This window comes from Melanostigma gelatinosum, assembly GCF_949748355.1.
Source record: "Melanostigma gelatinosum genome assembly, chromosome: 23".
Classification (NCBI taxonomy): Eukaryota; Metazoa; Chordata; class Actinopteri; order Perciformes; family Zoarcidae; genus Melanostigma; species Melanostigma gelatinosum.
Genome location: NC_136656.1, coordinates 15,997,759 through 16,069,160, shown reverse-complemented (window position 1 = coordinate 16,069,160; position 71,402 = coordinate 15,997,759). Strand labels below are relative to the sequence as shown.

The following is a 71,402-nucleotide window of genomic DNA, read 5'->3' as shown; positions in this document are numbered from 1 at the left end:
GTGTTGTTCTGTATCTTCTGATTCTGTAAATATGCAACATTTTGTACATAAAAAGCAACTAAGTGGTGAAGAAATTGCAACATTTACCACTTATTCATTTTTCTCTCCTGAAACTCCTGAAAAATGGTTTATTAGAAAAAACATGACTCCAAACAGCTGGATGTGTAAATGGGCGTGTGCTGCCCTCAGGATATGTGCTTGGCTAACCTTGGCAGTTAGACAAACTCCTTCCTTACATCACGACTCTGAAGACAGTGCCCGTTGTCCACAGCTTTAATGACGTAAGAAAGAGTAAAACTAAAACACACAAAAGGCTAAATGAATATATAACATACTGACTTAACAATTGTAACACTCCCCGCCTGTAAATACACTCAATAAATCCTAGACAGTTCACTTCACTGGGCCTCTGGGGGGAGAAGAAGCACCATCTCAGAAACAGGCCTAAGAAAGTGTTTAGTCACTCCTGTTTGTGTGACCTTGATCTCGACCTTTTGCACCTTCCCGTCTTCGCTGGGGAAGGTCTGTGTTACCAGTCCAAGAGGCCATTCATTCCTTGGTACTTGGCTATCCTTGAGGAGAACAACACTTCCTGGGTTGATGTTCGGATAAGTGGACTGCCACTTGTCTGCCTGTAGTGTTGGGAGGAATTGTTTTCGCCATCTGTCCCAGAAGGTGTTAGACAGGTGCTGGACCTGACGCCACTGCTGCTTATAGAGGTCTGAAACTCCAAACTCTCCAGTAGGAGCAGAAAGGACATTCACTTTTTGAGTGAGAAGAGCAGCTGGAGTGAGTATAAATGAGTCTTCAGAGTCAGTGACAGCCATTTATAATTCTGCCATGAAAGTCACCAGCACCTCATGGGTAAGTTTGTCCTTCAGCTGAAGGAACATGGAGTCCAAGATTCTCCTTGCAAGAACAATCATTCTTTCCCATGTACCGCCAAAATAAGAGGCATGCGGAGGGTTAAAGGTCCAAGAGCAACCTTGGCCTGACAGGTAAGACTTCACAGTTGTGTTGTCAATGTTTGAGGGTATCTTCAACTGCTTGCAGGCACCAACAAAGTTGGTGCCACGGTCTGAGCAGATGTGTTTGACAGGACCGCGCACAGCAAGAAAGCGCCTTAGCGCGTTGATGAAGCTGGATGTGTCAAGGGACTCTATGACTTCAATGTGAACCGCTCGTATGCTCATACACGTGAAGATTACGGCCCATCGTTTACTGTGTGAATGGCCCCCTCTTGTTCTACGTGAAGAGATACTCCAAGGGCCGAACACATCAAGCCCGACATTCGTAAAAGGAGGTTCTGTCGAGAGACGATCCGCTGGAAGACTGGCCATCTTTTGAATTGTAAGTGGGGCTCTAAGCCTTCTGCAGGTTATACACTGGTGGATGATGTTGCTCACTTTTCTTTTGCCACCAACTATCTAAAAACCAGCTGTACGGACAGCCCCTTCTGTAAACAGATGGCCTTGGTGATAGATTTGTTCGTGGTGATGCTTGATGAGTAAGGTTGCAACCTGATGTTTGCCAGGAATAATCACTGGAGTCTTTTCACTCTGATCAAGGTTTGCATTGTGGAGGCGGCCTCCGACTCTCAGAAGGCAGTGTGCATCAATGAAAGGATCCAGATTTTTGAGAGGACTACTTTTAGGAATCTGCTCATGTTTTTGGATACATTTGATCTCTTGACTGTAGACTTCCTCCTGTACTGCTTGAATGATGATGTGCGACGCTTGATCAGACTCCTCAACAGTGTATCCTGTTTTGCAGTGATGCCAGCCCTTACAAGGGCTGTTCTTCAAGGTCATGTTGAAAAGACGGGCTATGTGTATGAGGCGAATAATGGCCCGAGTTAGAGACTTCCAGGATGAGAACTTTGAGAATCGTTGAGAACTAAGCTGCTTGGATGTTGTTGTAGTACTCAAAGTGGACAGCAGAGGGCGAATGTCTGGGTCTGAACCCGGGTCTACAAGCTCATAGGTGCTCTTTGAGGCACTTGTCTCTGGTGTGTACAGAGATTTGGGTCCAGTCAGCCAGTTTCTGTTGTTCAAACGGCCTGCAGCGACAGAACGTGTTGCGTGGACTTCAACCGATCATCTACATAGAAGTCACGCATCACAAAACGTTGGACATCAGGGTTGATGTGTAACTCACTGACTCAGGACTATTTCCAAAGACGTGGACCGTCATTCGATACTCCACAATGTCTTTGGAGGGGTCGTTATCTTGGAACCATAGAAAACGAAGGAAGTTCCTATTGTCTTCCCTTACTGAAAAACAATAGAACATCTGTTCTATGTCCGTTGTAAAGGCGATTGCTTCCTTTCTAAAGCGCATCAGTACACCGAGCAGCGTGTTGTTCAGATCAGGCCCAGTCAACAGCACATCGTTGAGCGACACACGAAGCTGGAAGTACTGGGCGCTGGAATCGAAGACCACTCGTATTTGTTTTGGTTTTCGTGGATGGTACACACCAAATATTGGCAAGTACCACTGTTCTTCATCCTCACTGGGAAGAGGGGCTAACTCAGCGTGACCATTCTTGAACATCTTGTCCATGAAAATGAGAAAGTGGTCTCTCATTTCAGGCTTCCTTTCAAAGTTGCGCCTGAGCGACTTGAGACGGTTCAATGCCTGTGGCCTGTTATTGGGGAGCCGTTGACATGGGCATTTAAAAGGTAATGGAGCTACCCAACTGTTGTTTGCATCTTTTGTTTGTCCTTCTTTCATTATTTTCATGAAGGAGATGTCTTGGATAGACGGAGCCATGTTGTCAAAGAGAGTAGGGCATCCCCGTTCCGTGGTGTTCGTGTAGAAGGCGCTGACTGTCGGTGGTTTGTGAACGTGACCTAAACATACGTTACCCACGATGACCCATCCCAGATCCAACTTCTGAGCATAAGGTAGGTTGTGTGGGCCATTGACCTGTTTGCGGACCTTATGGACTCTGATAATATCCCGACCTAAGAGAAGCATAATTGGGGCCTGTGGGTCAATATCTGGGATGAGGTGTGCAACTGACTTTAGGTGTGCGTGATGAAAGGCTTTAGGTGTGCATTGGGAGTTGGAATCTCATCTCTGTTATTTGGAATGTCATCACATTCTATGAGGCTGGGTAGTGGGATGCTGACGGTCCTATCCAAAGATTCCACAATGTAGCCACTGGCTCTTCTTCCTGTCGCTTTCTTTACTCCAGCACATGTTTTCAATGAGTAAGGAGCACTTGGACTTTGGTCGTTGAAGACTTCGAAGAACTGTGAACAAACTAGTGATCTGTTGCTCTGTTCATCATACAGAATCACATACATCTTCACTGCTTTGTCAGCGTGGCCGGCTGGATACACTTTCACAAGGGATACTTTAGAGCAGGATCGGTCCGTCACGTCTCCGCCACAGACATCTGTACATTTGGTGGTGACATGGGGTTGTGGAGAGCTATCCTCCTCCCCGCCATGCCCTGGAGCCGAGTCCGTGCCTTCAGCTTCATGGCGAACAAAGTTTACGAAGCAGGCAAAGGGGGGATATGAAACGTGATATTGCCGCTTGTAGGATGCCCCAACTGACGCCCACTTTTCCTGCAGACCGAAGGGGAGCTTCTGTACAATTGGGTTGACGCCTCTCGCTGTATCGAGGAAAGAGAGGCCGGGCAGGTCTCCTTCAGCTTTGGCTGACTCTAGTTCCATTAAAAGATCACTCAACTTTGTCAGTTTAGAATAATCTCGATATGTTATTTTTGGAAAGGCGTCGATACGTTTGAACAGAGCATCTTCTATTACTTCTGCGGAGCCATAAGTTTGTTCAAGTCTGTCCCATATCATAGCCAAGCCTGCTGATGGATGATTGATGTGTATTGCTCTTATGTGCTCGACATGTTCTGCTGACTCTTTGCCGAGCCACTTAAACAGGAGATCCATTTCTTCGCTTGGTGTCGGGTCCAAACCTCTGATTGCGTTTTGAAAAGAACGTTTCCAGGCTCTGTAGTTCTGAGGTTTGTCGTTGAATTGAAGTAGGCCTGTTGCCACAAGCTCACGACGCGCAAAGTATCTCACAAAGTCGCTAATGTTGGAGTTGTTATTATTGGTGTTTGAAGATGTGGGATAAGATTTAAGAGCAGGATGACCTTTGTCGTTTTGAGGTCCAAGACCTTGCTCAGGAGTGGCATTGTGATTGTCAAACCGAATATTGCGTGTCCTATCGACCTTTTCATCTTTATAGATGTAAGGCTGCTGTGAGGTAAGGCGAGTTGGTTGAGAAGCTGCATTATGGCCATGTGTATGATGGGAAGCTATATTGGCTTGGGCCGGATGGAATGAGTTGGCTTCAGATTTGATAGATAGAGCTGGAGTTTCGTAGTTAGGGCTTGGCCTTCTTTTTGTTGCAACACCATCATCAAGTAGCTGAGCGTCTGCGTTTTGTGGTTCGGCTTGGTCAATCACGTATTGTTCTGTGCGTTGTGCAGCTTCCAAAGGACTGGAGTCCAAATTTAACATGAAACTATGTCTTTCTCTATTTGCATCTACCGCAGCTTCAAGGGTTTCGGCCTCAGCTACGGCTGCAGCTGTCTCTTTCTTGTAATTGAGCATTTCTGTTGAGGCTTCTAGCTTAGCTTTTTCTAGCTTTAGGCTCATTTCCTCTTCGGCGTAGGACATGTGTGCCTTTGCTGCCTCTGCTCTCGCTCTTGCTTTTGCTGCAGCAGACCCCGTTGATGATACACTTGAGTATGTAGTAGAACATGGAGCGCGGGGCCGCGTCTTCAATGAAGTTGCTTTCTCGGACATGGCGTTGTCTGGTGACGTACCTCTGTTTAGACACCGCTGTGATGATCATCCACTGGCTGCGTGTGATGACGTTGTTAGTAGCATCTGTCAGCTGGCTTGCCCACTAGAAAGCCATTGTTTTACTGTGCTGCCCTCAGTATATGTGCTGTGATACACCTTGGCAGTTAGACAAACTCCTTCCTGACATCACGACTCTGAAGACAGTGCCCGTTGTCCACAGGTTTAATGACGTAAGAAAGAGTAAAACCAAAACACACAAAAGGCAAAATGAATATATAAGATACTGACTTGAATACAAATAAAATTATTTCTCTTTAACCTTACACATACACACAATGTACATATCCTGATTCTTCAATGAAATACATTGCTTTGTTTTTAATCGCTGCTTTTTATGTATTTACTGCTGATATGAACTTTAACAACAGTCATAGCGGAGTTATAAATGACTCGATGGAGTTTGTGCATAAAACTTCCCAAAACTAAACATTGTCACAAAAATAATCATCTGCGATCATAAGTAACAATAAAACAAATCAATACATACCAATGATGCTATCAAAAGGCATAAGATGCAGGCAGACTCAACTGGATTGGAAAACTACCGAAAACAGCAGCTCTGAGCCACGCTCTTCCTTCATTTCCTGATTATAAGTCACCTGACAAGTTACAGGGCATATCCTGTTTCCTGCATATGAGAGCAAGTTTTCTGTTGATTAAATACATTTTAAGCCACATGTATCCCATGATGCACTGAGTCAGCTCTGTGGTGCTCAGGAGGATTTAGGATTAGAACCACATGAGGCCTGCTGACATAACTCTGTTCAGTCGAAACAATGTCAGCAAGAGAGTTGAATCATGTTTAACCCGATACTATTGGATGGAGCATCACTTTGAACCCACTTGTGTGGTTTATTATCTCAGATACTACAATTATTTTCCTCTTTTTCTTTGTCACAGCATTTGATTGATTGATTGCTGTCAGTTGGACAACAGACATGATTTTGCTGAACAATAATGCTCTAGAGTGGCACTGGACATTAGGCTTTATGAAAGGATGAAATTAACTCCACTGGACCTATTAAATAAAATGAATTGAATATAATAGGCTAATGATCCCAGTTTAAGAATAGTAGAGAAACATATTCTCTGGCTCATGAGCTCAATGCTGAGCATGAGAAAAGTTTCATCTTTACATCTAGAGAGGGACAGACCACCTAGCTGACCCAATCATTATTTCATGGTCATGATGCGGTCTCATGGCATCATCGTTCATAATGACAACAGCTGTGCAGGGCTGTGTGTAAAGGGATGGCATGGGGTGGCACCTGCTACATAACCAGCAGTCATAAAATCCTTATTTAATAATCCTCATCATTTTGCCAAAGCTCTGTTTCATCGTACACACCCAAACACCAAGATGCATTCATCTTTGAGGCCATCTTGGATCAGCAGGTGCTGAAACAGAGAAAAAGATGCGTTTACAAAACAGAATAAAGTGCCTGGAATAAAATGACTTTCCATGATTCTATTTAGTTTCTCTGTTTGCTACTTTTGTTACTCACAGCTCTCAGGGGGAAACTGCTGTGGTATAAATTACAAGGTTAATGTCATATTCTCCAACCCTGGAGAGAGACGACCCGTCACAGCGAGTACACTCACTCTCCCCCATGTCGGCTCTTCCATTAGCGGACCCTGGGAGGGTAAGTGGTGGAAGTAATCTTCACACACTCGATGCTCTCGCTCCGTGTCTGTCTCCTGTTCACTGAGCGACGAAATCCAATCAGCATTCAGCTGAATAGAAATCGGCCAGGCTATAAATGTGTGGATGCAACTGATGTGTTGACACCTGAACGTGTCGCACACGACAAGGTATGTCTTTGTGGACAACGTGACTCCCTCGAAGGTAAAACAAGTGTAAAACATGTTTTCTCCTACATGTAAAACATCACTCCCCCCCCCCCCGTTTCATCACTGACTCCAGATCAGAGAGGCCGTTCACATCCAACGACATCCTTGAAGTCCAAGTTTCTTGTCAAACGAGTACCCATCACCAGTTACCACGGGGAGAAAACTGTGGACTGTTTGCAGCTAAATCCCACTGAAAGGTTTCCTCTCTCCTCGCAAACACAGTAAACACACTCATGCTCAGCTGCATGCCTTAATCTATGTAAAAGGTAGACTCCTCTGTCACACACACAGAGTGGCCGTACCTGCCGAAGTCTCGCCTCTGTCTCGTCGGTATCGCCAACGCTCTGGATCACAGAGGAGGGACTGGCTCAACTGGAGCTTGAAAACAACATCTCCGAATCGTCAGCGCCGCTAAACAATATGGTTGTTGAAAATAACAACGAAGCCAGTGAACGAACATCTCAAACCGGGCATCCTTTGCAAGAAGTGTTTGGACTTCTGCTGCTGCTGGACCAAGGAACCATAACTGATTTAATGAGCCATTCGCAGTTTTACTGTACCGGCCGTGTGTACTTAGACTTGCATGGCTTAATCTTTGAGACAAGCATATGCTACTGGCAGGATCAACCAGGTAGCCAATCCTAACTCACACACACATACGCACCCCTAAACGTATACCTGTCTTGAGCCCCTTACCTTCACCCTTACCTAGAGCTGAACAATATGCCCAAAAGTGTTATAACAATGTTATTTTTCCAATAATTATCACGATATATATTTAATGACAACAATAATAATGCTCATTGTACAGCTCTAATAGTATTCTCCTTAGGATAGAACTCAAGAAACCAGAAGGTTAATTATGGTTTATAATATACAGTTATTTATTATCAGAACAGGTCGGGACATTGATTGCTTATGTACAGTTCAAATACAGCTTATTACATTACAGTCATTCAGCAGACGCTTTTATCCAAAGAATAGAATTCAGATTCTATCACATTCATACGCTGCAGGCACAGCTGTGGGAGCAATTTTTGGGTTAAGTGTCTTGCTCAAGGACACATCGACATGCGACAACCAAAGACTTGCTCTGGAACTTCTGACATGAAGAAACGAATGGAATATCTGCAGAGTATTTGACTAGAAAGAAAGGATAATGAATAACAAACAGTAGAGGGCAGCAGTATGCTGTTGCCACATCCAAAGAAAAAGAAGACGATTTGAATGTGGATAAAATAGGTAATATTATGGCGCATATCTTTATCTTAAATAATTCTTGTGGAATATTTTATCGTGAATTTTTCGAGAGTGTATTATCACCCAACCCTTACCTTAAACCAAGTGTGACCCCTCACAGGTCTTTGACCTGAGGACCGGCCAACATGTCCTCACGTTCCTAACATGTCCCCGCTCTGAAGGTCCAAAACTCTTAGCAGGCCCCACAAAGATAGATGTACAAGTACACACACACGAGCATGTTCAGTTTTTAGTGAATGATTGGTTTTAACAAATTAGTGAAAACTACACATGGAACATGTTTCTAACCAAGAAAATCATAGTTTTTTAATGATTCCATTGAGTTATACAGAATATTTAACCTCCACTAAATGATGATATGACAGATTCCACTTCTGTGCAGTTCATGTTATTGATCCCCAGAGGAGAGAAAAACATGTTCACAACCACAAATGTGTGTTCGCCCAAAGAGAAAAAGAGAGCCACAGAGCCACAGATTGACTGATCAAAGCACACAGCTGTGCTGTCTGACCCTGAAAACCTCACAGCCACGTGGGGGGTCCGCCTGCTCTCAATAACACCTCTTGGAGACCTCTGTGCTTTGAGTGGGCTTCACTGGACTCAAACACACACACACACACACACACACACCACACATCATATACATGCGCACGAGTGAATAAACGCTTTGTGTTCTACTACGATTATTTGTATTGTAGCTGTATTCATCTCATTTATATTCAAAGCCCACTCTTTACATGTTGTTCACTTGATTACAGACCTGTACCTCACGTATAAAGCTATACACATATGGACCTGATGTTGGACTGAAGCCCTGCTAATGATCAGTGGCGCTCCCACAAATGTTTCAAAGGGGTGGCCAGATGGGGCCACTGAAGCGCCATCCATGATTATGACCAAAATAAGACTTCAAAAATGGTTCTTCTTCCCCTGAATTCAGCACATTTTCACGAGTCATTTAAAGTAAATGATTCTACTCTGCTCCTCCGCGAGTCGCCACCTTATCGTGGTGGAGGAGTTTGAGTGGCTCAGTGATCCTGGGAGCTATGTTGTCCGGGGCATTAGCCCCTGGTAGGGTCTCCCAAGGCAAACAGGCTACAGGGGAGAGCCCAGACTAAGAGCGGTTCAAAACGACCCCTATGATAGTTAGCCCACGGACTTTAGCCACCTCGCCCGGACCAGGGAAACTGTTAGCCTCCTCGGCTCGTGACCTCCAGCATTCACTGGGGCGGTTTGCAGCCGAGTGTGAAGCGGCGGGGATGAGAGTTAGCACCTCCAAATCTGAGGCCATGGTTCTCTGCCGGAAACCGGTGGATTGCTCGCTCCAGGTGGGGACGGAGTGCCTGCCTCAAACGAAGGAGTTCAAGTATCTCGGGGTCTTGTTCACGAGTGAGGGTAAGGTGGAGTGGGAGATCGACAGGCGGATCGGTGCGGCTGCAGCAGTAAAGCAGGCGCTTCACCGGACCGTCTTGGTGAAGAGGGAGCTGAGCTGGAAGGCAAAGCTCTCAATTTACCACTCGGTCTACGTTCCTACCCTCACCTATGGTCACCAACTCTGGGCGAACAAGCGGCCGAACAAGCGGCTGAAATGAGCTTCCTCCGAACAGATAAGGGTAAGGAGCTCGGTCATCAGGAGGGAGCTTGGAGTCGAGCCGCTACTCCTTTGCGTCGAAAGGAGTCAGCTGAGGTGGTTCAGATCTAATTAGGATGCCTCCTGGACGCCTCCCACTGGAGGTTTTCCAGGCACGTCCAACTGGGAAGAGACCCGGGGAAGACCCAGAACACGCTGGAGGGATTACATCTCCCAGCTGGCCTGGGAACGCCTCGGGATCCCCCAGAATGAGCTGGAACATGTTGCCGGTGAGAGGGAGGTCTGGGTCAGCCTGCTTGGCCTGCTGCCACCGTGACCCGACCCCGGATAAGCGGAGGAAAATGGATGGATGGATGGATTCTACTCTGGACACACACGTACACACACACTCACACGCACACGCACACACACAGCAGCCAAAAGTCTAGCAGAAACTTGCCGGCCGATGTGTTAGTTGAGGAATGAATAGATTTGATACGCAGCAGAGCTTCCTATGAGCGGCGCACACATTTTAAACATCAGTGTTGCCGTCCATCATGTTCATTTGACAGTGAGGAGAAAAGTTGTGTTGACGGTTAATATTCAATTAATTGTGCAGCCCTATAACTGAATTTCAGGAATTGTATCATGCTGTTGTAGTGAGGCTCATTGGAGGAATCGTAATATACTTTGGCGAATGTTATAGAATATATGATGTGCATGGACTAATACAGGCAATGCTGGTATGTAACCAAGTATATTTACTCAAATACAAATATATAAGGTACTTGTACTTTACTTGACTCTATCCGTTTTAGTTTGAGTTAAATCTTGTACTTTTTACTGCTTCAGTCCTCAGCTGTAGTTTCTTGTCAGGTGAGTTCTTCCTCAGCTTCCTGTCCAGTGAGACGTATCTCCAGATGTGTTGCTGTTGAATGTTGTGATAAACTGAAGGAAGTGTTCCTTTATGTGTTGACACAATTCTCTTCCTTCTTAAGCTAAATAGACAAATTAACATACCTCTTGGATCAGCTGGAAAATGCACCATCACAAAGCTGAGGTTCTAGTGAAATCTAGAGGCTGCAGTTACGTTCATCATTTAAGCTGTAAAAATATGAATGAAACACTAGTCCACCTCGTGGTTCATGGTGCAGGGAAGTCAGTTGTATATCTTTATATCTTAGCCTGATAGAGTGCTGCAGGAATGAGTCCCAAAACCAGGACATGAGTCAGCATCTTTGCACTTGTGGAAGTCAAAGTGTTATTTGAATGTGTTGTGGTAAGATGTCTGAAATAAGGGCGGCGGTTAACACAAGCTTAACGATTCTAACGTCTGGTTCTACATCAAGTGCGTCAGTAGATATGCCTCTCGTGGATTTGGAAGCTTTTATGTCTTAATAAAAGACGGCTGCTAACAAGTGACCAAATGAGAATATAGAATGTCATCAGGTCGACTTGTCCGCCTTCACAGCCTCGTTGTGTTTACAGCCCGTTAGCTGTCCTCGTCTGTCCTCTGCATTTACGCTTCAGAAACCACTAAGTGCAGATTATCTTGCCGAACTAAACCTGTAAGTATCATAAATGTTTGTTTGCCACAGAAAATTTTTTCTGCAATAATCCAAAAGCTTTGTGCAAGGAACAGTGTGATGCTAATGTCCTGTAAGTCATCCCTGCAGCCTCTACATCACCATACAGTCCGTACAGCAGAGGAGACGCTCTGTCCTTACACTCTGATCTGCAAAATCTTATCCTGGCTTTTACTCTTTCTGAAATATGAATTTGTCAGCATGCAGAATTAAACCATGATGTTGAGTGGCAAAGATAAAACATGTATCCACTAACTACAGACTTTGAGATCTGAGATGACTGACAGGAAACAACCAACAGAGACAAAACACAGCATCCAAGAGTTTTATTGCCACCAGAACATCCCATTGCATTCATATCAGTACTGCTGACTCACAGAGAGCACGCGTGTTCTTTCTACGCATCAGACATACGAGGCCTGTTTCACAGAAGAAGTTCTGAACTGATGCAACATGTGTGTGTGTCACTGTGACTTCTGTTTGTCCCACTGCTCTGGTGTGAGGGTCTTCTGTTCAAAAGCGTGGATCTCTTTCAGCTCCTCTGCCAGGCACGTATTCACCATCCTGTTCAAACACAACACATGTTAGGAGTGTGCGCTGCATGTCCAGTAGTCCAGTAGTCACAGGAGCGCTGTGCATTCATCACACACCTTTACTTTGGCTCATTCAATCCATCTAGATGTTTTAATACGAGTTGGAGAGTCTCCTCCTCTCCAATATAATGGGACCATGCCACCGGGCTTGTGGTGCTCAGAGCGTAAAAAAAACTCAACAGCAACGTCTCTTTCCAGAGGTCATGACCCGGTTACTCAAGATGATCCACACACTTTGTTGTGAGCAGTTTGATGCAGCAACTATTTTCTTTCTAACAGAGTTCCTGCATGAAACAGCACTAAAGGTAAGAGGACACATATATATTATATATATATGTATTTGACTTCGACTTCGGGGTGAACTGTCCCTTAAGTCTGTCGTGGTTGATAGAGTGCTGACAGGTTTGTATGATAGGTTTGATTATTTTTCAAACATAAATTAAAATTAGATTTGATTAATAAATTGGAAAACAGCACATCTCTCCGTACAGTACACCTTACAACAACTATACCTTCAGACACTATGTGTGAGATCTACTCTGGTAACAGCAACAGGAGGAGGAACCCTTACAGGTACTTTCTTTTATCAAGTTGATTTAATGGTGAAGTTCTAGGTTGTACATTTTAGTTTTTGACAAGAAACTTGAGGCGGCTCATCGTGGATTAATAGTACATGAAGCTAATGGTAAGTGTATGTTGAAGTACATGGGATCAGTGTTTTGTGCTATGCTATTGAATTGGGTGTTGAGAACGGTGGAATGTCACAGGTATGTCTGGTATTGTGACATGCCTGTTTATAAAGCACTCTAGCAACAGAGGCCTTAACGTTTACAGAGAGCACAGCAGGGCCACCTTGATGCACCTTCAGCTTTGGTTAATAAGCTTCTACTGTAACTTCTTTCAGCAGTTATTCCAACAGCTAAATAAATGACCTGGTATGAGATGACCTATAGGTGTGACTACCGTCACTGCTTGTAATGTCTTTCGAACTAAACTGATAGCAAAGATGTATTACATGCTAGTTACAGAGTGTACTACCTGTGTCTCTGTAACTACCTGTGTCTCTGTAACAGCGGCTTGCCCTCAAACTGGGACGACACCACCAGGACTTTGTAGCTGGCAGCACATCTGTTGGGTGACGTATCCTCCACATCCTGCAGTAGACAAGATCAAAGTACGTGTGATGATGAGCTCCATCTTGCTACCTGGCTCATTTTTTGTACGTATAGCTTTTATACATTACATTACAGTCATTGAGCAGACGCTTTTATCCAAAGCGACTTACAATAAGTGTATTCAACATCGGTATTCAGGAGAACTACTAGTCAGATATTTTATGACACTATTTCTAGTCAGAGTGAGTCACTTTGGATTTTGTTGTAATCAACATCCAGGGTGGCATCATTACATTACAGTCATTTAGCTGTATTAGTTATTCAGAAACAAAAAGGTGGAGCAGTGTTTGTGTTTACATGATTTTTCATTTGCTTGTTAAAAGCTAATGTTCGGTCTTGTATTAGCTGAGGGGCTGCTTAGCACCACATCGCACAGCTTAACCAAACTCCACTCAAAAAACATTCAATTTAGTGGCGCTTTACTTGTTGGCCATAATATTACACGCGCACACACACACACACACTGACGTTGAGCTAGGAGAACATGTAAGTTAATACTAATAATACACAGAAACCTACCACGTGTACAGCCGCAAGCTCCTTGGTAAGTTTATCCCGGATGTGATCCGATGTAACAGCCATCTCTGCGTGAACAAAACATATTCGGTCAAAATAGTAACGTTAGATCACTAGCAATGGGGCGACGTTAAATGTGTATAGATTTCTAGTCAGACACATATAGACTGTAGACATACTGACACCGGAAGTAGTATAGCAATGCTCGAGTTTAAAATGTCTACATCACAGTTCACATATTCACAGTGTAGTTCTAATTTAGAAGTTTATCGTTACCAAAGGTTGTGTATTAGACGGTGTTCTCGCTAATTCCAGTCACCGTGCGAGAGGGGCGGACATCATAAGTGACCGAAGAGTGTGTGTATCTATGACCAATCAGCTGCTGTATGTACGCCTTATGGCCGGGACACATTTTTAAAATAGCGAACAACAATATTAGGAGTCCTTCCAGAAAGACGAACTAAATGTGAATCGTGATTCATATAAACAAAAATACATATTTCAAATTGACGCAGTTTGAAATGTAGCACTATTAATTTGTTGTTATACATGATATGAGCGTTTTATTTGCCTCACAGTGTGACACACTGATTTCTTTTCAAACATATTTTATCAGGCAACGTCAAAGGGTACTAAGACATACACTGTTTACATGCTAACGTTAACTCATTTCATTTGTTGAAAGTCAGTTATGCGTAACTATGCGTATGCATTCGGGCAATGGTACAATTAATGTTGTCTTAAAACTGGCAGTATTAACTTAATCTATTAATCTTAATTCATATGTCTTGTTTTTGTTCATGCTTTGACTAAGATGTACATAAGTCAGCCAACGTTATGCTAACGTTACTTAGCTAATTCCATGGATGCTCTAGCGTTGAAGCAGAAGCTGCAGAATAATACCCCGCTTATTTCCTTCCGCAATGGTTGTCGAGGTAGAACACTTCTTTGGTGTGTACATGTTGTACTGCACCAATGTTAAATTCAAAGGCCGTATTTACATCGGCTTCACGGTGAACCCTGAGCGCAGGATCGGACAGCACAACGCCGGGCGGCACAGAGGGGGAGCTAAGAGGACCAGTGGAAGAGGACCATGGTAGCTATGACCTAATGCTACTCTATTACATGATGAGCAATGTGTAATCACATCATTAGTTACATTGTGCTCATCTTCCTTGTCTTTTCAGGGAGATGGTCCTCATAATACATGGCTTTCCCTCGGATATTGCTGCCCTTCGTGTAAGTTTGTTTTTTGATGAGACTGGACAATATTTTGTACCAAAGTTAATACCATTAAATCTGACTATATTCCATTCAAACATGCAGCGTCAACAGTATTCACCTGAAATGTCTGTTCTCGTCAGGGTGTGAAAGCAAACAGCGCTTATACTTTAGGTGCTTACAGAATCAATTTGAAGACATGGACAGTTATTGTAATGTGTATTTACAGTCAAAACAAAACTGTGTTTCCCAATTTAGAAGAGTGTGATAAACAGTGAGAGTCATTGGTTGTCATGAGAACGAAGTAAATGAGAAACAACCTTCATGAGCTGATTGTTTCATTATGATCTAAAGCAGAAATACATAACCAACATTCATCCCTTCACAGTAAATTACAAAGAACACAATCGACTCTGTGTTGCTGTTTTCTTACATGTGAAAATTACTTTCCTCGAACGCTGTCATTTCTTTTGTTCTTCACAAACAGTCAGGAATGGACTAAGGGACCTTTGTGCCAAGGATAGATCTTGAGTTTAGTCCTGGATCAATGGTTGTTGGGAACATTTGGTCAAAAAGGAGTTCATCTCTGCACTCTCACATTTGTTGCTCTAAACCTTCATATCCACCATGTAACTACACACACAAGAATACATTTGCACAGTAACGATTTCTAATAGAAAGACAATCCATTCATCTTTTGGATTGCATAGTAGTACATACTGTGATTGTGATTGCTCTCTCCAGATTCAGCTTCTACACGAAAGAGTAAGACCAGATCACCTCAATGAAAGCATCTTCTCACTCCCATTCTGCAGATACTGATGAAACAACATTCATCATTTCAGTTTCAATAGCTTTCTGGAATGTAACAATCGAAAGACAAGGTTTTATTTGGTTATTCCACAGCGTACATTACAGACATTAGGTCAGTGACTCCACAGGGTTTCTTGTTGCTTTCAAGACTTCAACTCACCCGGAAATCTAATGCTGCTAAATGCAGAGTGTCTGTGGTCCCTTAGATATGCTCTCTTAAAACATACAAAGTACTGACATATGTTAAATACATCCCTCTATCTATTTATTAGTGCAAACTATGCTCCTTGAACCTTAAATTCCTGGTGTCCTTTTTCTCACTCTGCTCATTTACATATCATATTCATTTTTTTTAAGAAAAACAACTGAATCCATTATTTTGATTTGATCAGAAAACCCTGCTTTATTCTCTGCCTAATTCACGCTATCATCATTATATTCGTAGTTTGAGTGGGCGTGGCAGCACCCTCACTCCTCCAGGAGTCTCTCCCACGTCTCCCGGCGCTGCAGGAAAGAGTCGAGTCTACAGTTCCACTGGCGCGTCGTCTCCAACATGCTGCGGGCGGCGCCTTGGAGCAGACTGCCGCTGACGGCACGCTGGCTCAAACAGGAGTACAGGATGGACTTTGAGCCCGGCCTGCAGCCTCCGCTGCACATCCCCATCGCTTTTGGGAGTGTGAGAGCCAAGAAGAAGCTGCAATGTGCAGGAGAGGAGGAGGAGGAGACATCCAAGTGTTTTCTCTGCAAAGAGCTGGTCAAGGTAGAGTCTTCTGATTATTGGAAATGTAAAGATACTCTGCTTTTTTATTTGAGGAATAGTTCAACAATATGTTGTGAAATATCTTCAACCCGACATGTACATAACTGTGTAATGTAAAATGACAGTCCGTCACTCTAGCTGTTTCCCCCTGCTTCCTGTCGTTATGCTAAGCTAGGCTAACCATGTCGTGACTCCAGCTTTGTACTCTGCACACATACATAGGATTAATTATGATCTCCATCTGAATATCTCACACCTAGAAAGATAGCAAATAAGCATGTTTTACCATCATGTAGAGCAATTTAACAATACTAAACAGTTGCAAAGTGGTTAGCATGCTAGCATGCCAATACTTGCATGCTAATGTTTGCTAAGGCTAACTGTCAGCATGTTAGCTTGTTAGTATATGCCAACATTACAGACCAAACTGTAAAAATGAAGAGCACAAAATACAACATCAACTTATAACTTAATTACACATTTAGCTTTGGCTCACAGATGAAAACTATCTCTCACCTGGACCAACAGCCTTTCTGATAGCAGGTAGAGCAATGTCAGAGTTATGGTACGTTCTGTAGTCTGGAATTTCAAAATGTAATAACCTCAGTGGCGGGCCGTGCATTTTATACCTGGGCCTTCACTGCTGTTGAAACACCTAACGGTTATTATTTGTTTCGAGTAAAAATTAAGCTCAACACCTATAAATACACTTAGTGCAGAGTGCAGATAGCGTTGCATGAATATGCGCACGGGATGCTGCGTCATTAACGGACAATGCCGTAACAAAACTGAGGAGCTAAAACAGGTATTCCACCGCACACTGAAGAGCACGGACCATTCAGATATTACTCAATATACAATATACACCAGAGACACATGAACACAGGAGTGACGCTACGATCACTCCTCCAGGAAATACACAAAACCGTAGTTAGTTACTGACGAATTTATTCGAGACAGTTGAGTCTCCCCAGTTGTATTTCTTGAATACGTTTTAATGCGTTTGAGGCTGAAAATGTCCGCTCACAGAGGCAGCAGATATTGGGATTGTCACCGCCCAACATGTCAGGCTAGCGTCAAAGAATACGCCCAACATGTCAAACTAAAGATCTGATTGGTTGAACACTATGACAATCAACAATATCGTCCCGTTCACTTAAAGGGCACATGGATGCACTTGTGAGTCTGCAGGCCTCTGGCTCTGTTCTACCTAGAGACACAGAGGTGAGATCTGATTGGATAAAAGCTCTACTTAAAACAAGCTGCACTGGAAGCAGAGCAACTGAGGAAGACAGGAACTGTGCAATGGGAACATAAGATAATGGGAAAATATTATTATAAATTACAATACATGTAGTGTATTTAAGAAAAATTATGAAATTATAAAATAGATATAACTTTGTGATTCTGTCTAGACCAGCAGAGAAGGCCTTGCAGGCCCTGACAGCCCTCCACTGAATAACTTCCATTTCAATACAATCAGTTAGTTTCAGGCAGCATAGTGAATTGTCGGTCCATACTTCTTTTTACATCTCTTCTTTTCCGCAGGTGTCAGAAAAGCTGAGCTGTTTCCACCCATCCTGTGGAATGAGCGGTCATGTGATCTGCCTCGCGAAACATTTCCTGAAGTGGGAGCCGTCCCACCTCCTGCCAGTGGAGGGCGAATGTCCGGCCTGTTGTCACTCTGTGCTGTGGGGGAGTCTCATCCGCCACAAACACTGCTGCTTCGGAGACCTGGAGGAGATCACACCGTCTGCATCTCAGGTTGTAGACGATATACACATATGTCTGTTTCATATATTGGATTTTTCAATGTGGCTCTACCTAGCTAGATATAAGTGTTACCAGTGAATGTAGTTTCTGCTTCACTAATTGGTCCTCTGATCTCCCACAGAGCCACTGGGCAGATGAGCTGCAGACATGAGTGGAGCCGGCAGACCTTTTAAGTCCTGGTTGAATGACCTGCAGCGTCATAGAGCATTATGTAGATCAGGCATGTCCAAAGTCCGGCCAATCACGGCCCGCGGTCAGATTTCATACGGCCCGCAGCTTCGGTCTTATAATGTGTTAGTTATGGCTCGCTAGCTCTGTCAGAATAAATAAATCATACAAATGTAAAGATGTAATTCCTCCTTTCACCACACGGCAGCACCGTTCTAATGCTATCTGGCTCTGCATCCCTGCCGCGAACCCTTCTCAAATCATTTCTGCGATGGCGACCGCAAAAAAAAAGAGAAAAGTTGACAGTGAGGGCCGCCGCTTTCAGGAGCGGTGGGAATTACAATACTTCTTCACTGAAAATCGAGGCAATTGTGTTTGTCTAATTTGTAAAGAGGCGGTTGCCTTGTTTAAGGATTTCAACGTAAAGAGACACTACGAGACTAAACATGCTACAACGTACGACAAGCTAACAGGGAGTGGCCGCGCTGAAAAAGTGAAGCAACTCCAAGCTGCTCTGGCATCACAACAGCAATTCTTCACGCGGGCCTCTGAGTCAAAGGAAAACATAACAAAAGCCAGCTACGAAGTGGCCATGTTAATAGCTAAACATGGCAAACCTTTTACTGAAGGTTCGTTCATCAAAGACTGTGTCATGAAAATGGTGGAGAACATTTGCCCCGAGAAGAAGCAATAATTTATGAATGTTTGCCTGGCACGCAACACTGTGGCACGGAGAGTTGAGGACATATCGTCAGATATTCAGAGACAACTGGGGGACAGGGGAGGGGCTTTTGATGATTTCTCATTAGCCTGCGATGAAAGCACCGATGCATCTGACACTGCACAACTACTTATTTTTTTAAGAGGAGTTGATGACAACATGAACGTGACAGAGGAGCTGCTTGACCTCAAAAGCCTTAAAGGGCAAACCAGAGGAACAGATTTATTAGTTTCTGTTTGTGAAGCTGTTGATGATATGAAACTACCGTGGAGTAAAGTTTCTGGGATCATTGCCGATGGTGCGCCTGCCATGGCTGGTGAGCGAAGTGGATTGTCCACATTGATCTGCAATAAAGTCAGCGAAGAAGCAGGTAACGCTATCAAATTTCACTGTATCATTCACCAGCAGGCTCTCTGCGCCAAACATCTCAAATTTGACGATGTTATGAAACCAGTGGCAAAGGCAATCAATTCTATTCGCTCTGAAGCTCTAACCCACCGACAGTTTCAGCAGCTCTTGCGTGACATCCAGGCTGAATACGGTGACGTAATATATCACAACGATGTGAGGTGGCTAAGTCGGGGGTCCGCACTGCAGCGATTTTTCTCTCTCAAAGAGGAAATTGGACATTTTTTGGGTGAGAAGGGACAACCAATGGAAGAACTGTCCGATCCTGTATGGCTGGAAAATCTGGCTTTTTTGGTTGACATACCAAAGCATCTGAATGCGCAATACAACTTATCTTCAAGGAAAAGATGCAGTGGTGAGCCAGCTATACGCTCACATCAAGGCTTTTGGAACCAAACTGCAACTTTTCCAAAGACACTTGTCCCAAACCGAGCCCTGCACCGTGCACTTCCCAGCTTTGAAAGAGGTCATTGACAGTTTCCCACAGGACAACATCAGTGCGCAAATGAAGAGTTACGCAACAGCTATCGCATCTCTTTCTGTGGAATTTAACAAACGCTTTCGGGACTTTGCAGTTATTGAAAAGGACATGTTGCTGTTCTCTTCTCCCTTCTCCGTGGACCATAAGGAATTCACTTTATCAAATTTGGCCCTCTTTGCAAAAAGTTTGGACACCCCTGATGTAGATCATGTGTAATGGATGTGCCGGTGGAGCAGGAATGTAGTGACTTCATAAAAGCTGTCCCGGAGATCTGTGCACAGGTCCAACATCTCTCTTCCATTTGTATCATTCTGTTCACAAAGGGTTAGGGTTAGGGTATGTTTAAAATATTCCATGTTTGTGGGGAAAACACTTGTAATGTGTGTTACAAATAAAGCGATGTTGTTCTATAGAGTACATCAAGAATCATTTTCTGTCATCTATGCAGTGGTAATAGATATATAACTCAAATAAACACATGTTGTAGGGAGGAAGAGCTCAGGTGGGACTAACGAAGGCTGCATTCTAGTCAGCTGTTCCAGGTTCAGGGTCCTGTTGTTCTTGTCGGCTTATTGTCTTGAGTTACAGGATTACACACATTTAACTCCATCATCCATCCATATTTAATGGTATTACTTTGCTTTTTCCTGCGATGACAAGTCATTGTTTTATAAAGTCTTTGTAGCAGGTTCTCTGTGGGTCTGGGGAGCACAATGATGCCAGCACACGGTGGAATGACGGTTTCAATGGTTCTTTATTGTTTTAAACCCTAACGGGCCTGGCCGGGTGCTCTCCTGCCTCGCCTCCGAGCACACGCCGCAGGAGCTTTCCGTCCTGTCCGTCCCTCGCCTCCGTCTCTACTGTGGGATTAAATACAGCCGTGAGTGAGACAATCAGGATCCGTTCCAGCTGCGCCTAATTAAGTCCCTTGCCGGCACCGTTCCCCGAACCACTCCCACACTCCGCCCCCTCCACAGCTGAGCCACCCACGCCCACCACCACATACCCCCACCGCCCGACTTAGGCCGGGGAGCCATCCGGCCTGACCTACTCCCCCCCCCCCCTTGAGGGCGAGAGAGGAAGTCGGCCACGACCATCTGCGCCCCCGGCCTATGGACCACCTTGAAGTTAAACGGCTGCAAAGCCAGATACCACCGAGTGATCCGGCCGTTAGTATCCTTCATGCGGTGGAGCCACTGGAGCGGGGCGTGGTCCGAACAGAGGGTGAAAGAGCATCCCAGGAGGTAGTAGCGCAGGGAGTCGACCGCCCACCGGATGGCCAGGCACTCCTTCTCCACCGTGCTGTACCTGGTCTCCCTCTCGGATAGCTTCCGGCTGATGTAGAGCACCGGGCGGTCAACCCCCTCTACCCGCTGGGACAAAACGGCCCCCAGTCCTCTGTTCGATGCGTCAGTCTGCAGAGTAAAGGGCAAAGAGAAGTTAGGTGTAAGAAGGAGTGGTTCTCCACAGAGGGCGTGTTTTACCTGCTCAAACGCCAACTGGCACTGCTCCGACCACTGGACCGGATCTGAGGCACCTTTCTGGGTCAGGTCGGTCAAGGGGCTGGTCAGATCTGCGAAGTTGGGGATGAACCGCCTGTAATAACCCGCCAGCCCCAAAAAACCCCTAACCTCTTTTTTAGTCTTGGGCAGCGGGCTGGCTGCGATAGCCGCAGTCTTGTCCACCTGAGGGCGCACCTGCCCGCCACCCAAGTGGTACCCCAGATACCGTACCTCCCTCCGTCCAACCACACACTTCCCCGGGTTGGCGGTGAGCCCCGCCTGCCTCAGGGACTCCAGCACCGCACCCACACGCTGCACATGCTCCGCCCAGGTGGTGCTGTGGATGATCACATCATCCAAGTAGGCGGCAGCATACGCAGCATGCGGACGCAGCACCCGGTCCATGAGGCGTTGAAAAGTGGCTGGGGCACCGAACAACCCAAAGGGAAGTGTGGTGAATTGGTATAACCCAAACGGAGTGGAGAAGGCCGTTTTTTCCCTGGACTCTGGCGACAAAGGAATCTGCCAGTAGCCCTTGGTTAAATCCAGTGTCGTAAAAACCCGTGCAGTGCCTAGTCGGTCCAGGAGGTCGTCGACCCGGGGCATTGGGTACGCATCAAATCGTGACACATCATTCACCCTGCGATAGTCCACACAGAACCGTATAGACCCATCCTTCTTGACAACCAGAACAATGGGGCTACACCAGGCACTGTTGGACTCTTCTATTACACCCATCTCCAGCATAGCCGCTAATTCCCTCTGAACCACTTTTCTTTTATGTTCAGGTAACCTGTAGGGTCGTAACCGCACCGTCACGCCCGGAGGAGTCTCAATGTGGTGCATTATGAGGTTTGTGCGCCCTGGCAGGAGGGAGAACACATCGGCAAACTGTTCCTGCAACTGTGCAATGTCTGTTCTCTGGGTCCCGGAGAGGTGGGCTTCACAAAGGAGCGAGGTTGGATCGGAGGATTTTGGAACCTCCGGCCCCAGCTCCTCCCTCTCAGGAACCGCGGACACCAGAGACATGGTGTCACACTCATGCCAGGTGACACACTCATGCTCAGCTGCATGCCTTAATCTATGTAAAAGGTAGACTCCTCTGTCACACACACAGAGTGGCCGTACCTGCCGAAGTCTCGCCTCTGTCTCGTCGGTATCGCCAACGCTCTGGATCACAGAGGAGGGACTGGCTCAACTGGAGCTTGAAAACAACATCTCCGAATCGTCAGCGCCGCTAAACAATATGGTTGTTGAAAATAACAACGAAGCCAGTGAACGAACATCTCAAACCGGGCATCCTTTGCAAGAAGTGTTTGGACTTCTGCTGCTGCTGGACCAAGGAACCATAACTGATTTAATGAGCCATTCGCAGTTTTACTGTACCGGCCGTGTGTACTTAGACTTGCATGGCTTAATCTTTGAGACAAGCATATGCTACTGGCAGGATCAACCAGGTAGCCAATCCTAACTCACACACACATACGCACCCCTAAACGTATACCTGTCTTGAGCCCCTTACCTTCACCCTTACCTAGAGCTGAACAATATGCCCAAAAGTGTTATAACAATGTTATTTTTCCAATAATTATCACGATATATATTTAATGACAACAATAATAATGCTCATTGTACAGCTCTAATAGTATTCTCCTTAGGATAGAACTCAAGAAACCAGAAGGTTAATTATGGTTTATAATATACAGTTATTTATTATCAGAACAGGTCGGGACATTGATTGCTTATGTACAGTTCAAATACAGCTTATTACATTACAGTCATTCAGCAGACGCTTTTATCCAAAGAATAGAATTCAGATTCTATCACATTCATACGCTGCAGGCACAGCTGTGGGAGCAATTTTTGGGTTAAGTGTCTTGCTCAAGGACACATCGACATGCGACAACCAAAGACTTGCTCTGGAACTTCTGACATGAAGAAACGAATGGAATATCTGCAGAGTATTTGACTAGAAAGAAAGGATAATGAATAACAAACAGTAGAGGGCAGCAGTATGCTGTTGCCACATCCAAAGAAAAAGAAGACGATTTGAATGTGGATAAAATAGGTAATATTATGGCGCATATCTTTATCTTAAATAATTCTTGTGGAATATTTTATCGTGAATTTTTCGAGAGTGTATTATCACCCAACCCTTACCTTAAACCAAGTGTGACCCCTCACAGGTCTTTGACCTGAGGACCGGCCAACATGTCCTCACGTTCCTAACATGTCCCCGCTCTGAAGGTCCAAAACTCTTAGCAGGCCCCACAAAGATAGATGTACAAGTACACACACACGAGCATGTTCAGTTTTTAGTGAATGATTGGTTTTAACAAATTAGTGAAAACTACACATGGAACATGTTTCTAACCAAGAAAATCATAGTTTTTTAATGATTCCATTGAGTTATACAGAATATTTAACCTCCACTAAATGATGATATGACAGATTCCACTTCTGTGCAGTTCATGTTATTGATCCCCAGAGGAGAGAAAAACATGTTCACAACCACAAATGTGTGTTCGCCCAAAGAGAAAAAGAGAGCCACAGAGCCACAGATTGACTGATCAAAGCACACAGCTGTGCTGTCTGACCCTGAAAACCTCACAGCCTGCTCTCAATAACACCTCTTGGAGACCTCTGTGCTTTGAGTGGGCTTCACTGGACTCAAACACACACACACACACACACACACACCACACATCATATACATGCGCACGAGTGAATAAACGCTTTGTGTTCTCCTACGATGATTTGTATTGTAGCTGTATTCATCTCATTTATATTCAAAGCCCACTCTTTACATGTTGTTCACTTGATTACAGACCTGTACCTCACGTATAAAGCTATACACATATGGACCTGATGTTGGACTGAAGCCCTGCTAATGATCAGTGGCGCTCCCACAAATGTTTCAAAGGGGTGGCCAGATGGGGCCACTGAAGCGCCATCCATGATTATGACCAAAATAAGACTTCAAAAATGGTTCTTCTTCCCCTGAATTCAGCACATTTTCACGAGTCATTTAAAGTAAATGATTCTACTCTGCTCCTCCGCGAGTCGCCACCTTATCGTGGTGGAGGAGTTTGAGTGGCTCAGTGATCCTGGGAGCTATGTTGTCCGGGGCATTAGCCCCTGGTAGGGTCTCCCAAGGCAAACAGGCTACAGGGGAGAGCCCAGACTAAGAGCGGTTCAAAACGACCCCTATGATAGTTAGCCCACGGACTTTAGCCACCTCGCCCGGACCAGGGAAACTGTTAGCCTCCTCGGCTCGTGACCTCCAGCATTCACTGGGGCGGTTTGCAGCCGAGTGTGAAGCGGCAGGGATGAGAGTTAGCACCTCCAAATCTGAGGCCATGGTTCTCTGCCGGAAACCGGTGGATTGCTCGCTCCAGGTGGGGACGGAGTGCCTGCCTCAAACGAAGGAGTTCAAGTATCTCGGGGTCTTGTTCACGAGTGAGGGTAAGGTGGAGTGGGAGATCGACAGGCGGATCGGTGCGGCTGCAGCAGTAAAGCAGGCGCTTCACCGGACCGTCTTGGTGAAGAGGGAGCTGAGCTGGAAGGCAAAGCTCTCAATTTACCACTCGGTCTACGTTCCTACCCTCACCTATGGTCACCAACTCTGGGCGAACAAGCGGCCGAACAAGCGGCTGAAATGAGCTTCCTCCGTAGGGTGGCCGGGCTCAGCTAACAGATAAGGGTAAGGAGCTCGGTCATCAGGAGGGAGCTTGGAGTCGAGCTGCTACTCCTTTGCGTCGAAAGGAGTCAGCTGAGGTGGTTCAGATCTAATTAGGATGCCTCCTGGACGCCTCCCACTGGAGGTTTTCCAGGCACGTCCAACTGGGAAGAGACCCGGGGAAGACCCAGAACACGCTGGAGGGATTACATCTCCCAGCTGGCCTGGGAACGCCTCGGGATCCCCCAGAATGAGCTGGAACATGTTGCCGGTGAGAGGGAGGTCTGGGTCAGCCTGCTTGGCCTGCTGCCACCGTGACCCGACCCCGGATAAGCGGAGGAAAATGGATGGATGGATGGATTCTACTCTGGACACACACGTACACACACACTCACACGCACACGCACACACACAGCAGCCAAAAGTCTAGCAGAAACTTGCCGGCCGATGTGTTAGTTGAGGAATGAATAGATTTGATACGCAGCAGAGCTTCCTATGAGCGGCGCACACATTTTAAACATCAGTGTTGCCGTCCATCATGTTCATTTGACAGTGAGGAGAAAAGTTGTGTTGACGGTTAATATTCAATTAATTGTGCAGCCCTATAACTGAATTTCAGGAATTGTATCATGCTGTTGTAGTGAGGCTCATTGGAGGAATCGTAATATACTTTGGCGAATGTTATAGAATATATGATGTGCATGGACTAATACAGGCAATGCTGGTATGTAACCAAGTATATTTACTCAAATACAAATATATAAGGTACTTGTACTTTACTTGACTCTATCCGTTTTAGTTTGAGTTAAATCTTGTACTTTTTACTGCTTCAGTCCTCAGCTGTAGTTTCTTGTCAGGTGAGTTCTTCCTCAGCTTCCTGTCCAGTGAGACGTATCTCCAGATGTGTTGCTGTTGAATGTTGTGATAAACTGAAGGAAGTGTTCCTTTATGTGTTGACACAATTCTCTTCCTTCTTAAGCTAAATAGACAAATTAACATACCTCTTGGATCAGCTGGAAAATGCACCATCACAAAGCTGAGGTTCTAGTGAAATCTAGAGGCTGCAGTTACGTTCATCATTTAAGCTGTAAAAATATGAATGAAACACTAGTCCACCTCGTGGTTCATGGTGCAGGGAAGTCAGTTGTATATCTTTATATCTTAGCCTGATAGAGTGCCTGATTCGTGTGCCTGCATTGGAATGAATGCGCTGAGACGTTCCATGTGGGAACAGGGCGGATCTTTAGACTGGACCAACTTATTTTTCGCATGGGGGTCGAGCCTACTTTATCAAGATTTTTACTGACTAATCGCCCTCAACGTTCCAAATAACACCCGTGACGGTTTCAATGGACTATTCCGGACCTAACAACGTGTCATACGACTAAATCCACCAATCACAGGCCTTAAAAATCCCACACAGACACTGAGTCGCAGCAGATTTTTTTCAAGGATGAGACATCTGACATCTGGAAATAACTGAACATGACTGAAAATTATTGCAAACTGCTTTATTACCATGTATTGAACACTCTTAGTGATAAAGAAAGTGAATATATAGTTAATATGTAGTTATATAGTATATCAAATTAGAACAGAGCAGGGCAAAATCTGGTTCAGAAAATCTGAATTTTGTTTGAAATTCTGTACTCAGACCTCATTTTATGCTGGCCTGCTAAGTAAAATTAGCTTGGACAGACCACAAACCTGTTGTGCTATGACTGTGGAGTGATTTAAGGGTTCATTTGGCATTATTTAAAAAAAGAAAAGTTCAATGCAGGTGCTTTTTTTCAGGCGAACATGAAACCTTTTCAGTTTGAGCTGTGCCATAAGTGTATCAGTTATTAACCAGTAACATATACACAATAATTACACAATTGAACACATCTCACAAGTGTTACCTGTATTCTGGCATAAAAATGATTAAAATAGACCTTGTAGTTAGAGCTGGGGACTCTCTTGAGTATGGGAATGCAGTTTTCGAGCAGAGGCCTAAAAATAGGGCTAGGGGGCATAGGGCTATAGAGGCTAAGGATCTTTCTCAACCCTTCCGGATGACCAGCGTTTAGCCTTCCACGTTCCCCGCAGCTCTCGATATTTATTCTCCGTCAACTCCGAAGTCATCCGCCCCCGCCTTCCAACAGCCCGGGAGGAGATCCCGATTTCGGCATCCCATCCCTCGACCCCACGACCCTAATCCCCTTATCCTTTCACCCCACGACCCTCATCCCTTCATCCATTACCCTACATCCCCACGCCGCTCTCCAAACCACCGGAGATCCTGACGTCATGACTCATCACACGGCCGAAGAAGCCCAGCCATCGATATCAGTCCCTCCAGAGGGCCAGGTCGTATACCACCTTCAAGCTCCCTCCGTGCCAGAGACATCTCACCCTGCAATGTTTTTCCCCAAACTTCACTATTAACCCAGGCACATTCATCTCTCCATCCTAGCATCCTTTCCTTTCCCCTTACTTCTACCTTTCATGTCCCACCCACCTCGGCCAACTTAAGCTAACTCCTCCCACCGCTACCGGCTACCCGAGCTGCACAGACTGCTCCAACAACAGGGAACAGGTAGGTAAATGGCACAGCTACGGGAGCAGCTCGGGGTTGGGTATCTTGCCCAGAGACGCAACAGTTGTTTCTTCCTGCTTATGCCGTCCCCCCTCTCTTCCTCCACCCCTACCCCCACTAGCCTTGCCCATCCCACCTTAAATGCTCCTCCTCACTTCCACAGCTTCGCCAGCAGACAGTTCCAGCGTCCTTACGACTTATTTTCCCCGACCTACCAGTTTCACTTCAGCCACAGCAGTCGCATCCGCTCGATCATCCCCCGTGCCATACGCTCAGGCAACAGATTCTCACCGGTAACTACATCAACCTCGCTCAATTATCGATCCATCCACACGCAATCCCCACATCTCCAGGGAATTGCTAATCAAGGTCAGCCGCTGCACTCAAACACTCCTGTTAGGGTCCAAAGCTTCTCAAACTAAGGAAGGCCGCAGCTCACAAGGGAAAAGAAGACTCCCCTTTCCTCTCCTTCGTCCGTTAGCAAAGCAAGGCAAAAACAGCTGGTTCAAGTTAAAATCAAATGGATTTGTTTTCCAACAAACGCAAAAACAGTTACAAACCGAATCACACTATTAATAATAATAATTAATAATCGAATGTTTCATGAAACAGAGACCCAATCCGGACCACCCGGCAGGCTGGTGTGTCTGGCCGATGGCCCGCAGAGAGTCTGAAGATGTCCGGAGACCCACAGTCCTATCGTCTCAAGGAAAAGTCAGGAAAAGTCTCATGTTTCACATTCTTCCCCATCGATCAGCTCAGTGATTGGCTGAAATCCGATAAGCTCCTCCTTGGCTTATGACCCGTTCTTCTGGTCAGACACCCCTCCATGCAGCCAGCTTTTGTCCATACCCCGCTCTTGGCACATACCTCGCTAACCACCTTATATCGTGACCTGGAAACCCCCCCTCTCACAGACACTCAATACATTCAATGACCACACTCCTTGGTTTAAACTTCTACACGTAAACACACTGTGACACATACTATCCACCAATGGGAGTGCTTCTAAACATACTAGGAATGCTTTAAAACTTAAATTTCTCAGACTTCCCACCTGCTCAGACATCACAAGGCTCCACCTAATTCCCAGCCTGGACTACTCCATGAAGTACATAAGAATCGATCACACTACGTCCCCCATCCGCCTCGCAAGCCAAGAAGCCGGTCGTCTTATGCTGCGTTCACACCGGTCGCGTTGATTTTTTGACGCGCGTCGAGATTACATACAAAGTCTATGCACAGACGCGATGAGACTGGCGCGCCGCGATTTTGCGATGGCGCGGCGCGTTGGACGCCGCAAAATCGCCAACGCGCGAGTTGAAATTGTTCAACTTCTGCGACATAATCGCGTGACGCTGTGGCGCGATAGCCTATCAGCGTTGAGTTGCTCCACCTGTCATCACTGGCTTTCTGCCGTTGTTGAATCAGGAAATAAATCCTGTAGCCGTCTGTGTTCACCCAGAGCTCTACGATACCTCATATCAACAGAGACCGGACCAAACTATGTGTATACGTGTGTGTGTGTAAACCATACGGTACAAACAATGAATAGACGCTGCCGTATTTACGTCTACGTGACGTTATTGAGTGCTGGTGGAGCTGCTACGATGTTAGCATAGCCTAGCACCGATCCATCAGAGCTCCATTGAGAAGACAAGTAGCCTACAAATCGGCATCATTACGTAGTTATTTCGGAGTCCCTTTTTGTCGGAGAAGACAAGTACAAATCGGCATCATCATGTAGTTATTTCGGAGTCCCTTTTTGTCGGTTTATTGCCATTGAATCACAGCCAAATCAGTTTATTTAGTGTTCCTACAGCTGTAGTAAACAGCGACCGGTGGCTTGCTAGACACAGTGAATACAGCTCGATACAATCCACGGAGCTCCTCTGAACAATATTATGAACCAGACATGACGGCGTTTGGCCATTCCGATGTTTGAGGGACTTCCACAAGACGTACAAAGCTGCAATTGTCCTTATTCCTTTCATGGTTGACAGCGGAAAGAAATGGTGGCCAGGTGAACGGCTTCCAGGACGATAAACCACGCCCCCTCTCAGGCGCTACGAGATTTTGCGGCGTTTGGTGTGAACACGACCGGCGGCGCGTTGGACGCGATTTTGCAGTGCGTTGGACGCGATTTTGCAGTGCGTCAAAAAATCAACGCGACTGTTGTGAAAAATAAAGCTATCTTTCACACTCAGAGCGGATTTAAGAGGATAATGAAAGCTCTCAAGAGGCGTTTAGTTATATCAAAAAGCAATAGGTTTATTTATCAACAGAGTTATTCAGCCCAGCAGTTATACGTGCACGGGTCACTAATAGCTTCACTCTACAGAGTTCCACCATAAGCACACACTTGAACACAGCAGCGTGACGCTTTATGTAGGGTTCCTCCCCTGGAGGCCCATTGGCCAAAGTCAAAGATGCAGGCGTGGCGTGTTTGTACACGTATGACACCTGGGTGGAGGCCTGAACATATCCGTTCACACTGGCCCCTCCCAGAAGGCGTTTCTTCTGTCAGTGTGTGGTGAGATGTTGAGGTGAGAGGTTGTGTGAAGAGGGGAGTCTGCTGGGGCGTTGTCCCTGTATCTCACTGTCTATTGTTCCTCCCTTATCTATCTAAAGATGGCGGCCTATTCCTTGTGACGCAGTTAAATCAGTAGTCTCCCTCTGGCTTCTCCCTTGCCCTAGCGTGTACTGTGTGTATTGTATGAGTGGTTAATAGAGCGAATGAGAATAATAAAGCTGCATAAGCTAATGGTTATTAAAACTGCAAATAAGCTAGTGTTTAATTAAAGCTGTATATAAGCTAGTGGCTAATTAAGCTGTATATAAGCTAGTGGCTAATTAAGCTGTATATAAGATAGTGGCTAATTAAAGCTGCATATAAAATAATTTTCTCAACACGACCGGTGTGAAGGCAGCATAAGGCAGACATCACCAGCGCCTTCAAAGTCCTTACCACCGAACCAGACTACCGGTACCTTTTCGGTTTCCTTTGGAAGGATACGTATTACTGTGCCATGCGGCCATCCAGGAGCAGCCCGAAAATTCCGTTTGCTTATCCGAAGCACTCTGCCGGATCTTGACAAACATCTCGTCACCGCAACCTCTCCCGCGCATCACTTAACGTAACGATGGCCTGCCTCGGTCGGCGCTAGCTGCTATTGGCCTGTCTCGAACGATTCCGTCGTGACGCCCTTTCCGGTCATTACGCTGTCATTTTCTTCGGCGATCGCCAACCAAACGTAAATAATATTAATTCATACATATCAAATAATCTATGTGTCAAATTTCATGAATATATATGGACGTTTATATGTCTAAATACTATAGGAAAGTGACTTTGATGAGAGAAAGCAGAAAGAACGCTCGGGCGACGCTTAAACAGCTCAAACGGAAATTAAGGAGCTTTTATTGCATCATTTGGAGTTGTTGAAGCGTGATATCTTATTGTGAAGGACAGAACTACGGTCCCGGATGTGTTGACAGCATTGATGGTCATTTTTGCGACCCTGGAACAAGCGAATATCCCCGAAAAACCAGCAGCAGCCAGTGTTTACAACGAGGATAGAAGTCCGTACGGATTAGGCCAATAGCAGTGCACGGCTAATTCACCCGTGTTAGCATCGTTTTAACGACTCTGGTAAAGGCAAAGCTAACTGTAATAATTACAACAATATTTCGTTTGAAAGGTACGAAGTTTAACTTCAGTTTAACACCATTAAATCAACTGAAAACATTACACGATCATTTTTATCAACATTGTAAGTGAATTGTGTTGAAACATTAGCTAAAAACTGTCCGGTTTGGGGTACAACTCCGTTAATTCTACTGTCTTAAATTACCACGGTCATTATTGCGCTACCTACTGCCACCCACTGGCACGGAAGAGTATTTAATTACTTAGCCAGCCACTATATTGCAGGCTTAGATGCTCAACAATGGCAAATAATTTGCAGCAACTAATTAATATATATGTATGTATATCAGTGGCGGGCCGCGCATTTTATACCTGGGCCTTCACTGCTGTCCTGCAGCTGAAACACAGCTACGGTTATTATTTGTTTCATGTAAAAATGAAGCCAACACCTATCTGCAGAGAATACGCCGGGAGTGCGTCTCCTCTCTGCTCTCACTGCAGCTGGGACTGCTGCGCGAGTTACCGCCTGAGGGGCAGCACCCGCTGCTCGTTCATGACAGTAACTGTATAACGGTAGTCCTTTAACATCACACAAGTCTCCAATAACACCACAAGTCGCTAGATTTGTCACTAGTAGCTTTTGACAAAAGAAGTCGCCAAGAGGGTTTTGAAAGTCGCCAGATTTAGCGAGAAATTCGCTACGTTGCCAACACTGGCACCAGTTAAATATGTCCCGAGAGCAACACTGGACGTAATAATGGTTCCTATCACATATTAAACCAAACAAAATCCATCTTCATAAAAACAAGTTGTACAAATAATAATATATAAACAAGCATATTAAAGCTACTGCAGATGTAAAAACAAACGCATTTAACTTACCAGAGCTGCTGTTCACTATTTAAAGACAATGTGCATCCTCCTTTCTTTGTTAATAAAGAGTTTAATCTCACGGTTGTTCAGTACATCCGTCTGTTGTAGTTCCAGTAAGAAGTCCTTCTCGATTCATGGACGCCAGTGAAGACAGTCGAGCCTCCCCAGTTGTATTTCTTGAATAGGTTTTAATGCGTTTGAGGCTGAAAATGTCCGCTCGGCAGAGGCAGCAGATATTGGGATTGTCACCGCCCAACATGTCACGCTAGCCCACTGACCAATCACGTACTTGTAGGCCAGCTAGCAGGCTCTGACACGTCAAAGAATATGCCCAACATGTCAAACTAAAGATCTGATTGGTTGAAGAATGTGACAATCAACAATATCGTTCCCATTCACTATCACCAACGCTCCCCCATCGCTCGCCTAACCTCCTGTGTACAACCCTCCTTGTTTCTTCTTCCCTACACCCCTACATCCCTTCATCCCTCTACCCCAGGGGTGCCCACACTTTTTCGGCTTGCGAGCTACTTTTAAAATGACCAAGTCAAAATGATCTACCTACATTAAAAATGCTGAATATCTATTTATATATATACATATACATATATTCTGTATATTTTTGGTCGGTCCCTTACTCTGATGACTTGCACTGAATGGGATTGGCCAGAGTTGCATAGTCCGGACAGTAGCTGCTGGTATCCGCCTCAAGCAGACTTCAAATGATCATCAGTCATGGTGGAACGGTGTATGGACTTAATGTTCTTCATGTATGAAAAGGCTGACTCACATAAATGAGTAGAGCCGAATAATTCAGTCAAAAAGGGATCACATTTCCTCATGTTTGGGTACTTTTCCTCTGTGAGAAAACTGTCCATGAGCCCTGGACTTCAGCTGCAGTGTCAAAATCTCATCCTCCACTCCAGACGAGTTCAGGTGAAACAATGTTGCAATTTTTGATGCGAGTGAATCAACCTCAATATCTTCCCGAAATGTGCAGCACATAAGTGTAGCAACTGGCTCGAGTAAAGCAAAGTCTGGAAAGCGTTTGTCAAACCCTGACAGACACTTGTCAATCTGCTCTGTGTAGCGCGCACTGTCAAGTTACGCACACGCCTTCCGTTGCGTCTCCAGTTCTGACGCAAGGTTTTGGACGTTTCCCAAATCATGGCGCTGCAGATGTAGCTTCTTTAGTGGAAATAAATTGGAAGGCTGACTAATTAGCTCGCCGGAGTTTTGCAGTAGCTCGCGCGGTTGACCGCGCATACGTGGTGACCCGTGTGTTCGAAAATCAAGTGGCAAATGCCATGAGGACGTCTAACTTTTTTTGAATGGCATGCGATCTACTCGCACTACCTCCGCGATCGACCGGTCGATCGCGATCGACGTATTGGGCACCCCTGCTCTACCCCTATCCCTTCATCCCTCTACCCCTATCCCTTCATCCCTCTACCCTACAGTCCTTCATCCCTCTACCCCTATCCCTTCATCCCTCTACCCTACATCCCTTCATCCCTCTACCCCTATCGCTTCATCCCTCTACCCTACATCCCTCTACCCCTATCCCTACCCTACATCCCTTCATCCCTCTACCTCGACCCCTACCCTACATCCCTTCATCCCTCGACGCCTTCCACTTCCTAAATCTAATTCATTCCATCACGCAATAAACCTCTCGAAACTCATATTGTTATTGCCGTGGTCCATGTTAGTGAAATTTAGTTTTATAAACTTAGTTCAGGAACAGTGACCACGCCCAGAACACAGCTCATTTCCTCTGCACAAAGTATTTAACCACAACGAACCTGTTCACTTCCTCTTCGACTGTTTTCACTTCCCTCCCCCCAACCCCGTTTTTGTCTCTCTGTCTCTCTCTCTCTCTTGCAGGTTTACAGGAACAACAAGGGACTCTGCACCAACAGAGCTTCCGAAGAGACGGCCCCCACTCTACAGTCTCCATTCCCCCCGCTCCCGCCGGACACCTTTTTTTAATTTTAACATACTATACCATGACTTTTTACGACTGTTTCGACATAGATGCCAAATAAGTCATAGGGAGAGCAAGTGTGTAGCAACTCATTCAATATGGACATCCGCTGGAAATATTAATTTCAGGGCTGAATTAAAATGTATCCAGGATCTTAGAAATGACTGAGGTCAGGAGTCCAGATTCCACAATTACAATCCCACCTACCTTAAACCAGACAGGACTGGGATTGACTAGCCACCAAAATAGGCCTGTGAATATTTGCTTATAATTTATCAATGTAAATGTCAAATTACTGTGTGCTGTTTCAAAGTCCTCTCCACACTGCCAGTGTACCTCAGTTCCTTTAATTTGGTATTTAATTTACCTGAACACACTCAATATGTATTCTTGGAAATATCATATCGTTAGTAGTATAGTGTCATTACAGTAGATAAGCTCCCCTTCAGAGCGCTAAAACCCCAATGTTCCCAGAGACTGACGTGACTTTGGTGTCCTTAATGCGTCTTCAGACCTGATACATGGTGGACATCTCCAACCGTCCCCTGAGACACAGTGCAAGTAGAAAGACATGGTGCCAGTGGACCAACATATGGAAGAGGGTGTGTCCCTGTAAGGTTTAACCTGTGACAATCACAATCACAGTCCAGCATGTTGGCACCACAAACTCTAAAAAGAAAACTTTGTTCTTTCAAAAGAAAAATATAAAAAACAAAGAAACTTTTAATTCAGCTTTTATTTCCCATAAATGTTAGTTGATATCACAAAGGAAACATCAGTAAAGATATAGGCAGTGATCATCATAAAGTAATCAACAATCTTACCAAAAGCATTTTCAGAAAAGCATTAATGTGTATCAATTTGTGATTATAAACGTTGAGTTCATTTGTTGCCTCTACAGAGTGGTGCATGAATGACGTGTTTTTGTTGGCCACCACGGCCAACAGTTAGCATCGCTCTGGTTCCCTCCACATAAAGACAAAGGTTTCTTTTCTATTTTTCCAAATGAACACCACTTTTTAAAGACACGTAAAAGCTTAAAGATTCTCGAGAGGGATATTGACAAAGGCATTTTATGTTGTAAAACAAAACTTTAAGCTTGTGTTGACCGCAGAAATGATTTCAGGCAACCCATCGACTTCGAGACGAGGGAACCAGAAAGCTGACTCATTTCTGGGTTTGGGGACTCATTCCCACAGCACTCTATACAGTGGTAACTATTTACCTATGATTAAAGTTACTTTAGAGGAGTACATATAAAACAGACATACAAAAATATGGTAACATGCAAAGTGTGAGTACATTGTAATTTAACTAGAAATACTGAAATCCTCCTCAGATCATTCAAGCCCTAATGTTCTTGATTTTACTTCTTTTTTTTACCACTTGAGTGGAGTGGAACAAGCTGCTAACACAAACACCTTATGACACATGAACACCTTATGAAGTAGCTATGAATATTAGGACAGAAAATACTTTACACATCCAGCAGATCAGAGCAGCATTAGCATTTAGTCGTGTACTTGTCCATGTAAGTCCAAGTCTCCTTCAGCTCTGGTTTGGACTCCACCAACTCCTGAGAAAAAGATCTGTCTCTTCCACTGCTAAATGCTCCACTATGTTCACCACCTCATCTCTAACTGTGTCTGTCTTCTGTTCGCTGCTGGACAGGTTTGTAACTACAACAACCTATTTCACATTACATTACATTTTCACATTGTTAATACAAAGATATTGATTAGAGCAGCTTTAAATTTGTGTAGCATTGGTAAGTAGCTGAAAAACTGTCTTATGCGCTTGTCCACTTTGTGTCCTCACTGTTGGACAGGTGGCACATGCACAGTGATCACCGGCTGAGAGGGACAGAAAACAAGAAAAAGAAGATATTAACCCATGTAGTGGTTGATTAAAAGTTACTGTAAGGAAACTCTGCTTCGGGTCCTAAACACAAACATTGTGCTGGCCCTGCATCTTTCCTTTGCTGCTGTGGTTGGTATACATCATGGCATTAGTAGCCAACCCTGTTATCCAGAGGAGTGCCATGATAGAACCAGATGTGGATACAAGATTTGTGACACAACTAGAAAATCTTTGCAGCTGTATTGCTACAGCTATTGTCAGCATGTACTCACCATTTTGGGAGCTGGCGAGCAGCAGTTGACCACCTTGCAGCAGTAGGCGGCCAGAGTGACGGAGATGGCGAACAGAGCAGCCTGAATGACCATGACCTCAGCAAAGAAATGGGAATTGGTGCTCTGTAATAGGGATAGGGTTTTCAGAAATTATGCTTGGACAATATAAAGAAAGACAAAAGAAAAATAATGAAAAGCATGAACGGATGTGATGTGTAGCATTATAGGGTTGCTCAAAGTGGCAGCTGAACTTGGACAAAAATTATACATTTTCAAGATACACTTGAACGAATATCTTAAGTCTCTCTATCGGTTACACTTTCACTCACTTCAGCTGCTTTCTCATGTCAAGTGACATCTTAACTGTCTCCATCTGCTACTATTCAATCGCTTTAATCGTGTAACCTATAACTCACACTTCAGCTGCTTTCAGATTTTAAATGATAATGTAATCCAACTCTGAAACATGAAATAATTGTTCTTAAAACGAGCAAACAGTTATAGCTCACCTCAAGTTTATGGCAGATTTCTTCTAAGTTAGTGAAGTTGGATGTATCGTGATAATGCCAGCAGCCATAGTACGTAATATCCATTATCGTCATAGAAAAGATGACGTTGAAGACGGAGGCGACACAGGCCACAATCTGCATCCCTAAACAGGCCTTCAGCTGAAGAACAGGACTTATGAGACATGTGTTCAACAAGACATTTACAGACTGGATAACATACGAGACAAAGGACTCGATATTTAAATCCTGAAATTAAAATTGCAAAAGCAAATCATTCAATCAATTTACCCGTTGTACTAGGTAAAGTCACAACTATTATGAAGCGGCTTCACTCTATATTGTACGAACAGAGCAGAGCAGAGCAGTACGAATATTAACCCATGTAGTGGTTGATTAAAAGTTACTGTAAGGAAACTCTGCTTCGGGTCTGAAACACAAACATTGTCACTGCTTCTCTCCACTGGTTGCTGTGTGCTCTCTTTCACTTCCAGTTACAGGAGCAACACGGCTGAATCTGGACACATATGGACAAGTGTGGCGGGGCCGGTGGACTTGTGCAACAACTCAACCTTACCCGGTGACTCATCTGACTTCTCCTACAGGAAGTGACTGAAGTGACTTTTTTGGGGGTAGGGGAAGTCCAATAGTACAAAATAGTACAAAATAGTCTTCATTTCTCATGACAAAACATTTTGATCAACTTGTTCTCACTCCCAACTTGTCAAATACCGCAGCTTGGTCAATGCCCCTAGGCGTCCGATACGATGCATCGAGGCCCCCCTTAGCATCTGTATGAGACACACCGGGCTTTCAGCTAGCTCCACTGCTAACCCATCACTGATGTAGTGGCAAGAGCAAGAAAGCCTGCTGGGTTGGATGGGTGAAGCAAACACAGGATGTTCACCCAGGAGACCCCTGTTCATGCCCAGTGTGAAACAAGTCAATGTGACTAACTTTACAGTCGTTTTGTTAAACAACTTACGCACTTAACTCACGCCAGTTACATTACAAACCGACTCAGTTTACGTTACAAGCATACTTCTTTAACCCAAACCATCCTTTCCTAAACCTAACCGAGTAGTTTTGTTGCAAAAGCAAACCTAAAAACTAAATGAACCTTAAAGTGTATCTTTAAAGACTCTCTGCATGTAATGAGTGAAAACTGACACGCAGCACATGATGCGTCCACTAGCTAGGCTACATTGGCAGCTAATGCGTCATAGTTTGAGGCGTAGGGCCACTGACGAGTCTTTGAGGAGTTGGGAGTGAGGATGAGGTATGTTCTGGTAATGTCTGGAGGCAGGAGGCCTGGATCCGTGTTCTGTACTTGTGTTCATACGGTACATTGCGTATATGGGATTGGTGATCATGTTGGTGTCTCCTCTCAGTCGGGTCACTCACCGTTGGCAGATGGAGGTTCCGTGCTGCTACAGCCAAACTCCCAGCTATTATCAGCTGTGACGAGAACACACATCACACAACCAAAGGTTTCAGCGTGCAGCCAGAGTTCCACCAGCTGACAGCTCAGTCGAACCACAACAGGAGGAAAGAAGGTGGCCTGACTACAGCTAGCAGAACAAATCGACATTAGTTCGTCTCATCAGTTCAAAACAATTGATTGTCCAAATATGTTGGCGAGTAAGAGTAGACGTGAGTAAACAAAATCAGCTGTCAAGGTATTTAATTTCATATCATGATATATATACTCTTTGAGGATAAAATAGTCACGGTAAGGCCGACCCAGTCTGAGGAATCTCTGGTATAATGTCTTCTGTGGTTCTAACAATAATTCTTACATTCACACCTACAGTAAGACGTAACAATACTGACACATTAGAACTAAAAGCTAGTACAAAAGACGTCTCAATGCGATATTATCGCCTGTGAAGTGAAGTTATCAATAAAGCAAACTTACATCTCAAAAAAAGAAATGAAAGCAGAATATGTGGCTTTCTTAAACAAAACCAAACGAGTCAAACACGTCCCGTATTCAGCTGCTCTGAACATGAACATCTCTACAGATCTACTGAATACTTTCTGCTGTCAAATATGCTGGTAATGAGTTCCACGTCTCCGATGCTGCACAATCTACAGTTCTCCGTATTAAACTAGTCGGCTGCTACATGTGAATATGAATGAATATGAGCTCCAGAAGCAGTGGTGTAACAAGTACATGCTCAAGTATTGCTCTTTATTCTAGAGACTCTATTGTATGCCTCGCTCTACTTCTCACTTTTACTCCACAACAATGATTTGACTTTTAAGATTTAAATATTAGCATATTAACAACTTTTAAAACATAATGTATAAAAAAACTGCCAAACAGAAATACCCAAATTGAGCTTAAATGATTGTCAATTAATGAATACGTTTACTCATCAATTATAAAAAACTGTTCATAATCAACATTTCATCAACATTCCTCATATCAAGTCCCTGAAGTATTTTGTGTCTTCAGCTTCATAAATGTACAGAAGAGCATCTCTGGATCTTCAGCTTTGATCTCTTTCAGAATGCAGACGTGAGTCCTGCACCCTGCTGCTCTGTGAGCAGCGACCGAGAAGCTTCCACGTGTGTCACAGTGTCATCAGGGTTACGGAGCTTGAGCGTGGACATGCAGCTTCATGACAGCCTGCAGACTGCAGTCTGACAGATGTAGGCTTTGTTCCACTCAGTCTGAACTGTGCCACTGGTTGCATTATGGGAATTGTAGGATGCAGTTGTTTTTGATCCACACTAGGGATTAAAAGTCAGCTTCTGATTTGATCAATCTATTTTGAGTCTCGCACAAGTCCCCCGACTTTATGGAAGGACAACACTGAATCACTGGACTGGCCCTTTAAATACCTGACAAAATCAATTGACAACATTGCCATCACCTACTGTTGACCATAGGTACCATATAGTTAACGGTGCTCACCAGCAGAGATGAGATGAAGAAGGGGATGTCAGCCTGCTCATTACTCAGGCCTTTGGACAGGAACACAGCCACACAGGTGATGTGAAACACACTCAGGCCAATCTGGGTGATCTGGGGACAGCAGAGAGGATGCTTTACATTGAGGTCACAGAGGTCATGGCATGTATAGTTTGAGAGAGGCACACGCTGTACCCCCAGAGCTTTGGGTTCAGCCTCCAGGTACTTCTCCTTCCTGTGGACGTTTCTCTGGAAGCTGACTGCGACCAGAGGGCTCTGAGCCGGCCCGATGCCTTCCTCCACCAATGCTGCTCCATCTGCAACAACCACCTCTGCTCTTACTTTCACGTCTTATATACACGCACACGTATAAGTAGCACAAGCGTCGTGCATCGCTGACGCTTGTGCGGCGGAAATCAGCTTCAGTATCTCAAGCAGAAAACAACATCTGGACTTCATCACGCTGCACAAACTGCAAAGATCTCCATGTCCTTCTTTCCTCATTTCGACTTAAACACTGTAATTGAATGCATTAACAAAGTATGTTTACCTGCCATGGTCACGGTATCTGCGTTTACTTCCTTTATTTCAAGTTGTGTAGCGCTCCGAGGCTGCTGGTCGGGTGTTTAGCAATAACTGATTTGGGAGTTCGAGTCCCGCCCATGGATGAAGCCTTAGGTCCCGCCCCGCGTCTGTCTGTCACGGCAACATGACTCCTCCGGCACTCTTCTCTCGGAAACAGCTGTTTCTAACTGCGTCATTACTGGCTGAGTGGTGCCAATAAACTTCAGTTCCATTTCTGCAAAAATCTGCCAATCAAGTTTTGCCAAGTATAAAAAAGTCTGACCAGGTAAAGTCTTACCAGAACCGTTTCAGTTTAGTTTTACTTAATTTCATCTGTAAAAACAACATTGTTCTAAACAGGAAGTACGTTTTATCTTCTCCATGCAATCTAAAGTCAAGGTGCATACATGTATGTTGTTATCAAGTTATGCAAAACATGTTTATATATATAGATATAAACATTGTTTATATCTATATATATATATAAATATCGTTTATATATATATATATATATAAACATTGTTTACATCTATATATATATATAAATATCGTTTATATATATATATATATATATATATATATATATATATATATATATATATATATATATATATATAAACATTGTTGCATATGACCTGCGATAGTCTGGCAATCTGTCCATTCGCCCAATGTCAGCTGGGATCGGCTCCATCAAACACTCAGTTAGAAATATATTTGTCTTTATTGGCACAGGAAGTCAACAACAGGAGAAAGTACTCACACACTGTGGATAGCTGTACATACAGAGGTCCCTCGTTTCTGATCACTAGCGTCACCTGATGGACAACATCTTTCTCACTCACTGAGTGGTATCTGACATACACAGAGATTTGGTTTGTTCAGGTTTTGAGATATCTGTCTTTGAGATTTCTGCTTCCAAACCTGAAAGATGTACCAGCAGCGAGTGATTTCTGGCACAATATCCTGGTTACACGGCGTACTCTACAAATATCTCACAGGACCGCATTTCTTTTTTATTTGAAGAAATAGACACTTTTGCTGAGAGATACATCTGTGGATCACACAGAGTGACCGGAACATGGATTCTAGAAATACCATTACTATACTATACCAATACTATTCCATCTTCCAGCGCTTCGAGCATCAATGAAATTACATTCACCTTCATTCTATTAAAGTGGCAGAAGAAGTTTCAGAAGCGAATATATCAAAACCTGAGAACATCAAACTGAAAGGACCTGCCTGGTTAAATACCACTATCTCTTTATAAAGGGATTTTTTAATCATTTTACTTTGTGGACTCCAATCACAGTTCTATCTCCGATAGGCGCCTGAATGCAGCATCAGATTTGAGGTTCAAAGTTCATTTTTGACCTTGGAAAGCAGTTCAGAAAACAATCCCACCATAAGGTTGACTTAGAGCTGTTCTGGAGCTTTCCATCATGTCACATGATCTTCATCAGCAGATGGCGTTTGCTCAGTTGTCACTGAATAGATGTTTGCATTTTGTAATGACCAATGATCAATTCAATTCGATTTGCCTCATCTGTGCAACATACAGATCATGTGTCATGATCAGAAGCTCCAGAGCAGCTACTAGATGGACATCGGGTCATCGGGTTCCTTAACAGCATGTTTACTTGTTGCGTCCACTGAGGTGCATATTTAAAGGACTCGTTTGACACTTATTTGCTTTTGGTGTCGAGAGTTGGAAGCTCTGTACCACACATGGAGAAGCAGCGTTCAGTTGTTCTGCTCCACATATCTGGAACAAAGTCCCAGAAAGCTGCAGGTCTGCTGAGACCCTCAGCTCATTTAAATCAAGATTGAAGACTTTTCTGTTTGCTGCTGTCTTTAATTGAACCACATTCAATTCATATATTAATCAATTTCCTGCATTTCTGCATTTTATTTCTTGCACTGTTTTTTAATGTTTTAATGAATGTTTTTAATGTTTTAATGAATGTTCTTAATTGTTTTTAAATCTCCTTTTCTTTTGCCTTATGTTTTGATGCTTTTAATGGTTTTATGTGAAGCACTTTGAATTACCTTGTTGTTGAAATGTGCTATACAAATAAACTTGCCTTGCCTATACCACTCTGATATGTCAATTAAATGTGAAGCTAGAGCCAGGAGACTGTTAGCTTCGCATAAAGAAGAACAACAGCTACAATAGTTAATATGCATATTTCCCATTATCCCTTTTAGGCAGTAGAGTGTGAGAGTAGACCTGGTGAGCTGGACTCCTGAGGTCTAATCAGGATCAGAGCATCATCACTGACCCACATGGACAGTCCCGCCCTGCATCTACAGCTACGTATGACAGAGACCAAGGCAACCCAGGTGGAGCAGCATCAGTGCAGTTATTGTTGGCTTTAATAATCCCTGACTCACATCCCTGTCATTTTCCCTTTGTGGTATTCAATAATGTCGACACAGTCAGTATAATCAGCTGTAACATGATGGATATGATAACTTCCCTTCTTCTCAAAAACAAAATCCCTAGAAGACAGAGGACACAATATTTGATTCTTTAAAACATTTCCACATAATCTTAAAACAATGACGAAAAGCGAACATTTACTTCATCCTGTATTTCCTTCAACAAGCTGAACATCGTTTCGATAGAAGCCACGGTGACATCTGTCTTACTTGTGTGATGTCGGGGTCGACTGATAAAAGGAAGTCTTGTGTCAGAGATCATAATCACAGCACTGCACACTAATAAACCGTCTGTAGGACAATAACCTGTATGATTCTGAACTGAGACATTCTGGTCAGTTTTACTTTAGCAGTTATTATTTAGGAAGATGTCAGTCTGTACAGAATGTAATTATTAGCATCATCGTCTTCAGCAGCCCGATATAGAAATGAACTGTCAGAGGACCGTCCAGCCGGTGAGATCTCATCTGTAACTTTGTGTAATTTGCAGAAAGATGCTGCATGTAAAGATTGGCCATCGGCATGTTCAATGTAAAAGCTGTTGTCTTGTATTGGAGGAGCTCAGCTGTATGGAGCGTGCCACTGGACAGATGATACCAAAGATACTCCAGATGTAGTTATTACATTTGCATTTATTGAATGTTCTCTCTAATTAATGGATTCATAATCGAGTTTAAAAAATAATTCTTGCTGAAATGTCTGCCGACACATTTCATCAACTATTCATATGTTTCCTGCTTCAACATGTATTCTAAACTTGAATCAACGAGTTGATGTAGTTGTTAGTGCTAGAACTGAATCTACAGTTCAGCAGTGTGCCTGCTTCAACATTGTGAGTTGTGATCTATTTATTTATTTATTTTACTTTGAATTCATGAATTTCATGAATTAATATATAATAGCATGATTACAATCATCACTTTCAAGGTCTACAATTATTCCAGTGGCACTCTCTAGCCTCCATACTGGGACCTCCAGTTAGCGCACTGTTAACACCAGCAAATGATGTAACTCAAGGCATAGAAGAAGAGAAAGAATGGCACGTTAGGTTTCAGTGGAAGGGCCCTTTAGCCTCACACACATCAGACTTTCATAGGATTGACCTCTGACTGGACGGAAGGCTGCCGGCTTCCCTCACAGAGACTGGTAGCCATTGGCCCTCTTCCTGCGGCCCAGCAGGTAGGCCACCACCACGATGACAATGAGCACCAGCAACGTCACTCCAACCGCAATGGCAACGCGGTAGTCAGGCTGGTCAGCAGCACAGACATCAGCTGGAACACACACACACACACACACACACACACACACACATCAGACATACTTCTGACAACAATAAAACCCATATTTACGAAGCCCTATACAACAGTAACTTGCTTGCATCTAATATCATTAACATGCAAATAAAAAATTCTAAATACTTGTATCTTCAGTTATTAAGGTATGATTTGTTAAATGTGTTTACTAAGAAGTGCAAATGTAATGAAATCAATGAAGTCATCAATCATTAGCTCCTTTTGAAAGGTGCTGTTTTACCAAGCAGAGCTTTCTTATGACTGACAATAACACATATTTAATATGATTGCAGTGTCCCATTGTGTGTGACTGGAGCGTAACATGTTTTAATGCAATTTTCATTTCGGTGTTGAAAAATGGATAATTACTACAAAAACCATTCTTCATTGTTAAGTTCAGGTTGCACATTGTCTAACAATTTGAATGTGTATTTCACATACAATGCCTTTATCCGTTAGTAGTGTTGTGCTTCAACATGATCTTCTCATGAGGTTACATTTCAATGTTTTACAGTCATTTTTAAATAAAAACCTGCACAGAACAGCTACTTTATGAAAGGAGCCGTTCCGTGTATCAACAGTTTAAATACGTTTTGCTTCTACTTCTACACATATTGGAGTATTCTTATATCATATTATGCTGCCCTATTGCAGAGCATCGTCTATGGAGCAGCTTAATGTTTTGATGAGAAGCTGTAATTGAGCCAAAATACTCCCACGCTCATTTGTCTTCATCACCACACTTACGAGTGCCAAACCCGCTGGTCTTGGTCAGATTGAAGGCCTGCATCTTGTCTTGATTGACATCAAGGTACAGTCCATTCCCCATGTGGACTGATTCACTCTTGCAGGAGTAGGAGTGTCCGACCTTTGCTTTGAAGAGATGCATTGACTTGTTGCTGGCAGTGTACCAGGTTTTGCCTGCAACAACAAAACATAGCAATGTCCGGGTGCTTCCAGAGCCCAATGACGATCCCATAACTACAAACGCAGATATGGAACCAAACCTGCTCCACTGCATTGCACTGACAGTAGGCTGGTTGTTACCAGCATCACATGCTCACCAGTAATTACACAGATTATCTTATGAACAGACACACAAACAAGGACGTTGTTCTTGTCTTTGTTAATATTTGACAGTGTGGCACAACTCCCACCTGCAATTGCAGTGACCCAATTAGTCTAAAGTTGAATGAATATAATGGCAGCACATCATATCTGGAGACTGGAGTATTTCCAAACTTACCTCCTGGGGTTAAGGGGTAGGAGAGGTTGAAGGACAGGGCATGAACAGAGACGGTGTTATCGGCGCTCTGAGGAAAGAACATAGGACACGTTGTATCCAATGGAAGAGCTCCTTCAAGGTGCTACATGGAGCACAAATCCTCACTGGAATTAAATGTGAGATATTGGTTTTGATTTTCATGAATTGAGAATATTGACAGGCTATTATTGGACTCTACAGTTCAAACAGAGAGAGCTTTACTACGTAGTGCTAGCTCTCTGCAGGTGGGACAACGTTGCCAGCTAGCCCACCAACATCTGGATAGCTAGGTCAGTAGCTACAAAGCCAAGGAACAGGAAATAGAAGGACTTTCCTGAGAGATCGCATTCACAAGAATGGGTTGGACTTACACAGTGACCAGTTCATCCTTCAGTCCGAGTGGACGTCAGCGCGACAAGAGACACTCAGTGAAAGCACAAGCTGAGTCCTGGGACAGAGGTATGTAGACCTCGTACAAAATCACATTGAGATTTGATATGACAAAATATAACGACCCATAACATCACTCAACAGTATGCTGCTCAGTTCACTTACATATCTGGATAAGGAAGGGACATTTGTTGATAAACAATCAATTTGTTTTATCTTTTTGAATTCAATAATTCTAAATCGGTTTTAGTGTCCTTTAATAAGCACCATTACCCATAAGGTCAAGCCAAACCAGACTAAGTACGAGCTATTACACACGCATAGTTACACCTCTACTCCTCTGAATGCTAACGAATAAATTACTTTTAAAGTTCTTTATAACTTGTATTACTTGCCATTGTTAACAGCTCAACATAAATAGTTTGAATAAAGGTTTTGAAAGGGTTCAAACTCAGGGGCACATGAGAGCTGATTGATCGATGAGTCAGCAGGCTTCACTGGCTTTTCTCTGCTTCACATCGTGGTGAACTGTATCGCTCTGGGTCTTGGATTGTTGGTCAGAACTAGATGTTAGAAGTTGCCTCCTAGAACTCTGAGCAACTGTGATGGGTGCTTTTTAAAATGTTCTTTATTCAGGAAATCACTAAATGAATCACACAGCGCTGTGGAGTGAGGCACTCCCTGTCACATGCTCCCAGAACAGGCTTGTCAGCTCAACTTCCCTTTTTATCAAATCTTCTCTGATTCCAGTTCCGATGAAGTTACTTGTCAAACTATTTGTTATTCATCAATATACTGAATTGGTTAATTGTGTTAATGTCACAGTATTTAATTGCTAAATGAGTGTGAGCAGGTCAACGATAAGGTACTGACCTGGTGGCCTCCCCTAGCTGCAGCTCTCAACACAATACTTCAACACTGGTGACAGAACTAGGACATTAGAAGTACCTTGTTGAACATGAAGGCGATGGTGCCCTCTTTGAAGACAAGGGTAAGGTTGGCCTTGCTTCCGTCACAACCTCCTTTTGCTGCCGTCATATTTGGCTGAACAATGAAGTTTCCTTTGTCCTGAAAGATAAAGAGACAGATCAGACGATTGGATGGCCACTTTGTATCAGAATGTTCCACATCGTACTACCAACAATATTACTTTGTCATGTAGAATTAGCAAATGTCATTTGACACAAATCGACCCGTCGATCAAAGGCGCCACAATGAGGAAATTAAAACTTGCCACGCAAACATGTTTTCAATCCCTGAAAACAGGAGAATGACAATTGCATTGCTGAAAGCTGAGTCAGAGGCTCGTGCAGAAACTTCTATGTTGACACATTTTGAATTAATAAAGAACCAGCTCAACATTTAGGGAGCTCTTTTAACCAACTTTGCTGCGGCTATAGTGAGGAAATGTACCTTTGGTGTTACCAGTCGGATCTGTAGCGCCATCTGAGCCACCAGGCAAATCACTTTTTTGTCTGTCGTCACGTTGTAGTTTCCTACATTCATCTGGGTGGGGGGAGTGGGTTTGGGAGGGGTAGGCTTAGGGGTAGGCTTAGGGGTAGGCTTGGTGGTAGTCGTTGGGGGAGGCTTGGTGGTAGGCTTGGCGGTAGTCGTTGTGGTAGGCTTGGCGGTAGTCGTTGTGGTAGGCTTGGCGGTAGTCGTTGTGGTAGGCTTGGCGGTAGTCGTTGTGGTAGGCTTGGCGGTAGTCGTTGTGGTAGGCTTGGCGGTAGTCGTTGTGGTAGGCTTGGCGGTAGTCGTTGTGGTAGGCTTGGCGGTAGTCGTTGTGGTAGGCTTGGCGGTGGTCGTTGTGTTAGGCTTGGCGGTAGTCGTTGTGGTAGGCTTGGCGGTGGTCGTTGTGTTAGGCTTGGCGGTAGTCGTTGTGTTAGGCTTGGAGGTGGAGTTGGTGGGAGGCATGGGGCTAAACTCCTCCGCAGGGCTCACACTTGCAGGACTGGGATTCTTTTCATCTTCAGCCAATGACAGTGCTTGAGTCAGAAAGACAGAGAGGGAGAAACAAATGAATTCAAAGGTTCATACTGTCAAGAAGAGTTGACCTCTCAAAGCTGCCTCGGTAACAAGTCGACACATTCAAGGGAGAGAAGTCAGGCTATAAGAGCGCAAAGCATATATTCAACGTTGACGTGTAATCAAACGGATAAAATGTATGAATAAATATAACGAAATGTTCTAATCAATTGTGTAACAAATGTTTAACTGCATAGACATGATTTAAACAAATGTAATGAATGTTTCTGTGTGTTCTGTGTGAGATTGGAGCTGAAATGAAATGTATTGGGCAAGAATGACATTGCTGTAATCAAGACCAGATGTTGGGTGTAGTCAAAAGAAAGTTCTGGAAACTGATGCAATAGTTGAGTCATACCGGCAATGTTCGGCTTAACGCCCTTTCCAGAGGGAGGGGGGATGAGTAATGGACCAAACAGGTGGGGGCTGATCACAGCCCATATGAGGAATATAAGGACATGCTTGCAAAGAGCAAAGCTGGGATTTCATCGCGGATGCCGTACCAAGCGCATCGGAAGAAGATACTAAAGCCTGCAGCTGATGTATTGAGGACTTCGTCTCTGTTCACGGAAAAGAGACCTCTGTTCGTGGACATTGAGATTGAAAGACGAAGGTTCTAACTCTCCCCACCGCTCGCCTCTTAACATCTGGACAACTGAGAAAGCCGCAGCTGCCTGAGAAAGACTTTGTACTGAGTTTTGAGAACAGCTGAACGGGCTCCGTTGCGGAGCGGGAGGATCGAGGGTCAGGCCTGGCCCTTCGATCCTAACAACTCCAAAAGAACTCTTTTCATCGCACCATTGGACATCCAGCTCCAACCGAGCCGTCTCGGCTACTAAAACTAATGAGTATAATCGAAGAAGATAATTAAATTGACTAATCATGTGTAGTGACATTTTATGTGAGCTGTAGCTGTAACCCTTGCAAAACTAACTAATATAACCTGCAATAAATATCTAATCTGCATTTAAAGTGAAATTCTCAAGTGCATTAATTTGCTGAGGTAGTAAAGAGTTCCTCGTGACAGTAAAAAGTTAAAGCTATTGTATGTCTAACAACTGAGTTCTGAAAGGTTATCCTAGAGACCGAATCCACTTAACAATCCCTTACGGTTTTAGCAAGAATTAATCCTAGCCGTTAAAACCTAACCTGGCATTTACCAAGAGCGCGGATCCATAAGAGGGAAGCTGCCATAACCGACGCGACTGGTGTGAGCGCCCGGGGCCAGGACTGGTCTCTCGGCCGAGTGCGCTCTGACCGGAGGAAGCAGGGTAGACGTCGGGAGTAACGGCAGTTAGCGGAGCCAGGCGAGTTCCCTCGCCAGAACACCAGCTCGAGAATCTTTTAATAGAGAGCTGAGTCAGTAATTAGCCCCGTATCGGGCCAGAAGTACCCAGGATCTAACACGTGGCGCCCAACGTGGGGCTCGACGGAAAAGGAGTACGTTGAGTCCAAAAGAAGAACCCCGGCAGCTAAGAGAGGCTGTCGTTCGTGTACGAAAAGACCTGAGGTGAGGCGTTGGGGTAGAAAGTAAAGCTGCCCAAGCCTCGAAGAAGTCCGATTGCGAAGACATCCACGAATCGAAGCTGTGTGTGGTATTTACAGGCCAACACAGGAGAATCCGCAGGCGACGGGGAGCATCGACCAGACTCTCCCGACCTGTAGAGGGACCAGAGCCTGATCCCATCCCTTCCTCAACGCGCGACGAGAGGCTTTGGGAGGAAGGCGACTCGAGACAACAAAGACAAAGACAAAGTCCAAGATGGAAGAATCGCCCGGAGGATCCGATAGCGGCGGAGGCAACCCAGCGGGACGAGCCAACGGCCCTGATGGAGGAAGCGCCACCGGACAGCAGAGAGGACCCGACGGCGACGGAGGCAGCCCGCAGACGGAGACGACTCAGCAGGACGTGCCAGTGACATCGCCCCTGGACCAGGCAGTAGACGACAGCAGGGACCGGGACGCGGACGACGCTGGACCACACGGAGCGACATCGGGAGTACAGACACCGACACCGGCTCCAAGAGGCAGAAGCAACGTCCAACATCAGATCATCCTGAATGGCAGAGGATGGGACACCTGGGACAAATCAATTCAACAACACCTAATCGTGCTGCATGAAGAAGCAGATAGAGCGAAGGTGGGAGAAGAAGTAAAAAAGAATTGCGAGAGGGAGGGGGGTTATCTTGCTCCCCTCACCCATAAGTCCGGAATGGTGGCGGCAGTGGTAGGGTGTGAAGGACCCCCCTCAGGCAAGAAGAAAGTGGGAGAATGGCTACAATGGTGGCTAGTAGTAATGAGGGTTATTAAAGGAAAAATAGTCACCATTATTAGCCCGTCAAAAGAATATGACTCAGTCGTGAAGATGCTCGCCGCAGAAATCGGAGCGGGGGCAGTGACTATAAAACAGAAAGTGATAGCCACCGCCCGCTATAAAGAAAATAAAAAAGAGCAAGACGCAATAGCGGCATACATAGCCACCAACCTAGAATATACTGAGGGGAACGGCGACGATCAGGTCAGCACCCACAGCACCGAGGTCTCCGTGCACTCCCAGTCAGAGGAGTCCACGGGGTCCGAAGGAGAGAAAGACCAGGACAGCAGCAAAGACGGGGAGATCTCAGAGGAGGACGAAGTGAGGGACGACTCAACGCTGGACAGGAGCGCCGAGTACCAACTGCTCCCGCCCTCCATGGGATCCGGGACTCCCGCTGCCACTGCAGTACGCACGATCCTGCCGGACTACAACGGCCCAGAGCCGAGGCGGCCCCAGAAAGCTAAGGGTAAGACCAGACACGTTCACTCCCCGAACCCAGAAGAGCATCTTCAAAAGTTGAAAAAGATGCCCGAGGGGACCAAAAAATATGCGAACCAGACAGGGTTAACCGCATATAACCACTTCGGAGAGCCTTGGGACATAGACAGCCATGGACTGGTTGTCTTAACCAACTCACATCTAAAGCCTCATATCTCCCGGTTCAGAAAGAATCTGGTAAGAGAGGCAGGCAGCCTCTACAAAGAAGAACTTGAGGTGCGCCTCCCGGGATGCAGACAAAGACAGGAGGAGGTGGTGGTTACGAGCGGCGGAGAATCAAGACATTATGCGGTGCTACACGTACCGATCGAAGGATATGAGGATGGCGAAGATCAAGACGCCTATCGGGACAGCATAGAGGAGGCATTAGAAAAAGGTGTCACCCGAGCAAGTGAATTGTCCTTCAAAAGAGTCGTTATATGTAACGACGGCGCCAGGTCCGGCAACCTACCATGGGAGGTAGCAGAAGAAGCGGCAATGAGGATTCTGCACCTCCTGATGAACGCTCCTCACGGGTGGAACAAAATCCGCGAGTTGGTGATAGTCACCTCGGTGGCCCAATACCAAGAGAGAAAAGAGAGAATACTGAGACCCCTCCTCAAAACGGAGGGGCCAAACAACTGGAGGGCAGGACCGCCGGAATACAAGGACGAGAACGCCCCAGTTGCGAAAGCAGTTCTGCCACGGCTCCCGCAATCAGTAAGATTGAAGAGAGAAACCAGGACCGAGCAGAGGAGCTACGAGGAATCAACACCCGGTCCCTCAGGACGGGAGGAGCGACGTCCACAGGTCAGCTCAATCCAGGAAAAACCACAAAAGGAAAGAAGAACTCCAATCCCCTCTCCCCGGACAGTAGCGGTGCAGACAGAAGAGGAAACCCCCGTGCCAACCAAACCTCCACGGGGGATCATCAGCCCAGCAGAGTCAGTCGGCCTGCAGACAATGCGCTACTCCGGAGGAGGAGAAGCGCCCATGATAAGGTTCGAAAGTCCAGGCGGGACCAGGGAAAGTCCCAGGACTCCACAGAGAACACCAGAACCAGTTCAGCCGGCCTCGCCGTCAGCAGAACCAGAAAGAGAGGCGCAGGAAGAAGCCGCAGATGTAAGTTCAGATGACGAAGAAACAGCGCCAAGCCTGACCTCCATCGAATACGATGCTCCAGGAGGAATGACCGACCTGAGAATAGGAAGCAGGAAAGGCAAGAAGAACGCGCTGCCCCTAGTTTCAGTGTGCACGGCTTCGCTGAAATTCCCCCGAGACGATCGTTACGGGCCCATGACCACCAAAGACGGAAGAAAAGCCTATGCTCCAGAGGTCGGTCAAACAAATTATGATGTTCCAGAAATATGGCTGCACGACCTCGAAGGAATGAAAGGAACAATGGTCTACGCGACAAAAAGAGAATGGGCGAATTTTCTAATGACCCCGACCTACGGCTCCCTCGCAACAGCCACGGAGCTGACGGGTAACTTTCGCACAGGCTTTGTGACAATCGTGTACGACGTCATGTTGCGACGCCTGAAGAAAGCAGCCTACAAGCTGGCAGCGGAGGAAGACAAAGCGCGGGGGCAAGACATCTCGGGCAGCGAGGACGAACAGCCACCTCCAGGGCAGAGCCTCGCACGAAGCAGCTGCCCCACCACCGCTGAGGAAAATGACTGCATAACAAAGATGCGGGCTTCCACCCAGAGCTTTGGTGAGTTCAAAAAGATCAAGGCGATGGTGACAAACCGAGACCCAAAAGAATCGGTGCAAGAATATCTGACGCAGAAATGGCTTATGGTAAAAGCTAGCTCCACAAACGATGAGGCGAAAAGATTGTGGCTGGCTCATGTGACGGACCAACCGATGGGTCCCGAAGAAACCGCGGAACAGCACTACCGAAGATTAGTGTTGGAGGACTGCGAAGATGAGGAGTCACACATCGACAAGGCAAGAAAAAGCTTAGACAAAGGGCAAACTCTCACCCAGGCATGGTACGCCTTGCGACAGGCGATTCCGCCGGACAGAAGTGTGCAAGTCCTTAGGAAGCTGACAAAGGGCCTAATGAATGACATCGATTTTGTGACCCTAAACATCAGCAAAAGTACCACCGAACAAATCCAAGAAACAGTAAGAAAGTGGGATTTGAAGAAAAAACACTTGGAAGACAAAAGAGAAAAAGGAAACCAGCCGAAGCCGCCGGCTCCCAGGCCCTCGTATGACAACGCAAGGCCCACCGAGGGACCCGGTCCTTCACAGACACAGAGGAGGCAGTCGGGAGGATTCCAGAGGAGTCCACAAAACTACGAGCGTGAGCCGGGATTCCGGAGGGGTTCTCAAGGCTACCAAGGCTACCCGCGAGAGCAAGGACCTCAGCGGGGTCCACAAGGAAGCCAGAGGGAGCAGCAAGCTCCAAGGCAAGAAGGCTTCCAGAAGCAGGGCGTTTACCACAGGGCCCAGCCGGATCAACAACAGGAGGGGCCACGGCCCCCGCCAGCCAACAAGAGCGGTTTTCTCTCTTCCGAGGATTACAACAAGCTGACGACAGAACAGAAACAGGCCCTTCGTGCCTCCCGCCTAGAAGCTGGGAGCGAAGGGCAGAGAAAGTAATGGCTAAGCGGGCGCGGGTCACAGTGGATCATGCCTACTGGGTGGGGGACGACATATACACCGACGTGGATGGAATCCCCTATCAGGTAGATACTGGTGCAGAAGTGTCGATGACCCGCAAATGCCTTGAAACAAAAGGACACCTGACTGTTCAACTAGCCGACGGAACCATCAAAAAGATTCCGTTTGGCGTCTGGAAAGGAGTTGTATGGGCTCTAGGACCCTACAATTTAATGACAATAACAGACTTAAAAGAGCTGCATAGCAGCCCAGGCAATCGAACCCCAATACAACAGCGACTCAGAGTCCTCGGGGCAAAACTAATCCAGATGGGATCATTATCACCGGAGTGGTACAAACCAGTGAACATTCCAGAAGTGACCAAGCAACAAATCGAAGACAGCGACCTTTCTCCGGAGGGAAAAGAAACGCTAGAAGACATACTTTCCAAAGCCGGAGTGGCTAGGTTCAAAAATGACTGTGGAGACATGGGTGCGAAGTACACCCACACCATAGAAGGGGGTGTACACCCGCCCGTCCGCCAATACCCCCTGAATCCAGGGGCCGTTGCAGAAATGGACCTGATAGTCACGGAGCTCAGCGAACTAGGAGTGGTGCGAGAGGAGCCAAATCCCATCACAAACAGCCCAATACAGGCAGTCAAGAAGCCTGAGTCATCGGGAGGAGGATGGAGACCTGTTATCAACTTTAAGGCCCTCAACCGCAGGACTGTCGCCAACCGCGCCAGCCTGATCAACCCACAAGGGACGCTGAAGACACTAAGACTGAAAAGGTACAAATCCTGCATAGATCTGGCAAACGGATTTTTCTCGTTGAGGCTAGCCAAAGCCTCCCAAGGCAAGACAGCGTTCACCCACAAAGGTAAAGCGTACGTCTGGGAACGGCTACCGCAAGGCTACAAAAACTCTCCGAATGTTTTCCAGTCGGCCGTAATGGATATACTCGACGGCCTAGAGACAACAATCTACATCGATGATGTATTCATTGCAGATGACACCGAAGAAGAACATCTGCAAAAATTGAGAAAAGTCGTAGAACGACTAACAGCAGCAGGCTTGAAATTGAATCTGAAAAAATGCCAATTTGGACGATTCCAAGTGAACTACCTGGGGTTCCAGGTCTCTAACGACCTGGGACTCTCAGACGGATTCCGGGAAAAAGTGGAGCAGATCGACCCGCCAACCTCGCTGAACGAACTACAGCAGGTGCTGGGGCTCTGCAACTACGTTAGGGACCATGTCCCTAGCTACCAGAAGTATGCAAGACCACTGTATGTAAAACTACGAAAAGAAAAGCCAGAAGACGCCCACAAGAAGTGGGAATGGACCGCAACGGATCAAAACAATTTGGAAAACCTCCAGACAGCCATTAAAGACGCTTTGCGGCTGGAGCCACGAAGCCTTACAACCAAGCTGGTGGCAGAGGTCAGTTGCAACGACGACGACGCGGTGGTAAAAGTGTGCAATGAGGGCGGGGGAATAGTCACTTTGTGGAGCTACACCCTGTCCTCCGTGGAAAAGAAATATCCAGCAGAAGAGAAGGAGTTGGCAGTTCTGGCAAGGTATTGGAGCACCCTGAAAGACCTTGCTCAAGGGCAGGGCATCAGGGTCCTCACGCAAAGCCAGGTCCATCGATTCCTAAGAAAAGCCACGGTAGAGAGCACGAAGGCGACGAACGCAAGGTGGGGACGTTGGGAAGACATCCTGCTGGACCCAGACCTCGAAATCGGCCCTGCACAACCCGTGAGTAAGAAAAAGGCGACTCAGGCCAAGAAGCCAGCCGAACCGATAGAGTGGACTCTATACACCGACGGCTCGCGAAAAGGACAAGACGACAAAGCCTACTGGGGCTTCATTCTCAAGCACACTGAGAAGGAGCGCTTCAGACAACGAGGCCAAATCCCCGGCAGTGCCCAGACCGGGGAGGTAACAGCGATACTGGAAGGTTTGCTCGAGTTGGAGCGAAGAAAGGTGAAAAGAGCTAGAGTCATAACTGATAGTTATTACTGTGCTCAGGCCCTTAACGAAGACCTGTCCATATGGGAAGAAAATGGTTTTGAGAGTGCTAAAAACAAGAAAGTAGCTCACGAAAACCTATGGAGAAAAATAGCCGAATTGCGGCTAACACTGGAGCTCGAAGTGGTGCACCAGAGGGCCCACACGCGAGCAGGAACTCATTGGCAAGGAAACGAAGAAGTGGATCGTTTCGTCCAGATGAGACAAATTGTCTTTGTTGGGATCGAGAAGTGGGAAGATTTGCCCAAAGGACGGGTAGTCCCAGAAGAGAACGTGAAGGAGGTGGTGCAAGCAGTGCATGGAGCACTTGGACATGCAGGCACCGTTCCAACACGAAGGGAACTGGAAAAGCAGCGACTCTGGATTCCTGAAAAAGAGGTCCGCAGAATCCTTCAAGACTGTGAGTTGTGTGGTCGATACAACGCAGGAAGGAGAGGACAAAGAGTGGGAGGACTCACCATTAAAAGTACCGTACCCTGGGGTTCTATCTGCATGGATGTGGCAGGACCCTTAGGGGTACCGGGTAAATGTGGAGAAAAGTACCTGTTGGTGCTTGTGGACTCCATGTCAGGGTATGTAACCACAAAAGCAGTAAGAAAAGCTAATGGCAACAGTGTTGTTAGCATGCTGGACCAAGTCTGTGGCTACTTGGGGTTGCCTAAAGAGCTCAGGACCGACAACGGAACGCATTTTCGCAACGCAAAAGTGGACCAGTGGTGCCAACAGCATGGGGTAATGAGGATCTACTCTCCCCCATACACCCCCCAGGCTAACGGGGTGGTGGAAAGGACCATTGGCTTGGTGAAAAGTTGGATTGGGAAAAATGCCAACTCGAGAGAATGGAGCACTAAGACCCTGGAAATCGCAAAAACCCTGAACGACCGCTACCGAAGTGACAGGCCCTCCCCAGCGGAGGAGCTGATGCGCCGCCCCTTCACATCGCAGGAAGTAGGGCGGGGCTCCGAAGATAAAGAGCCCAAGCTTGAGCAAAAGAGGCCACTTCGAGTAGGACAGCGCGTCTGGATCAAGGCTCAGGTCGGTGCTTCTAACTCTGCAGTCAAAGCCAAGTACGATAAATCAGACGTAGTTGTCAAGATTTTGGACAGTAATACTGTTCAACTCAAGAAGAAAGGAATCCAAGGAGTAGGGCAGCTGAAGCCAGTTCCGTACTAGGAGAAAACCAGGAACTCAAAAATGGCCACCCACATACAAGCTTTACCACCCTTTGTCAGAGTGGCCAATGTCAAAGGGGTGGTTAACATGAGAAGGAGTACTACGGGGCTCTGGGCAGGAAGAGCCATGAAGAAGTTGGAGTATGCAAAGAAAGGCTTTCTCTCAGAAGAGAATGAAGTCTTAACATGGAAAGAAATCAAGAATGATTGTGTGGTCTGCCTGCTACCGACCACCCTTAACCTTACATGGCAGGGACCCGGAAACAAGAAACCACACCGTGTCTCTGGACGACGAAAGGAATTTGACCGTATGACCCACAAACCAGTGAAGGTTTTGGATGCATATGTGTGCGGTTTTTGTCGTATAGCGCTTTTACCAAGGATGCACTTCGTCATCCAGTGGGATCTGCGGGGGACAAAGCTGAACCTTAAGGACTGTGTCTGCCAATGGGATGGACACAGGCTGCTCCTCTGTGCGTCTTGCTCCGTACTCCAGCTGAATGGACTGCTGGTGCAAGCTGGAGCAGCCGACGGATGGCAGGTGAGAAAGTTTCTTCAGCCGATACAAACCCTGGCACCCGCCTCGTGGGAAGGTGAGGGTGCTGCCGCTCCTGTTGATCTATCACAAGCAGCGACTGGGGGACCTTCGGCACCATCTATGGGCCTACTCGACGGCGACCCACAAGAAGCAAGTGGAAACCGTGGTGAAGTCCCCATGAGATCCTGGTGGGAGTCAGTGCAAAGGAACTGGCCATACAGCCCAGGCCAGGCCGAAGTTATCAACCCGCCCCTGTCTTCCGTACAGATCCCAGCGGCCTTCAGGGTCTTTCGCAGCCCTGATGACCCAGGGTACACAGCCACTGCAGCAAACCTACCCGATTGCCGCTTGGAGATGGCAACACGAGAGGGGTGGCTGGGGCCCTGGGAATTAACAACCTGGCGCGAGTTAATTGAGGAGGTGTTTTGTGATCCTGATGTGCCAATACGTGAGCTTGCCCCGGTACCAACAGAAGCTGGTGCTCGCGGCACGAATCTCCAGTATTCCACCACAGATCTGGACGCCTTCCACCACACCGGTGCCAGGACCAAGGAAAAGAGTAAGATTTTCACGGTCACCCCAGAGGGATGGCGCAGAAACGGTGCTATGCAAATACCGGGCTCCTGGGCGTCCAGAGCGCCAACGCCTACATGGGAGACCCGCACAATGCGCGTCATGGTGACGCTGAAAACCGTGATGGTTCCATTCGACGGTGTGTACTCCGTCGGGGTGGAGCTGACCAGAGCGGATGAGGCGGAGCCTCCCCCAAACCCACGCGCAGACGCAAAAGGTTTGACCGCTTGGGCACGGAAGTCATTTCGCAAACTGCAGCGGGGTGGAAAGCCTCGCAGTAGCAGCACTTAGAAAAGTATTGCTGCTGGAAAAAACGGAACTAGATTGTCAACATGTCGCTGCCAAACCCACCAAACAAAGATTGCAGGGACCTATCAATAGTCTCTCAGTCCCTCCTCGCACAAAGAAGGCCATATCTGCAATTGCCGAACGAAAATGTCTTTTTGGACAGACCCCAACGCGATTTTGCCTACCGAAAAGGCCTCTGTGGATCCGGCGCCTATTTCTGCAGCAATGGCGAATATAGGCGCTCGATTGACCTGTCAATACCCGGGAAGGCGGAATTGCTGACTGCTTTTCGCACAGGATGGCAACTCCAATATGACAGAGTCAATCGGACCCATCCGTGGCTGCTGCAGCCAGTCCTCCCTTGTCCTGACCAATCCCCCTGGATCCTGAATACCGTTTTCATCTCAGTTATGGGTCTGCGGTTGAAGTTGCGCTGGGGTCCTAACTATGCTGATTATTTGCAAAACGACTATGTTGATCTTTCGCTGGGTGAAAATGTGATCTGGACCACCAGCCCGGTCATGCGGCGTCTCATAGCGCTCCACGTGAAAAACAGCGCGCGCTGTGTAATTGAGAACCAAGACATAGAGCTGCGTATGGTTCATTACCGCCTGCCAGGCCTTGGCCCACCGAACCCGGACCCATGCCTGACCATGAGGGAATTGCCTCCTTCCAGATTACGGACTACGGGGTTTGGCCGGCTTAACCTTCACGAACCCTTGGCAGCATGGGCTAAAGTAACGGAGCTCCAGACGGACGACGGTCAGCCGTTATACGCATCTCTTGCCAAAGTCCGGATCCTTATCGACCCAGTGGACAGACAGATCTACGCATGGCTGCGGCAAAATAATGCTGTGAACGAGGGTTGCTTTGCACCCCCCCCCTGCTCCCCCTCCTTAATCGTCACCTACTACCAGTGGGTGTGGCGGGGGCTGGACTTAGCCATTGGCAGATACCCATCGGTGCTATATCACCAGCTACTGAAGGGCAGGATTAGTCAGTGCGATCCTGACTCTCCCCCGCGCCTCAGCTCCGGATGCCTAGCTCCTCTTCCAGAGGTGCTACCGACCAGAGCACTGCAGAATCCGAAACCATGGATCTCCCACTACTTCATGGGAGAGTTCATGAATTTAGGCGATCCTCAACCTTTACCCCCGTCTCCTTAAAACGCCCCGGCAAGCGACTGGACCAATCAAGTGAACGACCTCGGAATGGAAAACGACTATGGCTTTGCTTACTGGCTAAAGTAGTAGCAGTATTAACAGGACTATGCCTTGTCCTGGCTATACTGTACTCCTATGGTCGTATCCCATGGGCCCTCACTCATGTGAGGGTGTCCTACACTACCACAAAGAAGTTCGACCAGACATGCTGGACGGTCGACTCTGGAACGATCGTTCTCTCTCAACTCGCTGGACAGAAGCGCGCCTCGCCCTGGTTGGACCTTGAGGTTGGATCTAATGCAACCCGTCAAGTCCAAGAAGGGGGTGGGACGGCTCCGAACCTGACAGCTACTATCATCGCGTGGATGACTATCTGGGAACAGAAAATCAACGACACGGGTGAAGAAACAGACTGGGCAGGCGAATTCCAGAAAGAAATAGAGAACTCGACATGGAGGATAGATGAAGTATCTACGCTAGGAGCGGAGATGAAGATTACGGTAATGATGAAGAAAGCACAAGAAGAAAAACGGGCACAGTGTAATTGGATCTACCCCGAAAACGGTGTCCCAGGCTGGTACTGTTCATGGGCATGTGTCTCATGGTCAGAGCAAGGGAACGAGGGATACTGGAAACCCGAGGTAACCTATGCAGCGAGCCACCGCAATGATACGTGTTTGATGATTTTACCGGCAGACGGAATGTTCTGGGGACACTACAATCTCACCTGTGAGGCCACACAACCGCGACGTAAACCACAGCGGGTGAAAGTTAAAGTGAGGCCAGAGAGGCCACTAGGTAACACCACACTAGGAAACTCCACCGACTGCCAGCGGAGCAACCTCACCAGCCGAGCCGTGAATGTCACGCAGCAGAGGGAAGAAGAAGTAGTGGAAGTACTACCTACGGCTTCAGAGACGGTTCCAGAGGAAAAAGAAGAACAGCCGCCGCCGCTATTCAAGTCAAGTGACAGTCTTCGGAGAAACAGAAGCAGGAAATGGACGCAGCATTGTATAAAAAGCAAGCTCCCTCTCCTAGATAAGTGCTTCTGGAATGTGTTCTTTTATTGCGAAGGTCAGAATTACTTCGTAATAACTCCGGTAAACAAACCACAGTATCAGGCTCATAAGTTCATCTATCTACCCGAACCTAATGCCCGGCACGAGGCCTGGCTCAACAACACCCTGCCGTGGATATGGATAACCGAGCTAAAGCATTTCAAAGGAGCCTTCACGGAGGGATACTCCCGAGCCAGCTTCGGCCTTTTGGGACCAAGGACGACCGACATGTATGTACAAAAGCTGCCGAAACCCGAGGAGTTAATGACAGCCCCAAGAGGGGATTTCCAAAAGATTGACACTTGTGTGACCAACAAAATGTTCATCGCTCTGAACGGAACAGAGTATCTAGCCGACGGCGCCTCCCCGAGATGCACACTCTGGCAAGAGTGGTATCGGGCTTGGGGAACGTGGCTATATGACTGCACAGGCCTGAAGACGAACAAGACGATCAAAGGAACCCTGCAGGCATGGAAAGAGGCCCACACTCGGGACGACAGCTCAACCTGGTGGGGCCTACAGAAGGATGAAGTGTTAGAATGGGTGGTGCCATGTCTAACTCAAACCGACAACTACTGGGTGAAGTATCAGTACCTGGCCACAGTGTACTCGAAAGAAAGAGACATCTGGCCTGGGGTTTGGAGCCGACCAGAACCATATGTGGGCCCACGGCCCTGGAAGATGGAATGCAATCGAGGAAACACGACCTGCAACATCAGCCTGGCCGGGGGACATTGTGAGACTGTGCCAGGATGGGAAGACCATTGCCAGACCCACTATGGAGCAGAATATGAAACCCACGTGCAAGAAGTAACCTGGGTGAAGGCTAAAGACGGGAAATGGAGACGGTCAGGGCCTCTGACTAGCAGCTGTACCAACTTAATCCTGGGCCATCGCATGAAAGACCGAGTGAACGTGAACGGCCAAATCATTCCCCCAGTAACCGACCCTACAGTCTTTCTAGCTGAGGGCCACGCCTTCAGGAAAAGCCTCTGCGAGGGTAAAGAAGACAAAGGATTCGAATGGGTAGGAGCTAACCGCCTCTACGGGAACGGAACATGCTACGAGCCAGAAGAACACTGGCTGAGTTGCGGGAGCGGCCGACGAGAGCACGAATGCAGTTGGATCGAACTAACGGGCGCCTCCATAGTCGGGACCGCAACCATCGTAGTGGAAGAAGTGGCAGGGAAGATTGGAGAAGGATTCACGGTCATAAAGGGATGGATGGGGAGTTTGTTCTCCTGGCTTTGGCCTTATTTGTTGATGATAGTTGGTATTGTGATCTTGGGCCTGATAATCTGTGCCGCCATTAAGGGCGGGGTAGCAGCCACTGTTGCCTCGTGCTTTAAGGGGAAGTTGAAGGAAAAAGGAGAAGTAAAGAAGGGACTCCTCCCACGAAGGAGGGAGGAGTCCACCCACCTATAAAGGGTGAACAACTGGAGCGCCATAGCCATTGCAGACCCGGAACCTGAACCAAGAGCCTCATACTAAAAAAAAAGAACGAATAAACCTAAGAAAGCCAAGATGACCAACATGACCAACACCACAACCATTGCACCTCCAGGCATGAACACCACTTCTCACCCAGGCATGACCACCTTCGGAGAGGAGGTCTGCTGTGTCCGCTGTGGGATTCCTCCGGAGCTAATGTTGCACCTGTGGGAGGTAAACCAAGCCCTATGGTGCACCCAATGCTACCTGGGGCAATTCCCGGTAGGAGCAGCCAGCGGCCTCTTCTGCAAAGGAAGTACCCCTTATATGCCTGCGATGAATGTAGTCGACTGTATGGAATTAGAGGCTAAAGCAAAACCAGTGTGGACTTCCGCTGGGAGAACCCCACCAGAGGTCCTGCTCTATGCTGATGGTGTATACTGCCCAGTATACACAAAAATATGGGCGTATCCGGATGGCATCCGGGTGTCCAGCACCCACCTCACCGATGGCCGCTTCGTCGTCATTGGACCACGCCTGCCCGCCCTGCAGTATCCACTACCAACTCCAGAAGAAGACGACGACACGGCAAGCATCCCGGGTGTGGAACACCGAGACGTGGGTAGCCAGACGATGCTCGCAGGAGTAGTACCAAATCTAATGGGGATGTGGGGATACGACGAGGACTGCGGCGAGCTGGTGGAGGTAATCCCTGAAGGATTGATAGTTCCAGGCGAGGATGAGGACAAAGCATCAACCAGCCCCGTCCCTACTCCGGCCTCCCTCTCCCCTGACAGCATTCTGAACCAGAATGTGTTGGCCCTGGTGCTGAGCCTGGACGAGCAGATGAAGGATGCCATAGATGACGAGGAAGATGACAGCGCCCTCCTGGATTTCCAGCCACCAGGCATGGAAGGCCTGGTGGTGCTCGACAGCTGGCAACACGAATCCGAGCCGGAAGACGACGTTCTCATCATCACCGCCGAGGACGACGATGAGTTCCTAGAGGATTACCTGGGGCACGGTGCGGCAGCTTGAGACCTCAAGAAGGGGGTGTCAAGAAGAGTTGACCTCTCAAAGCTGCCTCGGTAACAAGTCGACACATTCAAGGGAGAGAAGTCAGGCTATAAGAGCGCAAAGCATATATTCAACGTTGACGTGTAATCAAACGGATAAAATGTATGAATAAATATAACGAAATGTTCTAATCAATTGTGTAACAAATGTTTAACTGCATAGACATGATTTAAACAAATGTAATGAATGTTTCTGTGTGTTCTGTGTGAGATTGGAGCTGAAATGAAATGTATTGGGCAAGAATGACATTGCTGTAATCAAGACCAGATGTTGGGTGTAGTCAAAAGAAAGTTCTGGAAACTGATGCAATAGTTGAGTCATACCGGCAATGTTCGGCTTAACGCCCTTTCCAGAGGGAGGGGGGATGAGTAATGGACCAAACAGGTGGGGGCTGATCACAGCCCATATGAGGAATATAAGGACATGCTTGCAAAGAGCAAAGCTGGGATTTCATCGCGGATGCCGTACCAGGTGCATCGGAAGAAGATACAGACGCCTGCAACTGATGTATTGAGGGCTTCGTCTCTGTTCACGGAAAAGAGACCTCTGTTCGTGGACATTGAGATTAAAAGACGAAGTTTCAAACTCTCCCCACCGCTCACCTCTAAACATCTGGACAACTGAGAAAGCCGCAGCTGCCTGAGAAAGACTTTGTACTGGGTTTTGAGAACAGCTGAACGGGCTCCGTTGCGGAGCGGGAGGATCGAGGGTCAGGCCTGGCCCTTCGATCCTAACAACTCCAAAAGAACTCTTTTCATCGCACCATTGGACATCCAGCTCCAACCGAGCCGTCTCGGCGACTAAAACTAATGAGTATAATCGAAGAAGATAATTAAATTGACTAATCATGTGTAGTGACATTTTATGTGAGCTGTAGCTGTAACCCTTGCAAAACTAACTAAATATAACCTGCAATAAATATCTAATCTGAATTTAAAGTGAAATTCTCAAGTGCATTAATTTGCTGAGGTAGTAAAGAGTTCCTCGTGACAGTAAAAAGTTAAAGCTATTGTATGTCTAACAACTGAGTTCTGAAAGGTTATCCTAGAGACCGAATCCACTTAACAACCCCTTACGGTTTTAGCAAGAATTAATCCTAGCCGTTAAAACCTAACCTGGCATTTACCAAGAGCACGGATCCATAAGAGGGAAGCTGCCATAACCGACGCGACTGGTGTGAGCGCCCGGGGCCAGGACTGGTCTCTCGGCCGAGCGCGCTCTGACCGGAGGAAGCAGGGTAGACGTCGGGAGTAACGGCAGTTAGCGGAGCCAGGCGAGTTCCCTCGCCAGAACACCAGTTCGAGAATCTTTTAATAGAGAGCTGAGTCAGTAATTAGCCCCGTATCGGGCCAGAAGTACCCAGGATCTAACAATACATATACCAAGAACAAGCTGAAAACACAACTTCTAACATCTCGTCGACTTTAAAAAGGTTATGGCTAACCAGTTAACCTAGCAGGTTTAGAGCAACATTATCATTGGATTAGTGCCACCTGATAAGTGTGCACTTAGCAATGTTCTCCTTTTAGCTTTGGTTTGGTCTCCATCAACGTCTGAGAAACATACTTGTCTCTTTAGCTGCTCGGTGTTCTTCACCAGCTAGTCGCTACCTTTGTCTTTCTGCTAGTTAGTAGGTTAATTAAACCCACTGAAAACCGCTATCTGCTCCTGTAAATGTAACTGATGATATGCTGCTATTCAGGCTGGAAAACCAAAACAATGAGCTATAACAGGCTAAAAACAAACAGAGGGGAACTTCAATTAGATGATAATTATCTGGAGATTTGTTGATACAAGTGAACCCTTTCACATTACACACAGTTATTTAACCCATTGTTAATATAAAAAATACAGAATTGTGCAGCTTTAATGTTTGTTGACTAAAACTGCTGATCTTTGAACTGTGAGCAGCTAATTCCTTTTAAACAAACAGTCAAATCAGCAGACATCTGCCACACGTTTGACAAGGTCAACTGGTCTTGCCACATTTAAAGACACAAGTCTGCACGCACTCCGCATTTATGACACTTGGTGATGCACAGCTTATCTGCAAGTTCAGGCAGTGTTTACTGAAGAGTCCCATTTCAGGGTTCAGATACACACATGATGGCTTTTAAAAGTGTAATATTACTGGTCAGATAGATTCTTAGCTGCCATGAACAGTAAATACAAACTATGACCGCCAGTCAGGGATCAGCATTAAGGAAACACACATATGCATAGTATAAATATCTCTAAAAACATAATTCTAGATATGATTTATGTATTTCTAAGTAATTGTTTTGACTTGATTGCACTTAGGAATCCTATTTAATGGTACAACCCCAATAGATAAATGTAACGCTAATAATGAGTTTGGGCTTCAACACAAGTTGCAGATTCATCTTGTCCTGTAAAAAAACACAGCGCGCTTCTGCCAGCAGACATGTGACTCAGAGCTGAAACACGTCGAAAGACTGCGGAACCTTCTGTTCCCTCAAAGATCCAGGAAGTCATAAACGCACCGCACGTCCATTTCTACAGACAACACATCTGATAACCTGATGAAGAATACTCCGGCATAAAGGGTGCATACAATTATTTTGAACGACAATGTTTTGACATCAGTCAATACGCGCAGCAACTCAATTTCATTCCACAACATTTCAGAAAAACGGGTTTTGGACAGCACAACACTCTCAATAAAGGTCTATCATACATCTCGCGCATGTGTTTGCACTTAGTGTGAGAGAGTTGCAGGAGTCCTACCTGAAACAGCCCCGCAGACTATGAGCGCGAACACAACAGCCGTCTTCATCATGGTGACAGGTGCTGACTTGCGGACGGTACCTCGTTCACTTCTGCACTTTTTGTGACCTGAGCTCAATGTGCGACAACAGCGCTGCGTCTCCGCGGAATAAATAAACAGCCGCGTGAAGCTGACAGTAACACGACGTCACCGGAACAGGCTGATGTCAAAAGTAAAAGTATCCTGAAGCGTCAGAGAAGATCACTGTATGAGGTACAGTCGGTGATCGAGGGGGAAGCCGCCAAATGGTCTGAAAAAGACAGTATTCTTGAAACGTTTTGAACACTTGTATTTCAATATATGTATGCCAGCGATCTTCAAATTGAATCCATCAATAATATCTGTAAATAAGATATTTTAAAAAATCGATGTGATATTTATGAATTTGATGTATGTTGGTGGTGTGAAACACTTTATAGTAATATATGAAGTGGTTTTCTGAGTGGATTAAGGAGGTTTAAAATCGAAGGTTTAATCAGTGGCGGCTGGTGGAAAATGTTCTAGGTAGGGCCATCCTATCAATTTCAGCAAACATCCCAGTATGATTTAATGCAAAAAAAATGTAAGTATCAAACACGCATTATTACTTGGCAGTTAAATATTTAACATGTATTCCAACACGAAAACAATCAGTAAATAACACTTATATAATATAATATAACATGTTTATTTATTGAGATGCCCCTATGGACCTTGTTATAGGAGGTAAAGATCAGGAGAAGTAAACATGAAGTGTAATTATGAATACTGATGTTAAATTAAGCTATGATGAGTTTTCACTGTTAATTTAACATCTCTATTACATGTTGATGCCTCCATGACCAAGTTAAGCAGATGAGACTGAGGACAGCTAGAAGAAAAGATGTTCACTTTGTCTAATATGTAGCTTGAGAGTTCTCATGTGTGCCCTGGTGTTCTCATGTTTCCTTACCTCCTCATCCCTCACTCCTGTAACTGTCCATGCTGGATCCGTCCCCGTTGTTTTAAAAAGCTAAATAAATGATTAGCATGACGTCATCCAGCTAGCCAAACCTGTCTGGTGTACAGCTAGTACAGAAGCTTTGCATGTACTGCTTCCCTTTCCCGCGAGTCTGCTGTCTGATTGTGAGGTCAGGCTGATCTGATGTCAGCTCTTTGGCTGCAGAATCTCCGCCAAAGTTCTCCTCTCAAACGGGTCTTGGAGGAGGAGTGCTCGCGCTGGCGCGGCCGCCTGTAGATACTTCTGACGAGAACGCGCAGCGAGGGGGGCCAGATCGTTCTGGCCCCAAGCTGAATCTATTTGAGGGCGCTGATTGGCTAAATTGTATGTCACTCATTTATATCTTGAATCAGCAATTGGCTAAACTGCTTCATAGACCCGTCTCTTTTGGGCCAAAACGATTAGGCTCCCCAAGCTGCGCGTTCTCAGAGTGTCGTGCACACAGACAGAGAGCACGAGCAGAGAGCACACAGGCAGAGAGGACGAGCAGGAAAAGCATATATTTTGCGCAGATATTATATTTTACACACATTACTGGGTACATTCCATAGTTCAAAAACATAAATATTGACAATTTGTATAATTTATGATCATTATAATGTTTTTATTTTTTTTATTTTTTTATTTTTTGTGTGGCTCATGGTGTGGCCATGCCCCATGGCCCTCTATTGACCAGCCGCCACTGGGTTTAATGTTTTAATTAAAGTGCTAATTCAGGGACCCACAACAAATGTGACAATAATGAACATATTGACAAATGTATGAATTACAATATGTTTTTCAGAACATGTTAATATTTAGCACAATGCCTTTTTTAATTCAGACCCGGCTTTTTGTTTTCAAGATATCTCGTAGGTGGAGAGGGAACTTCAACCAGTCAGTGGTGTTACACGAGTACGAGAATAGCCAAGGCGATAATAAACAGAGGTGGTTTATCACAATAACCAAATCACTACCACAATCTGGGCTGAAGAGTTATGAGCTTTTAGACATGTATTTTTAAGAGGCATTGCGGCGCGCGATAGTATTTTTATTTTGAAAGCACTAACCGGATGCGCTAGTATTGACTAAAGTGGTAATGGTTCTTTTAAACTTGCGAACTGATAACACTTGGCCACTCAGGAAACGAAAGTTACGCGCCAGCAGGGAGGGAAGTCGCTGCCCAAAAGAGAAGCGAAAGGTCACGTGCTATTTTCCACCAGAACGAAACGAAACCTAAACTGAGTCAAACTGGAAAAACCGCACGAGCTCATCCGACCTGCTCCGTGACTTCGTTCTTGTGATTTCTTTACAGTGTTATTTAGGTCGACATGCATCACTGATCACTGCAAGAACAACACGTGCAGCAGCAGCAGCTCGAGGCCGTAGAGTCGAAGTAGTGCGATAGTGCTGTACCAGCAGAACGGGCACAGCCTGAGTGTAGTTGTAGTAGTAGTGTAAGTGTTCTGTCTACTGCAGATGCTCACAGCAACCTTAAGCCTCGTCATATTATTAGTCGTCTTAGTCGTCTTAGGCCTCGTGTAGTAGTTAAAGTGGTAATTATACAGTAGTAGTAATACGGGTAGTTATTGTACTAATAGTGGAAGTAGTACATGCAGTGGTGGAGAAAGTATTGAGCTATTTTACATTGAGTAGCAATACTACTGTGTAAAAATACTCCGTTACAAATAAAAGTCCTGCATTCAAAATGCACACAAGTATTAGCATGTACTATGCTGGGTAGTTTAACCTGTACAGTAATATATCATCATGTATTTGTTGATTTATATTTCATATTGATATAAATCTGTAATCACTAAAAATGTCAAATAAATATAGGGCAGTACAATATTTGCCCCCAAAATGTAGTGGAGTAAAAAAAATGAAGTAGCATAAAATGGAAATACTCCAGTAAAGTACAAGTCGTTTAAAATTGTACTAAAGTGCAGATAAATCTGCTTAGTTACTCTCCACCACTGAGTATTTGAGGAGTGGTACAGGTGGCAGCATAGCAACAGCAGTAGTAGTTACAGTAGTATGAGCAGCAGTGGTCATGGTAGTTATAGCAATAGTATTAGGCCGAGAGTAGAATACTTTAGTTCAGGTAGTAGTATTTGTTATCGGAGTAGGAGTGGTGTAAAAGTAGCATCGTTTCTAGTAGGTCTGACACTATTAGTTATACTGTAGTAGTATACTAGTGCTAGTAATTCTTATGCTGCGTTCACACCGGTCGCGTTGATTTTTTGACGCACTGCAAAAAAGCGTCCAACGCACTGCAAAAAAGCGTCCAACGCGCCGCCGGTCGTGTTCATACCAGACGCCGCAAAATCTCGAAGCGCCGGAGAGGGGGCGTGGTTTATCGTCCTGGAAGCCTCGATCTAACCGCCATTGTTTTCCGCCGTCAACCGGAGGAATAAGGACAATTTCTGCTCTGTACGTGTTGTGGAAGTCCCTCAAACGTCGGAATGCCAAACGCCGTCATGTCTGGTTCATAATATTGTTCAGAGGAGCTCCGTGGATTGTATCGAGCTGTATTCACTGTGTCTAGCAAGCCACCGGTCGCTGTTTACTACAGCTGTAGGAACACAAAATAAACTGATTTGGCTGTGATTCAACGGCAATAAACCGACAAAAAGGGACTCCGAAATAACTACGTAATGATGCCGATTTGTACTTGTCTTCTCCGACAAAAAGGGACTCCGAAATAACTACGTAATGATGCCGATTTGTACTTGTCTTCTCCGACAAAAAGGGACTCCGAAATAACTACGTAATGATACCGATTTGTAGGTTACTGGTCTTCTCAATGGAGCTCTGATGGATCGGTGCTAGGCTATGCTAACATCGTAGCAGCTCCACCAGCACTCAATAACGTCACGTAGACGTAAATACGGCAGCGTCTATTTATTGTTTGTACCGTATGGTTTACACACACACATGCATACACATAGTTTGGTCCGGTCTCTGTTGATATGAGGTATCGTAGCGCTCTGGGTGAACACAGACGGCGACAGGATTTATTTCCTGATTCAACAACGGCAGGAAGCCAGTGACGACAGGGGGAGCAACTCAACGCTGATAGGCTATCGCGCCACAGCGTCACGCGATTATGTCGCTGAAGTTGAAAAATTTCAACTCGCGCGTTGGCGATTTTGCGGCGTCCAACGCGTCCACCGCGTCCACCGCACTGCAATAACGCGTCCAACGCGCCGCGGGATCGCAAAATCGAGGCGCGCCAGTCTCATCGCGTCTGTGCATAGACTTTGTATGTAATCTCGACGCGCGTCAAAAAATCAACGCGACCGGTGTGAACGCAGCATTACAGTGGTAGAAAGATTACGGTAGTTGTATAATCATGGTAGAAGTTACAGTCGTTGAAGTAGTAATAAGTATTTTTGTATAGAGCTGATGATAACAGTAGTAGTGGTCGTAGCTTCATATATAGTGGTAGTAGTAGCAGTTATAGTAATCGTAGTTGTAGAAGTAGTGGCAGTACTCGTGACACTTAAAGTAGGAGGACAATGAATGTACTAGTACTGTTGGCAGTCGACAAGAACATGTACTGTAATAATATGACGAGGCTTAAGGTTGCTGTGAGCATCTGCAGTAGACAGAACACGGAGGACATTTCCTGACATCATGTGACAGAAAGAGGAAACAAGTCGTTTACCAAACACACACCCACACACACACACTCACACACACACACACACACTCACACACACACACAAACCCAAACACACTATCAGGTGGTTCACGGTGACACTGCTTAATATGCAGGCGTATTGTCTAGTCAGGCCTGTTGCCACCTCAACCTTGTGACCGAGTGTTCAGCTGTTGCTTTGGCAGTGCTTGGAATGGTTGCCACCCTGGCATGCTAGTGTGAATGGATGCATTTTGCACTGTTTCTTAATGTCAGTTTGAAAAAATACATGTGATATTTGTTCTATTAAAAACAACAAAAAAACAACAACATCCATCCATCCAGTAGTTTGCAACCTCCAAAGTGTGTGGAGCTTAATCCATGCTGGGGACTAAAACTCACAATATCTTTGCCTCTGCTGCTTCAATTTTTCTTTATTTAAATGTGTCTCTTAAATCCCTCTTCGTTTTGGAAATAAAATAATGACTCGCTAGAATACTATTTTTAAGAGATAATTTATTGTCCGATATGTTTAGTTTAAGGCCCAATTTGTGTACAAAATATATGAAAAAATGTCAGCAGCACCACCAACAATTCAGAAGAGAAGTCAAATATCAAAGTCAAAGTAAATTAATAATGTATTCTTGCCGGACAACCAATTGAAACCCACGTACATGCATCCATGAACATCCATATGCATCCATACTTACCTGTTTTTCATTTTTTTTTTTTTTTTTTGGTTTGGTTTTTTAAATTATTATTATTATATAAATATATATATTTTTTTCCTCCATCTCAAAAGGCTCAAGGACATTCTCACACACACACACACACACACACACACACACACACACACACACACACACACACACACACACACACACACACACACACACACACACTGACTATATGATATTTGCTGGCTTTTATCCCACTGTTCTTGTCATCCTCTTGTTGTTATGTCTATGTATTGTCTTAATATTGTCTTGTGTCTTTCAATAAAAATTTTATAAAAAAAAAAAAATTATAATAATGTGTACACATTGCAGTAAAACTGGTTTATGTTGAAGTCTGACAAGCTCGATAAATGCTAAATAATAGAAAACACATGTGCTGCTGTTCTGCCCAAATATGAAACAAAAGCATGAGGTAACATTATATTAGGTCTCCGTCTACACTACGGCAGCTCTGGTTTCAATTTCCCGGGAAAACTGTTATGATAATGAGGGCACTCTTTGCCAATCCAGATGCAGCAAACCCAATTGGGCCCGCCTTCGATGACGACAAACAAGAGGAAACGGTATAATACCATAAAAGGAAAATACTCCCGCATGCGCAGTGGCCTGAGTTTTGTTTGAAGTGAACTGCCCTACAAGCTGCAAAGTCGCCAAGCATTTGATTTTAACAGTATATATTTTCGCATTTCCTCCATATTCGTTTCTAGCGTCTATGCATCGTAAAGACGATGTTAGGCCATCACTACCCAAATGCCGACAAGTCGCAACAACTGGTCAACTATGTGGAGGATTATCTGGAATGTGTGGAGTCGCTGCCTTTGGACATACAAAGAAATGTTTCGCTGCTTCGAGAAATTGATGCTAAGTATCAAGGTATTGTGTTCCCGTGTTTCTGTCATTCATTACCACTGCGTGCATACAATAGCGAACATTAACTGCGCGGTGTGCTGACATGGGGCGCAGCGCGAGCCGTGTGTTCTCGTTTTGCAA

General features: G+C 45.6%; 5 protein-coding genes across 7 annotated transcripts in view; 2 read left to right on the top strand and 3 right to left on the bottom strand.

The window, feature by feature from the left end:
• Positions 1–11,419: 11,419 nt before the first annotated feature.
• On the bottom strand, positions 11,420–14,435 carry LOC306796208 (bolA-like protein 2). 2 transcript variants are annotated; one of them, XM_079295033.1, is made up of 4 exons: positions 14,296–14,435; positions 13,396–13,460; positions 12,758–12,855; positions 11,420–11,672 (listed from the first exon to the last, which is right to left on the bottom strand). In XM_079295033.1, the coding sequence occupies exons 1-4, from the start codon at positions 14,351–14,353 to the stop codon at positions 11,573–11,575; spliced, it is 321 nt and encodes a 106-aa protein (XP_079151159.1). In that variant the 5' UTR covers positions 14,354–14,435; the 3' UTR covers positions 11,420–11,572. The 2 variants fall into 2 exon arrangements, with proteins under 2 accessions (XP_079151159.1, XP_079151160.1); XM_079295034.1 differs by lacking the exon at positions 14,296–14,435 and adding an exon at positions 13,669–13,801.
• On the top strand, positions 14,316–18,260 carry slx1b (SLX1 homolog B, structure-specific endonuclease subunit; the record flags this gene model as incomplete). The annotated part of the gene is made up of 5 exons (XM_079295032.1): positions 14,316–14,488; positions 14,580–14,631; positions 15,872–16,186; positions 17,735–17,950; positions 18,081–18,260. The coding sequence occupies 5 exons, from the start codon at positions 14,316–14,318 to the stop codon at positions 18,108–18,110; spliced, it is 786 nt and encodes a 261-aa protein (XP_079151158.1). The 3' UTR covers positions 18,111–18,260.
• Positions 18,261–34,731: 16,471 nt separating this feature from the next.
• LOC306796358 (membrane-spanning 4-domains subfamily A member 4A-like) lies at positions 34,732–40,188 on the bottom strand. 2 transcript variants are annotated; one of them, XM_079295237.1, is made up of 7 exons: positions 40,114–40,188; positions 39,759–39,880; positions 39,567–39,677; positions 38,048–38,101; positions 36,647–36,805; positions 36,138–36,260; positions 34,732–35,858 (listed from the first exon to the last, which is right to left on the bottom strand). In XM_079295237.1, the coding sequence occupies exons 1-7, from the start codon at positions 40,118–40,120 to the stop codon at positions 35,820–35,822; spliced, it is 615 nt and encodes a 204-aa protein (XP_079151363.1). In that variant the 5' UTR covers positions 40,121–40,188; the 3' UTR covers positions 34,732–35,819. The 2 variants fall into 2 exon arrangements, with proteins under 2 accessions (XP_079151363.1, XP_079151364.1); XM_079295238.1 differs by lacking the exon at positions 38,048–38,101.
• A 641-nt stretch (positions 40,189–40,829) lies between these two features.
• LOC306796943 (macrosialin-like) lies at positions 40,830–65,172 on the bottom strand. The gene is made up of 6 exons (XM_079296037.1): positions 65,035–65,172; positions 46,932–47,503; positions 46,467–46,586; positions 45,111–45,177; positions 44,612–44,785; positions 40,830–43,843 (listed from the first exon to the last, which is right to left on the bottom strand). Exons 1-6 carry the CDS (start codon positions 65,084–65,086, stop codon positions 43,704–43,706), a joined length of 1,125 nt encoding a protein of 374 aa, XP_079152163.1. The 5' UTR covers positions 65,087–65,172; the 3' UTR covers positions 40,830–43,703.
• A 5,913-nt stretch (positions 65,173–71,085) lies between these two features.
• Positions 71,086–71,402, top strand: part of ing2 (inhibitor of growth family, member 2) — a 2,646-nt gene continuing 2,329 nt past the window's right edge. The window contains exon 1 of the mRNA XM_079295169.1: positions 71,086–71,285. Within this exon, the coding sequence (XP_079151295.1) occupies positions 71,141–71,285 (145 nt within the window). The 5' untranslated portion in view covers positions 71,086–71,140. The remainder of the gene's footprint in view (positions 71,286–71,402) is intronic.

Bases quoted from the DNA above. Each gene is read 5' to 3' on its own strand.
- LOC306796208 (XM_079295033.1), bottom strand. From the start codon at position 14,353: ATGTACACACCAAAGAAGTGTTCTACCTCGACAACCATTGCGGAAGGA. The intron at 13,461-14,295 runs GTATTATTCTGC...TTGTTCACGCAG, and splicing joins TGCGGAAGGAAATAAGCGGG to AGATGGCTGTTACATCGGAT. The intron at 11,673-12,757 runs GTAGTTACAGAG...GTGTTTGAACAG, and splicing joins CCGCTGTTACAGAGACACAG to GATGGTGAATACGTGCCTGG.
- LOC306796358 (XM_079295237.1), bottom strand. The intron at 36,806-38,047 runs GTGAGTGACCCG...CCTGTTCTTCAG, and splicing joins GGAACCTCCATCTGCCAACG to CTGAAGGCCTGTTTAGGGAT. The intron at 35,859-36,137 runs GTGAGTACATGC...TGTCCCTCTCAG, and splicing joins GCTCGCCAGCTCCCAAAATG to CCGGTGATCACTGTGCATGT.
- LOC306796943 (XM_079296037.1), bottom strand. From the start codon at position 65,086: ATGATGAAGACGGCTGTTGTGTTCGCGCTCATAGTCTGCGGGGCTGTT. The intron at 45,178-46,466 runs GTACTTCTAATG...TTCTTTCCTCAG, and splicing joins TCGCCTTCATGTTCAACAAG to AGCGCCGATAACACCGTCTC. The intron at 44,786-45,110 runs GTAAGTTTGGAA...TTGTTGTTGCAG, and splicing joins CTACCCCTTAACCCCAGGAG to GCAAAACCTGGTACACTGCC.